The following is a 72,089-nucleotide window of genomic DNA, read 5'->3' on the forward strand; positions in this document are numbered from 1 at the left end:
TGAATTTAAAGAATTACCCGTCGCAGAGAAAATCGGGTGTTACTAAAACGAAGACCCAAAAACGAAGACCTAAGACCTAAGATCCCTTGGACTAAAACGAAGACCCCATGGACTAAAACGAAGACCCCATGGACTAAAACGAAGACCCTATGGACTAAAACGAAGACCCTATGGACTAAAACGAAGACCCTATGGACTAAAACGAAGACCCTATGGACTAAAACGAAGACCCTATGGACTAAAACGAAGACCCCATGGACTAAAACGAAGACCCTATGGACTAAAACGAAGACCCCATGGACTAAAACGAAGACCCCTTGGACTAAAACGAAGACCCCATGGACTAAAACGAAGACCTCATGGACTAAAACGACTGATGCTAACCGCTGAGGGCAATGTTTGCAATGCCCGCTCCCGTTATTTGTTACGGCGATTTGGGAATGTTGTGGAATTTCCTCTGCAGTATTTAGTTGTGATAGTTAAGTCTATCACTTACCTTTCCTTCAGGTTTCTTCGCGGAAAACATTTTGCATGTTTTAAACCTCTTTGGAAGTGTTTACGGTGAAGATGACGTCAGTTTTATTTAAATGAAAGCTTTTTGCAGAGTGAAGGCGAGAGTGCCCTCGTGGCCTAGTGGTAAAACCATAATGTTGGAACTAAGATCCTAGGTTCGAGTCTCGTCGAACATGCGATTTTTTTCCTTGTCTTTTTCCTTCTTTTTCTTTTATTATTATTATTTTTTTATCACAGTTATCAGAAAAACAACTGTTTAAGCCGTAAAGATTAGTCATTTTTTAACAATAGAGGATAGAATATCGTAACAGCGTATGACAGGGATATAAATAAAACAAATAAAACCCGGCATAAAGACAAATGAACCTCGCTTAAATGAAACTCGAAATGTAAACCTGTACTCGAGTAATGTTCTAGATCGAAGGCTTTCTTTCCCTATTGATGAGGTAAAAAGTAATAAAAAGAGCGCGAGGTACCTCTGTCCTTGAATTCGTCAGTGAGGAATTCCCTCCCTGTACTACGTGTTGTCACTGCTTTGTTTTTTAAATGCATTACAATTCTTATTCTTCGATACAATTCTTCGATATTTTAGAAAGCTGGAGCGCGCGGTTATATTTTCTTAACTCATTACACCCGGGATGACACCCAAATCATCCGACAATGAATTTTGAACCATAAAATATCAGAAAGCGAATGGACCTCCTCCTCCCTCAAACCCCAACTACGCGCCCATAACACGTTTGGCGGAAGTCTTCAAGACAAATCCTGTCAAAAGCCTTTTTGATTGTCTAGGCCTCCCATGAACACGCTGATGACCTTTGGGCTTGTCACGCCAATCGCATTATAGCCACACGCGCATTATAACCACACAACACAAGAGGGCCCTCTCGCCTTCACCCTGCAAAAAGCTTTGATTTAAATAAACTGACGTCATCTTCACCGTAAACACTTCCAAAGAGGTTTAAAACATGCAAAATATTTTCCGCAAAGAAACCTGATGGAAAGGTAAGTGATAGACTTGACTATCACAGAGGAAATTCCACAACTTTCCCAAATTGCCGTAACAAATTACGGGAGCGGGCATTGCCCTCAGCGGTTAGCATCAGTCGTTTTAGTCCATGGGGTCTTTGTTTTAGTCCAAGGGGTCTTCGTTTTAGTCCGAGGGGTCTTCGTTTTAGTCCATGGGGTCTTCGTTTTAGTCCATAGGGTCTTCGTTTTAGTCCATAGGGTCTTCGTTTTAGTCCAAGGGGTCTTCGTTTTAGTCCATAGGGTCTTCGTTTTAGTCCATAGGGTCTTCGTTTTAGTCCATAGGGTCTTCGTTTTAGTCCATAGGGTCTTCGTTTTAGTCCAAGGGGTCTTCGTTTTAGTCCATGGGGTCTTCGTTTCAGTCCATAGGGTCTTCGTTTTAGTCCATGGGGTCTTCGTTTTAGTCCATAGGGTCTTCGTTTTAGTCCAAGGGGTCTTAGGTCTTAGGTCTTCGTTTTTGGGTCTTCGTTTTAGTAACACCCGAGAAAATCGCCGTTTTAGGAAGGTGTCCGTTGACATTGAGTTGGCTTTTAGTCAGAAACACGAGGAAAATTTGAATAGACCTTATTCACGATACCCGCCGTCTTTGCTCGATCTTAAGTACTGATAAGATAAAAGCAATGTCAGGTGATTTCTCAGGAGGCAAACAAGCGATAAAATTTGCCAATACAAGAAATGGCGGTCGAATTTGTTTATTCTGGGCAACAGAAAATGAAGAACTTTTTCTCTTAAATAAGGTAATGGCAAATTATGGGTGGAAGTGATCATTGCTGCTTTTTTGTATATAGAGGCGAATGTAGACGTCCTTACAGTAAGCAATTATGACGTAAAACTTGTCGGTATAATCGAACTGTACATTTTATGACTAAAATAGTTGGCTCGTTTTGAGAGAATAAACAAACTCGACCGCGATTACTCGTATTTGCAAATTTTACCAGTTGTTTGCCCCCTGAAATACCACGTGACATAACATTTACCCCATCAGTCCCTAAGCGTGTGCAGTGATGGCGAGTATCGTGAATAAGGTCTACTGTATAACACGCTTTTCAGTGCAAGTAAAAATTGTTCCCACAATGATAATCTGTGCATTGAAATATTGTTGAACAGTGGGAATTTCCGCTCACCATTTATTGTCAGGTCTGAGTCATTTTCTTTATGTTGCCGCTCTGAAAGTTAAATTTAGTTTCCACGGTCACTTCTATACCTCTGGTGAATTTTGAATGATACCCTCATATCATTAGATGGCAGCAGTACGGATATTCCATAGAATTTCTGCCAAAGCGAGAACGCGTGCGCATTGCTTTAAAGTTTTGGCGGAGCTTTCGCTGACGGTGCGTTTTAGCGTAGTTGATTGTCGGTGAACTTATTGAAAACAAAAAGTAGCCTATCATCTTGTGAGAATTCACGAAGGTATGAGAAAGTCGGCGCGTTTCGTCGGTCGCAAGTTCCGAGCGAGAGTTTTGAAACTCAGAATGAGGTTTTTCCTGTTAGTGGATGACAAATCTTGTGGTACTAGTTGGAACCTAGTAATGTCATTTTTGTTTATTGTCTCAATTTTAACCATCTGCTTCCTTGGTTATGCATTAAAAACACAGAATCAAATTTAATTGTCCATTTTCGAGTTGCCCTAAACCTCTGTTTCTAAGCGAGGCTAAGTGCGAAGCTATTGAAGATATGAAAAAGATTTTATATTTTGTCATGCAAATAACACTCATTTTTACAAGAAAGGTTTTTGGAAACTGTGAGCTTTTGGAACTCGGAAATGGCCTAATCACCGAAGGTCAAGATTCGTCTAAATTTGAAGACACATGCGTTATTATTTGTTAAATTTTTGAAAACCCCAAAAACACTGAACGCCTACATACAGTGCACAACAATTCATGCTCGATAACATCGATACCACACGACGTTTTATTGATCAGTTAATAACCATCTCATATCACACCTGCCGTGTTTATTTTTGCACTTCCTAAATATTTTATTCACATATTTTTGGAACGTGGAGGTACGATTGAGAGGCCATTGTCAGAGAGCTCTTCTTAATAAGCCAGATCAAATGTAATTATAAAGTCAACTCGGTATTGGCCCAATCGCGTGTTGTTTTGTTGGCAATAGTTAAAAGCGATACCAAAGTCAAGATACCCAAATAAGGTCATTTGAATTCAACATCTTGTCGTTTTTGGGTGGTTCTGTCTGATGCGCTGCACGTAGGCGGATTCTAACTGAATGGCTCCATTCTGCTGACCACATTCGCGTCGCCAGGTACGTAGGTTTTGCTAGCGCTTATTCGTTGTGTGTTAAATTATTAAGGTTACAGTTTACTCCTTTGGATCGGTAGATAAGTCCACATATTTTATTGTTTGACCGTTTCCTAAAGACCGATAGTCGGGTTCGACAATGCGACTTTAATATGGAGCGAAAACAAAAGAGTTTCGTGGCTAGCTGAAACACTATTGAACTGATACATGGTATTACTCTATCGATGAAAGGAATTAGTACGCGAGCATTGAATTTCATAAGCTCTAAATCGGCCTACACAAATGCACATGGTAGAAGAATTGTTCTTTTATAACTACTGAATACAAGGTACTTCAGAAATGTTAATATTTTACTCTTAAAACTGCCATCTGCCAAATGCAAATTTCAATATGGCATTCATTAGATAATCAGAGGTCCTATGACATTCAGAAATATTTTGTCGTCGTTTGAGAAACTGACTTCTGTGCGAAGAATCCTTTGGCATAAATTTTCAGAGGTTTTTGTAAATTTTGAGAGAAACACCCACTCTGACGATTAAACGCCTGCAGCATAACTGTAATTTTACGACTTAAAGAAAAATACATGTAAATTGTCGCGAAGGAGAATTTCCATATCCAGTTTGGTCATTGTAACCGTAATGGATCGCTTTATAACCCAACAATAAATATCCTCGTCTACTGTAGCTTCTATAAAGAACAGGTTGGCGTAGTGACGTCACGTGAGTGCTCAGTTGCCTGTGATATCACGCTGGGCTCTTATACGAAACGCGTGTTGTGTTTGTTACCACTGAGTATTCCCTTCGCCTGACTATTAGGGTTTTCTTAGTTTTTGCTCCCATTTCGTTTTGTTTGGTTTGCTTAAATATCTCGTGTAGAACTAAATAAATTGATCGACCCAATCAGATGTGCGCCGACGCATAGAATTCCTGAACCAATCCCCCAGAAATCCAAGGCAACGTTCACTCTATACAGGATCAGATGCATGCAGACGCACAGAATACCTGAACCAATCCCCCAGAAATCCAAGGCAATGTTCACTCTATACAGGATCAGATGCATGCAGACGCACAGAATACCTGAACCAATCCCCCAGAAATCCAAGGCAATGTTCACTCTATACTAGATCAGTTGCATGCAGACGCACAGAATACCTGAACCAATCCCCCAGAAATCCAAGGCAATGTTCACTCTATACTAGATCAGTTGCATGCAGACGCACAGAATACCTGAACCAATCCCCCAGAAATCCATGGCAATGTTCACTCTATACTAGATCAGTTGCATGCAGACGCACAGAATACCTGAACCAATCCCCCAGAAATCCAAGGCAATGTTCACTCTATACTAGATCAGTTGCATGCAGACGCACAGAATACCTGAACCAATCCCCCAGAAATCCAAGGCAATGTTCACTCTATACTAGATCAGTTGCATGCAGACGCACAGAATACCTGAACCAATCCCCCAGAAATCTAAGGCAATTTTCACACTATATAGGATAGTTTTGCAGCCGGCACGAAAACCACACCAGATATGGCTTCGGTTTACACTTAAGGACGGTGGATTCGGCGTGATTACGGTAACGGAGCCGCCGCGTCGATCTCCAAAGTGGAGAGTCACGTATCAAATAGGTGTTCATACTATACCGGATAGGTTTTAGTGTTTGCATGAAAAACTCTCCGGCATAGTGTGAATATATAGCCTAAGCTACTACATGTAATAACTGGCGCAAAGCCAACCTTATCCCTTGTGCTTTTTCCTGAGAGCTTATTATGACTGAATAAATTAATGCAATGTTTCTGTTGGTCAATAGCTTGAACGTTGTGCACGGTCAGGTCCAAAAAAGCTAACATTGAAAAAACTATAACAAAGGGTTTCCCAACCATTCCACTTTAATTAAGTATGTTCTGTCTCAATATATTATTATTATTATTATTTGTTTTTTTTAAATTTGTGCTTATTATGTTACGTTTGCCGTAGCATCAGTAATAATTTATTATTATTTGAGTAATGTATTCGATGGCATTAACTAACCTTCCTCTGCTGTTTTTTCCCTTTAGTGAGCGTGAAAAAGAAGCAGGAAAGATTACGACAGAGGAGCTACCAAGAACCGGAAGTGCAAGACGAGCGATGGAAGTGTTTGAATCTCAGCCCCAGGAAACAGAAAAGGAGACCCCCGTCGACTTAGAGATTTTATCTGGCGTCACTAGAGCAAGTTTGAAAAGGTACCAAGAAATGCAGGCTTCCACCTCGCCCTCGGCTCAAAGAGAGATTGATGATCTTCATGATATTCAAGGCGGGATTGCTTCTTCGCACAGAGATGCATTTGAAAAAGGAGAAGTTAGTAACGTCGAAAGACGAAAAGGAGACGACGAAGAAGAAAATTTACCGACCGCAGGAATCGCCTCGAAGACTCGTGCAAACATTGAATCTGGAACGGTTATCCGCGCCGAAGACAGACACGTCCGCGAAACGAACATTGCCGAAGAAATGCCGACAGCTGGCTCGGCTTCCGCCGTTCGCCGAAGATTTGAACAAAGACAAAACGATGAAGGTAAGGCAGAGAGGCGGCTGAGTTACGAGCCCGAGAAAGGCGCGGCTAAAGCGCGAGCAGCAATGTTCATGCAGAACGTGGAGCAGTCATCACGCAAGGTTCAATCGCAAGATGAAGAAGATGCTCGTCCGCCACCCGGAGCTGCTCGTGGCGTCCGAGAAATGTTCGAGCAGGACAAAGTTATCCACGCCGAGTCGAACAGACAACATTCCTGGAAGGACGAACTACCACAATCGGGCGTTGCGGAAGCGAGTAAAGAAGCTTTAAAAGCAGCTGCTTCGAAGGGCTACGAAAAGTCCCATGTTGAGGATGAAGCGTTGACCCCTGGAAAGGCGTCGGAGACTAGAACTCGATACGAAAAGGGGGAGTTTGAAGATCAGAAGGTAATCGAAAAAGAAGAGCCTGTTGTAGCAGCCGGGTCCACCAAGGAACAACTGAAGCACTACCAAGAAGCAGTGCAAAACCAGGGACCCCGAAGAAGAACCATGGATAGTGAACAAGAAGATCTGCAAAAGGCACGTGGAATCGCTGTAGCTGTGAAAGAAAGCTACGAGAAGGAAGGAGCGCCCCATATCGAAACCAAGAAGACAATTTCAGATGAAGACTTCTCAGGCATTCAGGGACGCGCCAAGGAAACCACTCGAGAGATCGAGTCAGGCAGCCTGATAAAGCAGTCGCCAAAACTGGTGGACACTGAAGACTTTGGAGTTACCCACGGTTTGACCAAGCAGACTACACAACAGATCGAAAAGGGAGAATTAATCAAGGAGGCGCCCAAAATGGTCGACGAAGAAGACTTCTCAAGCGTTTCTGGTCTTGCCAAGCAAACTACACAGCAAATCGAAAAAGGAGAGCTGATTAAAGAACCACAAAAAATGGTGGAAGACGAAGATTTCTCTGGAGTTTCGGGCGTTGTCAAGGGAACGAGGGAACGCATCGACAGCGGTGAAATGGTTGCGAAAGCACCGGAGGACAATTCTGACAAAGGTGACTTGATGGGAATTAACGCTGAGTCCGATACGCAAGCTGTTTTCGATCAAAATGGAGTCGATAACCACTGAGTGGCTGGTCTGCCTGTGTGTACGATAACAGGTAATGATTTTGAGCCACAGAGGACGTAAGAACGAACTGTAAGGGATAAAACGTAATTAATTTTTTTCTGAATGTTCTTGAAAACAATTTGATTTTCAACAACCATAGTCATTGTCATCGTCATCTCTCTTTGCGCTAGTAGGCGAATAAGACCGTGATTATACAGTAAAACCCCGGTAACTCGCCCATACCCGCCCTTTAATTCTGCCGAAATGCATTTGGGAGAGGTGGAAGCGACACAGGTTACTGATCACCTTATCCAACAATAGACGTGGTTTTGAACGCCGAGACTTTAATAGAAGATTTCGTATATGCGTCTCTTCTATTTTTTCCTTATGGACTTGGCAGCAGCTATACTGATATTTCTTAGCTGTTCGCTTGTATCGTGGAGTCGCAGATTATTAATTTGTTGTGATGACCTAGACGGCTTGCTTTTACAAAAGTCTGCATAAAAATTTTTTCAATTAGTTTATTAGGTCTTGGGATTTCCAGGTGGAAAACTTTCAGAATATGGGGAGATTTCCTTGTAATTTTTATTTTATAAGAGGTATAGAAATTATCAAAGTGAACTGATCTTACGTAAATTTTCTAATTCGAGGGATATTCATTTGGTGGATCTTTTATGTCCTATTGGTGTAAATAACTAGAAATAAAACAAATATATAAGTGAGTTTAAATGGCAGAAACTCATTCAGCTTTCATTACTTAAATTATCCGTAATAGCGCGAGATTGTATAGATTAAATTAGGACATGCGAGATTTGGACCATTGTTTTTCAATAAAAATCGAGTCTGAGAAAATGGCAAATCAATTTAACTTTTTAGGTACAGTATGATATGGAACAATTGCATTGGTTTTACTATGTCCCTCCTCAGCCTTTGAATCTGGTTAAAGCGATTCTTCGGTTTATCGATTGGTTTCCCTTTCTCGATCGTACACGAAGTTTACAGGGAGCGAGGTCCTAAACTGTTTGAGAGAATTGTGGAAGGTTGAGGGGTTGGAAAAAGGGTGGATGCTTAATATCTCGCAGTCAGAAAAGGGCTAATGGGAGGAAGCCTAGAAAAAAGGGCGGAAGCCGGGAATACGGGAGGCGGGAGGAGTGGACCCCCTGCCCCCCACCCTTCCCTCCCCCCCTAAGACAATGGGGCTTCCCTTGTCCTCTCATTCACAAGTAAATTGAATATGGTCCCTCGCAGAATGGTATGTGACTGTTTTTCACTGTCGTTTTCAGTTAATGGTTCAACTAAGCGGAGTGAAGATTATGCAAAATCTGTAAGAAATTGTTTTCCTAGGACTGTGTTAGGAGTGTCACAAGCGTTCGTAAAGGAAGCTCATTTTTGTGTTGCAGTTTCTCTGGCGTCACATAGGTTCTCTCTTTCGTATTAACCGGTGTCCGTTAAGCGGATAAATTTCGTCGATACCAGCGGTGGCGGAAAGTGGGGTTCCACAGATTTTTTCTGGACCATCGAGAATGGAAGCTATTTTAGCAGTTCGTTCCTTAGTCGCTTGTTTTTGTTTAGAATTTGGACAGTGCTGTTATTGAATCATTTCAAGGAATGTCCTACAACAGGCGGTACCATGAATGCGTCAAAGTTATATGTATGTATGTATGTCTTTCACTATAGAAGGTATTCTGCAGTCACGTTTCAGGGCTGGCCCTTTTGCACGCCAACAAAATTGCAATTCATAAATTAATTATTCCATTGCCATTGTTCAGTGACCTAAAACCAAATACTAAATTCCATCCACTGGGGGTGGTATTCAAAATTGCTCAATCTGGCAGCGTCAGCCGGGTGTTTCAGCGACCTTTGTGACGACTGACCGAATAATATGGTGTAATCATTTATTAAAAGCTATAGCAAGGTGTCCTTTCTGTAAGCTGAAGAAAAGGGACGATAGAGATTTGATTAAAGACTGAAACGAAAATGAAGCGACTAGACGTTATTCGGTGTTTTGTGATTTGAGGGGCCCTGAAACAGGGGCACCCAACGTCAATTTTCGGAAAATATCTGTTCGGAAGACGACTTGAGATCTAGAATTTTCGAAACATTTGTGGTAAAATTTGTTGCTTGCCTGTCTCTCCTAGGATTTTCGAACATCTAAAAAATGGTATAATTGCCCATTTTAGACGAATTTTTACCCTAAAAAGGTCACCTAGAATTTTCGGAAGCCTTTTTTCTGGCTGAAATTTTAGAAAAGGTAAGTTTTGGTCCCTATGATTTTCGGATCACCAGAATTTCAGCTAGGAAATCCGAACAGATGAAAAATATTTAGGGAATAAAAATATGCCTATATCTACCGTTTAAATACTAAAATACGTTTAACAATGCAATGTTTAAGTGGTTTTGAACTATACTCTCCTTGGGTACCCCTGCCTAAAAGTTCAGGTTTTCTGCTGATTTGTATATTAATACAATACTGGCACAAACTTTCTTCGTAAAAAAGAAACTCACTTTTGACGCTTTATACCGCCCTTAATAAGCTATTAAATTTGCAATTGTTACTCCCGGGGGGGACTCCTACATGAAGTGACCGGGATGCTCCTCGTCTCGCTTAGGGGCATTGTAAATTGCAGATATGTTAGCCTCACTTGAGGTGTTTGGGATGGAGAGTCACTATATATTTACAAAAAATGCCCTGACACTGACCACACAGAAATCTCCCTCACGGGTCAGTTTAAGCTTGGGCCACAGGCACATTGGTCTCCCTTAGGGTTTCATTTGAATTTTCCGATGAGCATCCCCGTCAGTTTTATGTGGGAGTCCCCCCGGGTTGTCGCCGTAGTCGTTGTACTCAAATTATGTGGATTAGCTAAAGAATCCAAGGTTTAGTGTTCTTTATTTGTGGCCGGGTCGTGACCACCTGGTTGTCTAAAAATTGGCTTCAAGGCTCAGTTATAAAATTATCTTCGGAATTTGAAGTTTTGACCGTTATGCGATGTGGTCGCTTGAAACGAACATTTTTTTGTCATTTGCTCGTCTAGCTTTTTGAGAATAACGATTTCACGGGGACCTTTTTCCGTTCTTGTTCGTTCAGGACTGTGATAAATTCTTACAGTTCTGAGAAGGATCACAACTGTTTTAGTTGTCTGTCCGTTTAATTCCTCGACTACGTTCTTCAAAGTTATTTTTTTGTAATATAACTGTTTCCTTTCGCTCCGTAAACCGCTTTCTGAGTAAATTCTCCGTAAAGCATATCATGCCTTTGCCGGCTGTCTTATTTCTTTTCCAAATAAGTTACCCTTAACTCCTTCTCGCTCCATGCGAGGGAATACGGAATATATCCGGGCAGTTGTTCTTGTAAATGTGGGATCCAGAGCTTTGGAATCCTGAATACAGCTCAAGGAATCCGGATCCTCACTAACGATTGAAAACTGCAATCCAAGTTCCCCTGACAATTAAGAATCCAGCAATCCAGTGCCTGAATCCAGAATCCTCGTCATGGAAAGTAGAATTCCAGACTATCTTGGATTACGTAGATGGGGCAAATTTCATGATATGCAGATGATTCTTTAGTTCCTCTCAGGTGTTAGCTTCAGTGCCCGCACTTAAGGTATTTGAAGTCACGTTCCGAGGTGGCCTTTCTTTGAATAGCCAATTAAGTTACAACTCATAGATCAATTGTTCTTCTGTAGTTGTTCGGTGACCTTAAAAGAATGGTAAATATAAAAATCCCCGGGGAGCGATTCAAAATTGCTTAATCTCGCCTTTTCATGTGTTGTTCTGACATCTGTAAAATATAACTATTTTGTTATTACTTTCAGCGAGCTTTGTGACTGACCATCGAATATGTGCAATCAAAAGCCTATAGCAAGACGTTCTTTGTATAGGCCTAAATGGGACGTGTTGAGTTGATGTACATTTGCTGCCTTTATGAAAATGGGTGGCGAGTATCAGGCCTTCATCAGAGTCCAAAAGGAGGGAAAGGGCCTGCATGTACCAAATCAGTTTTGCTGCTGATTTATGCAATTCATTATCAACTAATTTTTTCGTAAAAATCTCGTTTTCAAACTTTATACCAGCCTGCATACACTATTAAATATTTGCAATTGTCACCCTAACAGTTGAACTCAATTATCTGTATTAACCAAACGAGCAGGAGTTGATTGTTCTTGATTTGCGGTTCGTGACCACGATCTAAAAAAGGGTTTTGTCAGCAGTCAAGAATGTGATTATTATGCGTTTTGGTCTCGGTCCACGTGATTGAACATAACTCAAGCTCTAGCTTTTTTGACAGCACGAGCGATAAATGTAGTCTTTTTCGTGACAGAGTTCTGGCTTTTAAAATGTTTCTCACGCCCTAGTTAAAACTAAGGTGGCTCGTGATAGTTTTCTCGCTCGGCTTATATAATTTGTACAAGGTTACTTTTGACCTGTTTTAACTGAAATTCGCGCATCAGTCTCCATATACACTGATAAATCCTTCTTTAACCACATATTTTCAGAGAAAAGTAATTCTTCATTACGCTCAAAAAAAGGTGTACACTGGTTCGAGCCACCGTAGTAAAAAAGCAAAGATAAATACATAGCAGAAATGATCTTAGGAAACCCAAACTTTCAGGACTTATACGCTTTGAATAATTTATTACATTTGTTATTGTTGAATCATCAATTACTTTCGCAATGAATATTGCTTCTCAAGCACTTTTCTTCCTTTATTTCACTTTTTCTCGAACGGGATAAAAACATATGAATACAAAAATATAAAAAGTAAATCTTTTGATAGTTTTCTCAAAAAAGAAGAATTTGGAAGTGTATTGCCATGTCCTCAAAATACTTTAAGACTTTAAGTTAAACTTCTTGACAGCTCAACTTTATAATTGTTATTGTTTGAAACGGAAAGACCATCGCTTTTTGAGTCCTTGGTTTAAAAACTTCTTTCAGGCGAATCTTTATCACTCTCCTTCAAGGATGTTAACATAAGTTTGTGGCATTCAAAATGTCCGTTCGCCCACGATAAAAGGAGTGGTGTTCGTCCTTGCTTATCCGGCAAATTGACATCAGCTCCTCGTTGTACTAACAGCTTGATACACTCCAAATTGCCCTTCGCAGCCGCTTTATGAAGTGCTGTTTCTCCGGACGAGCTTGGCTTGTTAAGATAAGAGGGCTTTTTATCCAACAGTTCTTTCAGTTCAGAAACCGAGTCCTGGCTTGCAGCGGAAAGAATCAAGGCGTATATCGAAAATGTGACCCGTTTGCAGATTTGAGTTGGGCTCGCTGTAGTGTCTTGTTGCTCGTGACGAATACAAGATTTCACAGGAACAATTTCAGTTCTTGTTCGTACAGGACTGTGCTGAACTCGTACAGTTCTTCGGTATGTCGCAGTTGTTTTAGTTGACAGTTCCTTTCCTTCACAACCTTTTTCTTCATTTTCATTGTAAGGTAACAGTTTCGTCTCGCTCCGTAAGCTGCTTTCAGAGCGAACTCTCCTCAAAGTGTTTTCCTCTGTCTTGTTTCTCTTCCAAATAACCGCTACACCTTCCTTAAATTTCATGATTCGCGGTTGTTTTTCGAGTATGAACAACTCGGTTAGCTCATTAAGTTTCTTCATTGTGCGTCTCCCTAGCTCTTTCACCGTTCGGATTAGTTTGACAAACTGATCACAGCAGACTAGTAAACTTATCCTCCGGACGTTGTTTTGTTGTTTTTACACATGGCCTTTCCTTTTGTTTAGCTGCAGCCCACGTCACTATACCCATAAAATCACCTATTGTCCTGTTAATGTTTTTAAATCTATTCACAACCACGACAAGTGCTTTGTTCCAGATCGTTCAAGCGAGTTCTTACAGTCATGTCCGACTCAAGATAACTTCAACTGTTGCAACATCACTTATTTGCTCATGTAGACTTTTTCTCTCTCTAAAACAGGACACATTTACAAAATTTCCAGCTCGATTTTTATAAAGAAAAATTCTTAAATTCTTAAATTCGAATGAGGAAATTTATTTTTTTTTGAGTGGGACATTGTTTCCCTATATTAGCAGGCTCCTAAAACATCCAAAAATATCCACAGTTATTCGATAAGGGACTTGGATCCAAAAAACAGTATAAGTCGACTTTTGCTCATAAACAAAGGCGCAAATTTGTGCGATTTACACACTGTCATTTTACGTTATATAATTATAAAAAGTTCTGTAGATGTTAACTCTCATTTTATTATTCAGACTATCTATTTCTAGTTCCAAGAGAGCTTTTACTTTAAAACTGCTGAAGGTACCTTTTTGTTGGCCTCATTCGAGTGCCTTATCTGAATCTTTATATAACTTTAAAAGATGCCTTAATTCAACACAAGTTAAAAGTTAAATGATGTTTTAATTCATTCGATGAGTTCCCTGTTTTCAGGAAGTGGATGTTTCATTGTTTCAATTGTCTTTTAAAAAATGACAGGAAATTGTAAACTGAAAACCAGTCCTACGCAGTTATATGGCCTTCGAACAAACGTTGTTTTCTTTTTCTATTCGAGCTAACGGTCAATAAATTTCCCTCGGTTTAATATTCTTACGCGCACTTGACGGTCCCAAAAAGGAGAAAATGGAGGGTCTGTGATCAGGCTACACTTCTAAGTATATTGGTTGTCATAACTACCTGAATCCAGTCTCCCAAGTGTTTATTTCCTCAAAAAAGAGATACGTTTCTGTATTGTGTTTTCTAATTTTGGCAGTGAGTGTACGTGCCGAGCATGTCATAACATATCATATTATAACGGCCGGTTGACCACAGGCAATGTTTCGCCTCAGAACTCACAGTGGCATATCCCTCGAGCTCCAACACTACTTGACTTCATAGACGTCTCAGCCGATCCACAATATCCGTTATCTCCGATAAGTTACCTAAGAAAGGTGTTAAGGTCGGTTATTAAGAAGGCAGGTGAAACACACCCACGTCACTGTTGCCAACGACATCAGTCTGCTGATCTAAGAGGAAGTCGATAATTTTAGTAAACCCACGCTTTTGAAAAGTTATGTGGTTTTAAAAGATCTCGGCTAAATGCGTCATTTAAATACCAGATGTGAAGTGCATTTCCTGTTACCAAGTATATGAGAGTAACCAAAGCGTCAGGCAGGCTCTGTGTTCCAAACCACAGATGTGAATTAAGTAAAATTGTCTCCATTCCGGCGGCCCTAGTCACACTTGTGTGGCAATTACTTTCGAAAAATTCCTGTTTTGAATTCCTGATTAATTATTTAAGGCTACCGCTACATGGCCTTCTAATCCAAGGCAGGAGCCGTTTTGCTTTCCGCATAAGAGATTGTCAGTGTTGTTATTGTTTGTTTTGGTCCCACTATCAACTGGGAATGGCTATGGCCGCCTGAGGAAAAATTGGATTAATTTAAGTTTCTGGGAAACGTCCCACCTACCCCTCCCCTAAGCCAACATTAACATGTTGCTTAGGGCAAAATGTTGGTTTAGGGGAGGGGTGGGTGGGAAAAAATTATGTATAGGTAGCCGTAGCGTAGTAGTAGGGATAGAACCTCGTGATGTTACAAGTCTTTGTTAGTTCTACATTTTTAAAAGGAAAAAACTCTTGGAAATTGTATCAGTAATTTAGATTTAAAAAAATTTAGCTTAAAAGACAGTTTTATTTTTCCCAATGTTTTTTGACGGTATTGAATCCTTAACTCCCAATTTCAATTTATTTTCGTACTTGTCAAATTCAGATCATGTACATACAAAAACGGTGCTAACATAGCACAACCACAAATATTAAGACGGAATCCGCCATGAAATTGAGTAATTTTAATTTTCATTGGACAAAAATCTTGTACCAGAATAATTTAAAATATATATTGCATTCCTTTTGTACATTTTTCAAGACTTTTAACACCAAAGAAAATGAAACCCCGCGAAAATGAATGTCAGATTTCACAAAATTACATCTTTCACGTGAAATTTTCAGAGATTTACTGCGTTTTCACAATTTTTGTGAAATTTGACATTCATTTCCTCGGACTGCCATGAGAAATTTTCTTTGGTGTCATTACCGATGACTAATTACATCTTTAGGCCTTAAAAAATGTACAAAAGAATGCAATATTCTTTAAATTATTCTGGTACAAGTTTTTTGTCCACTGAGAATAATTACTCAATTTCCTGGTGTATTCCGTCTTAAAATGTGACTTCCTTTGTTTTGATCACCTGACTCAGTGTTGTTATCTAACTGAATGCGATTTTCATTTCAAAACGGGCGAAAACAATGGTCCCAGAATGGAAATACTGTATCTCATTTTCTACCATTTTTTATAAAATAACTAAGATAGTACGCGCGTTCTGATTGGTTAAAAACCTATGGTTTATTGTGCCGGTAAACTCATAGGAAACTTATTTTCCACTTGGGATGTTGGGAAAACACTCAGAAGAGCTTGTTAATCACTCGCCTTCGGCTCGTTATTTACAAGCTTTTCTCGTGTTCTCCCAACATCCTGCGTGAGTTATCACGCCGGTAAACCCATAGAAAGTGTGGTCCGGTGTGGTCTATTGCTTAAATAATCAGTAAAATAACTTGAGATATTGGTCCTCGACTTTCCCGCCGTTCAAAATAGCGGTCCTTCTGTAAGGAGAATTTGTTACGTAATTTATGACGAGAGTATGTTTTGCAGTCCTCAGGCGAACACTCTCTCTCTCCTCCTCAGAGGTCTATTTGCGTCCTAGGGAGGCTGGGGAGAGGGAGGAAATGCGCGGACGAGAGAGAGGCGAAACCACTGGGACTCCAAGCACCGGATACAAAGGACTTCTCTACTTACCAATGACCCCATCCTGAGTATCAACAGTGATAGATGCATTAGCTACATATGTAAAAAAAAAAGTCTTTTTTTTTTTCATCGGAGGTTAGGTAACTTACAGTATATTTCTTAGACGCGCATCGTGCATCCTTTTTCTAAAAAATCTTGCGTGAGTTAAGGCCAAAAAGAGTACAATACAGGTTCCGATAAACGTTTTCGTTCGCTCAAAACGCTCAAAAGCGAGAGCCACTAAAACGTTTTAAACCATTAAAAAGGCTAGGCCAGTGTCTGTATGCTAAGCTTGTCTTTTAATGAATGATAGAGGTATTTGTGGCAGTGAAACAAATCAATGCAGACAGATCGATTCCTTTAGTAAGATTATGACGCCCCGGCGCCATTCAAGTGTAATCAGTCTTGAAGTCGTCGCTGAATTTTTGCTGTATCAAATTTTAAAAAGCTTTTTTTATCAATTTACAATTCAGTTTATGAGTGTACATAGTTGTTGCTGGGTGGGTATGATTTCAGTTTAAGTTATTCCCATGATCAAATGGCTTCTACGATTTTCCTAAATATAAGATACCGTGAAAGGGACGGGCGAGGGAATTGATGCCCTGACTTAGTCACTAAAAGTCACTAGAATTTGTTGTGAACGACGTCTCTTTCCTTGGCTTTAACAAGCTTGAGTTCAGTCAGATTACTAAACCGATCTTTCTTACCCACTAACAAAGCCTCTTTCATTCTCATAAGTCATTAGTGAATATAGCTTAATGAACACTTGAACCAATTAGCAGCTCTTTCATATTTCGCACCTCGGTTCAATTGCAACCCTCCAAGTGACGTATACTCTTTCTATGGCTTTGTCTTCAATTAAACCAATCAGACGTTTTACTGCGAAACCTACGTGTCTTTACATGCAAAGGACGAAGTCAGTATGCAGTTGTTATGAATTGCTGACACGCTTAGTGTGTGCTGTATCTCGATTCTCATTTTTTTAGGTACTCAGAATTGAAATGCCTTTATCCAAACGCCGTAGCAGATCCGAAATGTCCTTGGACTTTCTCCAAGATTTCGGGACGCCAGATAAAGAAGATAAAGATTCCACTGACCATGCTGACGAACAAAATAAAAACGTCAGCAACAAGCAAGCCTCTAGCAAATCAGAACCGCCACAAATTTTCATCGAGAATACGCCTTTAAACGATGTTGACGATGACGATGGAAACTTACCCAAAATTCACCGCGCAGTATCGGAAGGAAATTTGGAACTTCTCAAAGAGCTTGTTGAGAGCGGTGATGCAGATGTAAATACTCCTGATGCCGATGGATGGCCACCGCTGTACACTGCTATCAGGAAAGGAAAGCTTGAATGTGCTTCATATCTGCTGAAGAGAGGAGCTTCCGATTTTTATGACAGACAGTACGAAGAATACCAAAGAAGGTTGGCGCTGTCTAGGACGAGAACCCATTCTTTGAAGTGACAAATCTTTACCGGAGTCCAAGTTGAGTATATTTACAACCATAGAGGATTCAGACACGGATAGAAGCGAAATTGAGAGAAAATCTTTCAGTATTTGGCGTTTTATTTGTTACCTCCAGCTTGAAAATGAAGGCTTACAGTTACACTCAAAGCCTTTTTATTCAGTTAGTTATTATTTACTGGGCCTTACTATATATCGGACACTCCAAACACTTTATTATGGTAGTGAGAAAATTGCTTTTTGTTGTTTAAATCGCCAGACGTCGGTGGTTATTCCAGGAGCTGACTGTTTCAGCACGTAATCCACTACACAGTAGATCTGTGTCCCTGCAAAGTTCGCGGGCGAGAAGAGAACATGTGTCACCCTTGTAAAGTCTACAAACATATGCTTTGACATTTGCGAATTCTTTTTGTCTCTTCGCCTCGGTGCTAATCTGGATTAGCATTAACAGGTTGCCGTCATAACGTACAGCACTACACCGAAGCTGAAAAACAAAAACAAACTAAAACTAAAATACAAACAAAACATTACTGGATTAATTCGCATGCGGACTAGTAATGGCGCAGCCACACTATTCTTCAGCTCAGCTGATAATTCGGGCGAAAACTACGCTCCCCAAATAGAACTCTCTACGCTGCAGTGAGCCTCTTATTAAAGCGCATCTCTATTATATATTTTTTATTGAAATCCATAATTTCATGCTCGCCGAAGCTGGCGAAAGGGAGTACTTTAATTTTGACTTGTTATAGACAGCCCAAACCGAACACCTTTGTTTGAAACAGCAGCTGACATTACTTAAGTGATGAGGTATCTTATAGTTTTAAGGGTGGCATAAACTGCTTTTTACAATTTTTATAGTTATCTGTTCATTATTTATTTTCATTTCTAAATATAATTATCTTTACATGTAAATATATATCCCATGTAAAAACAAAAACACCCGCCATTTCTGTGAATGTCTATTGTTTCCAAGCGGCTGAGGGAATCTTTTAATCCCTCAGTGCTTCTAAAGTAATTAAAACTTCCGGAAATACAATGAAGCCAAAAAATATCCTTTATGATGTAACTTGAATACTCTCCGTTTGTGCGTTATAGCTTTTTTAAATGTGTTTGGTTTACGGTGCGCCTCAGCAAATTAATTATGGGTTTGCTTAATCTGCCTATTGCAATGAGTCACATTGTTAATATGACAGCAATAATAGCCAGCCAAATTATATACAACTAATCTTTTTTCCATATGTATCTTGACGTTTTTCTCGTGAGAAAGAGTCGACTTTATAGTGTCTAAGGCTCAGTGTATCTAGTCAAGTGATTAGAATGACTTTACTTGAACCGTGAAATAGGTAGTAGAATACTACGCACTATTATGCACTAATTTTATTGTCTTCTTTCGTTTATTTGTGGCCATGCTATTTTGCACTACAGTCGAACCTCCGGTAAGCGACCACCCAAGATGCGAAGACTTAGGCCTGGTTCAGACGCCGTACTTTTCATGTGCCGAACCTAACTGAATAAGTTCGACTTTGGAGCGACACTGGCGCTACATCGGATTCAGACGGCGTACCGTGTGTCGCACCTAAGTTAAGTTCGACAAAAGTTGGACAGACTCTGTCGAACTTAACGCTTTTGCCGCACCAAACCAAAACTGCCGTACCAAATCGCCGTTCTGTTGCCGTACTTAATTCATCAGTTAGGTTCGGCACATGAGTGGAGCGGCGTCTGAACTTGGCCTTAGTGGTCGCTTACGAGAATCAAACTACAGGGGGTTTCTTCCGAGTAGAAGTCCGGACACATCTACTTTAAGGAAGAGAATTTTCAAGTTACGATATGTGCAGTTCCATGTTGTTACTAAAGTTCTTGGTATATTCTCAGTAGGATAGTGCAGACAGAGACCATAAGAGATCACAAAACTCCTCAAGTCGTCGCTTCAAGAGGTTTTAAAGAAACAATAGAAAAGCATTAAACCGTCAGCCCCAAATAGTGGTCGCGGTCGCTTAATTACAGGAGGTGGTCGTTTACGACAGGTTTCAACTGTAAGACTTAAACTGGGGAAGTTTTGGTGTTTTGGATGGGTGGTCGCTTATGGGAGGTGGTCGCTTACTAGAGGTTCCAACTGTAGGGCTTGGACTAGGGAAGTTTTGGTGTTTTGGATAGGTGGTCGCTTACAAGAGGTAAAATCGTCACGTAGCTAGAGCTTGCAAGTGTGACGTTTAAAGAATAAAACAAAAATAATAAATTTATAACTGAATACCAAAAGAGGTTGCTCTTGGTTTTACTTTTGTTTTACATGAACATAAACGTCGTGATATTGATTACGATTAACTAGTAACCATACTTATAGTCATGTAGACTCCAAAACAGTCGTTTTTTTTCTCAAAATCAGTAAAGAAATCGGTAAAGCTGAGCGCAAGAGTCTTAGGCGCGCAAAGCGAGCGAGCCTCACACGCCCTACGGGCGTGTGAGGCGAGAGGGAATAAAAACAGTCTCACTCTCTGTTTTCAGCCTCGTTCCAGACCTTTTATTTGACTTCTGCGCGCGTACTTGAATACGCTAAAATACGGACTGTTTTGCAGTCTTTAGTCATGAAGATAAGAACGTTAAAGCTTATGATTGTTTTGGGATCAGTTTTTGTTTGGTTAAGTGTTATTGTAATGGACGTTTGTTTCTTTAGCCAGCTAAAATGTATTTCAAATCTGAAAAGATTCGAGGCGTCCATAATTTTTTCCCTGAAGCGACTTTCATTTCAAGAGGCATCGGTCACAGATTCTGAAGAAAACGTTCTCGACTTGCCAAGGGGACTAAATCACCATGTATGGATAAACACTTGTATGGAGACGATTGAAAAACTTTGCAACTTTCCAGTTTTTCCGATGGCGCCAGATGAGAGGAAAGTGACATTTCGAACAGAGTTTGCTGGTGCAACAGAGCATTCTGGATTTGATGGCCATCGCCTATTTGGTTTCGTGATTCCAAATGCAACTAGCGAATATCATTTCGCCGTGGCATCGAAAGGATTTGCTGAAGTTTGGTTGAGTTCGAACAGCAGATGGAGAGTGGCGAGAAAAATTGCCCACATCACTCCTTTTGATGCGTACTCTGCAGCAACAACTTGGCATTTTAATGTCTCCATAACACAGATCTCAGCAGCAATTCATCTAAAAGCCAGAAGACGATACTATATAGAGATATTGCATACTAATAGCGCTGAGAGGAATCTCGATAATTTTCTTCGTGTTGCTTGGAAACGCTCACAAGATTCTGACTTCGAAACAATTGATGGGAGATCTTTATCTTTATACACGGAAGACGAGGAAACAGGAATATACAAAATATTCGACGATGAACTGCCAGGTGCTGTTGCTTGTGAGACAAAAAATGAAAAAGGCCATGCAAATAGATATATGAGGGCAGAAACGCTTCACTATCTTGAGCACTCAGAAGTTGAGGGTATATTGGACTATTGTGAGTACAAGCCCAGCTATGCCATCGATCGTGCCAACGTGCAGAATTTTCGACGGTACGATGGAGTGCAAGAGCATGTCCGCAGAATGTACAGTTTTCCTTTTCCGATTGTTGATGGTATTATAAGACAGAAAACATCCAAGGTGTCTTTTCACGCTGAATATCCTTTAGAAGTGAACGAGGCTTGGCTAATAGTGTACAAATACATGGACGCCCTTCGACAAAGATCTTCTGGGTAAGTGATATTGATCAGTATTATATCAATATATGAGCAACGTATTTAGAAAGCACCACTATCTTAACAGCCCAAAGGTGCCTTACAAAGACAATAAAAATCACAAACAAGATAGAAAATGTAATTTGTTATGGCATATAGTGAAGAAAATAATATCAAACCGCCACTTGAAGGAGGATCTTGACCCTGGAGTTTTGCGGTGATTAGCCGAAGCAGCGCCGGCGAAGTCTTTATTTGTCTTTATTGGTATTCATTGAGCCTACATATTAGGTGTGTTTGAAGGCGCCAGATCGTTGAGTGCTTTGTAAAAGTTGAGTAGTTCTGTGACGATGTCAAGGTAGTTTAAGGGCATGTTTACACGGAGGTGGGGGACCCCAGGAAGGTGAGGTAACCCGCTTAGGTGGCCGGGTAACCCGCCTGTCCATATAATCTCTAATTTTAATGTGATCACGTTTACATGTTAGGCGGGGTGACCCGCCACATGTCACCTCACCTACCTGGGGTCCCTTACCTCCATGTAAACAGGCCCTAAGAAAGATCAATGAAGTTTTAACAGAATGGACCTGTTCAGGGTTGCTTTATAGCGTTGTGAGGCGGTGGGATAGAGGTTTCATGGCCTGAGCAATCTCCTGCTCCAAGATTCCATGTGTAGCCCCTTACCCTTTTCCTATTTTCTTCCATTTAAAAATTTTTTCTTCTCCTGTCACGCACCTACTAAAGAAAACAGCGTCCCTAAAAATAAGCTGAAAAGAAAGTGCGACTGACTTTGCTCTATCAGCAACTAGAACTTTTGAAACAGGACTGAAGGGAACTGGAACGGGTTAACTTTTGCAAAGACTTCTGGGACTGTTAATAGGGATGGAGGAAAAAAAACATTGGCCAATAGGGACCTAACGATCCGACATCGGTGACGTCCTTGAAAACGTTGTTAAAAAACAGACTTCGCATCCTTTCAAATGTTTTCGCGATTATGCCAAGTTGCCCAGATACTTAAAAAAGGGATATTATGTTGGAGGTGAAGTGTAGCAAACCCGTTCGAGTTCGAGCAAGGATCGATGGTAGAATTTATCCCCTTGCCGTTCCTGTTCTGAAGTAAACTTAGAATTTGGCCATTTCACGTCGTACGTAGTTCTACAGGAACGAAAAAGAAATTTACAAGAAAGCTAGCCTGGGACCAAGCTCAGCAGTTGGGGGGGGGGAAAGACCAAAAAACAAAAATAGAAAAAAAGACCTCTCGGCTCGCTTCGCTCGACGATTTTTTTTTTTTTTTTTTTGCCCAATGCGGAGCCTGGTCCCAGGCTACAAAAAAGCATGAAAAAAAAAAGCGTTGTTGTTTTACTCATTAAAACTATCACGGCTGTTTTGACGGTGCCGTTGCCATGGTTGCCATGGCTCTAGTTCCTGAATGTAGAAATAACGACATCGTCTTCAATGTTGGACGTAAAAAGCAACGTTCTCGATTTGTGTACTTGTGCTGAATGCATTGTCACTTATTAAATAAAATCAATTTTTTCCGTTGTGTTTCTTTAAATTATAACAAAATTAACATTCGTTTTTATACCCGTAACTGAGAAAAATATTTCAAGCCTATCTTCGTTGTTATGGAAACATATTTCTTCCCAGTTAGTAATACAGAAGAGCAAAAACATAGCTTGATATAAAATTCGATTAAAATGACGAGCCGTGTGACAGTTCTATCAACGCAGTAGTGTTTTTTATGTAGGTCGAAGAAAACTCATAGTTGAAATCGTCTTCCGGTCGTTCGTAAAAAAGGAATCAGTAAAATAAATATCAATATTTCTTGCTGTTTCGCTGGCGCCCTTGTTGGGTATAAGATGAATACAGCCCCCTTAGCGTTTCTTGGTGTTTCGGAAGAATGCAATCACACCTCAACACAAAAAGGAACAAACAATGTTTTCCGCATTAGCACCAAGAAACAACCACCTGAGCGCCACTGAGGAGTGCCGTTGTCTACCTGCCATTAATTCACAAGCCATTTCATATCCAACGAGGGACCGCTCGTGAAAGAATTGCCAAATGTATGCTTTATTACGGAGGTCAAAAGTATTTATTGTAGTCAGAATTCTTTCCCTTAATTTATTTTTCATTATTATTATTTTTTTGCATTCATTATCTTAAATAGAGCCCCTCTGTAAACTTTCATTTTTAGAATTTTACAATATAAAATTAAGAAATTTTGAGTGGAAATAGACGGATGAAAGTAGTAATACTTCACTATTACTTGAACTTGCGGTGTTGTCAAATGTGAAGTCTTCAGAGTTTATTCGGCAAGAAAACAGCTGATACAACCATAGTTACTCGGTGCGGGTTGATAAGCATCGATTGATAAATAATTATAGGTTTCTGCTACGTGAGTTTAATGCAACAACGCCATCTAATTGATGTTCAAGAATATCGTTGGAGAAGGATCGTTTTATCTTGCGCGGTTTGTCCGGGGTGAGAGCTGACCGATACCTGCATGGTAGAAGGTTAAAATTCCGGTATTTTAGGGGCATGGCCACAGGTCAAAATGAAACACTGTGTTAAGAAATTCTCAGTACCTTCATCCTAGCGTCACTGGTGATCAATTCATTTTTACCGCCAGGTTTTAATTATAAGCTGACTTGGGTTTTTGCAAGACAGGCAAATACGTCCGTTATTTATTGTTATGAATCTTCAAAGAATTAAGTGGGGCTTGTTCATGTTTACAATCTTCATCTCTTTTCTCGTGTTCTCTGCTCACTTTTGTCTGTTTGGTCGGCGACAATGTTTGATGTTTCCGAGAATAACAACGGAATCGTCAAAGCTGTTAAACACATATTCAACATCAATATCGTCAGAATATCCCACGGAACACGAGGAAGATTTCCTTGTGATTCCAGGCTTAAACCAGCATATATGGGAAAGCAACTGCTTGAACAACATAGAAACACTCTGTAATTTTCCAGTTTTTCCGAATGCGCCAGACAAGAGAAATGTTATACTAAGCACTGAAATTCTGACCGAATCTTATAGAGCCGCCCACGATGGTCAGCGATTATTTGGCTACCTCCTTCCAAATTTAACTGGTGAATATTATTTCGCTGTGTCTACAAATGGCTACGCGGAAATTTGGCTCAGCTCAAGCAAAAATTGGATGGAAGCGAAAGAAATACTGTTCTTGAGGCCATTTGACTTACAGTTACCACTTGGACGGTGGGATTTCAATGCATCGAAGAGGCAGATCTCCGGAGGAATTCGTTTGCAAGCAAAGAGGAGATATTATTTAGAAATCGTCTACGCACCCGGTTCACCGAATAATGTTGACAACAACTTTATTCAAGTTGCTTGGAAAAGACCGCGACAATCTATTTTCGAGATTATTGAAAGCAATTTTTTATCGTTGTATAAGAATGACAGCGAGAAATGGCAGCTTTATTTGTACGACGATGAAATGCCGGAGGCTCTCCCATGTAGGGCGAAGAAGCAGAGTAGCTACAGAAACAAGTACATGAGACTGGAGAGTTTTCCCTACTTAAAGCATCAAAACGTGCAGAGGACTTTGAATTATTGCAGTTATAGGCCTAGTTATCTTGTTAACCGCGCGGAATTGTCGTGGTTTAGTCAGTATGACGGAGTCTATAAGTATACCCGGAGGACCCACAGTTATCGGTTTCCTAATGTTGAGGGTATCACCAGAAATCCTGAGGCTCAACAGGCGTTTATAGCCGAGTATCCATTAGATAAAAATGAGGTTTGGTTCATAGTTAAACGGTACATGACGGCCCTTAGGAAGGCCTATAAAGGGTAAGTGACAACAATCTCTGAACCTAGATGTCATTCGTTTGTTTATTCGCCCAGGCCTCGAAACCAAGTCGGACTTTTAATTTGAATCAAAATCGGCCTATTCAATCTAGAATCTGACTCGGAGAATGAATCTATTGATGGGTTTCTTTTATGGTCCAGGGCCCATTCTGGTAGCTCGAAGGCTATGTTTCCCAGACCGCAGCACACATCCCTCCAACGCCATGATACCAGCTATCGTTTGTTCTTTGATTAGCCTGAAAAAACAGCCGACATGACGACATGATGACGTCATTTCCCAGATCTGGGTAGTGATGCGTCATCAGTATGGATTTTCTGCGTTCGTTTTTCAGACGTCATTTCGCGCATTTCAGTCCTGGTGGCGACGCGAAATGTTGACTGTTTTCTCCGGCTATCTTTTTTTCTTTGATCAATTTTTTAAAATTGAAGAGCAGAGAAAAAAGTGCAAAAACAACTCCGGAGGATGTTCGCCAGATACTACCCCTTAAAATTTAAAGATCACACAGTGTTTTTCTTTCTAAACGCCATTTTTGCTTTTCAGAAAATATGAACTCGAGTCTATAAAGCACGTTGAGAAGAAAGAAGACCCTGGGAAAGGAGGAAGATACTTTCTAGAACTTGTTGTTAAAGATCTTACCGACGGAAAAAGATATATCTTAGCAGAATACGTCTTTCAACCGAATGGGAGGAATATTCCATTGTGTTACCCTGAGGGGCTACAGTGGAACAGAACAGCAGATGTCTACCTGATTCTCACGGCCAAGTACTTGGGTCGGTGGATTCATCATTTTATAAAGAACGTTGAAAAGATTTTTCAGGAAACCAAAGATGAGCATTTACACGTGGTTATATACGACTTTGACAGCCCCGATATCAATTTAAAGCAAGCTTTCGAAAGAACTACCCTAAAGAATTACCGTTATATTATTAGGCCTGGAAAGTATTCGCGCACGCTTTCATATAGTGAAGCTATTGAATCCATAAAGGATCCAAACGCCATCGTTGTCACAGTAGATCTACACCTTGATATTGGAAGCCAGTTTATTAACGACGTACGCAAGGTGAGAATAAGTGAAATGAATATGTGCTTGGACCTGGGACCCGTTTCTCGAAAGTCCCGGTAACTTTTACAGCTGTAAGGCCCGAAAAACTGTTTGTGTTTGCTGCGTTTGAATTCGAGATCAAAGGTTTAATAATTTTGAAAATGATACAATGAAATTATCAGCTAACGAAGCAAAATTGACTGGTTTGTGCGCCAGGAACTGTGCATCGATTTATGTTTCCAGGTACTGCCCGAACCCGGTTAATCAGACAGGACCAGATGCCTTCCAAACGTGCTCGGTATCAATCGTGTCCCCGATAAAGGCCCGGTAACTTTTCGGGCCCGAAGGCAAACTTTAATATCAAAACCTTCTGCATTGATCCCTTCTATTCTAGAAACGGGTCCCTGACCAGTTATATAAGCTATAGGGAGTTTAAGCAACGACGACGGCGACGGCAACGAGAACGGCAGAAACGCAATAAGTGTAGATTAGCAAAACAACAACTTTGCACGTGCATCACGCTTTTTTGTACATTTTCTTGCCGTCGCTGCACGACTACAACTTGAAAGTGCCTAATTTCATGTTTTGTTGAGGACGTGAACACGAGACAACGAATTTCTTTTTCTTTTGCTGAACTTTGGTACAGTCTTTTAGAATTCATCTCCAGCAGAAAAAAAGAGATTGCCATCATCTGACGAATTGAAAGAGTTGGAATAAGCGCAATAAAGTTTCAAGTAGCGCGAATTCATTTTTTGAGTACCGTTTCCGTAGCCGTCGCCCTTGTTATTGCTTAAGCTTCCTATTTTACTCACAGACTGGGGTTGTTCCGGGTTGGTCAGCGTCCCAAACGATTCACCAGTTTAGTAGGTGTTCTAGTAAGACAGAGCCCCCCCGCCTTCACATTACCTCAGGGCCTGAATCAACCACTGCTGATTAATGGGTGATAAATAGGCGATATAGTAAGCCAGAGGTACCTCTCATAAATAAGGCAAGTCAACTAAGACTCCACGGGTCCAGTTTTTCATTTTATAGCATGTTTGTTCTAGAGGAGAGGTAAAGCCATGAAGATTCCAGGGGCGGATCTAGGGAGGGGGCAGGGGGTGCGCAGCCCCCCCCCCCCCCCACACTCCCCGCTGAGATAACCCTGAGATAACCTGCAGCTATCTAATACAACTAGTATTCTGCAGAAAAAAGAAAACTTTGTGGTTTATTGGTGTTGAAGTAAAACATGAGACGAGGTTGAAGAATTTATGTTAAACGCCGTAAAGTGGTATTTAAAATGGTCGCTCCTTAGTGGTGCAACCCCCGGCCCTCCTGAGAACAATCCTAGACCCGCCTCAGGATTCCACTTATTTCAAGCCTGAAATTTTCCAAGGGTGACTGCAACCTCGTCCCCAGGGCTTTTCCCTTAAAAAATGGTTCGGGCGGGAAAAGGCCCTGGCATCGGCTGGTCACGTGCACAGCCTAAATATTCCTGAAAAGCTAATTTATATGCAACCTGGTTTTGCGCTGACGGAAGTCGATAATAATGAAAAAAACTAACATCGCGAACTATGTCAATATTTTCGCGTGTGTGCGATTCAAGAGCTTAAAATCCATTTAATTGCGCATTATTCAAATGCTGCAAGTTTATGAAAAGGCCTACCGGCTCTACGTTGTCAAGTACAAAATATGTCAAATGCTTCAGAGTTAAGACAAGCTGTTATCGACTACAGTGTAGTACTTTGACTGAACTTCAACGTGACTGTGGAATTACAGTACGATCAAGCGGAAAGTGATTTTGTCCAATGTCAAACAAAAATACGGGCCTTTACCTCTAGGATTGAACTTGATTGAAATAGAATTGTTCGTCAAAATGCTTTATGGAGTCTGGTCTTCATTACAACCCGACCATGAAACAAACAAATCTCCACACCGGATGCAAGTCAGCCCTCCAGCCAGGAACGATAACAGGTCGCCTTTCTGAAACATTTGAAGACCTCTGATATCTTCTCTCTTCCGAGGATAAGTACAAAGGATTTTCCTTGTATCAAAGGGAAGATTGGCTGATCGATTGGAATCAACTACAGCTCTGTCAGTTTTAAATGGACCCAAGTCTTTCTTTGTTGCCAGTCGTTTGATCGCAGATAGAGGTCAATGAATTTTTTAAAAATACAGGTCATAAGTCTAAACCAACGCGTGTCGCTATGATATGGCTGAGAGTTAAGGTGAATAGAACTAGGCTGTGTTCGGCGGCCCACTTCGCAAGAAATGAAATAAAATATCACAAGAGTCGAGAAAGCGGGCTTTTCCAGTACATACTTTATGCATGTTCGATAGCTTGTTTGTCATTTATACCGCTCTATAAACAGAGGTTTTACAAATGTTACTCGCTGCCCCCTTCATAGAATCGAAGAAAAGCAAAAACTTACCGTGGCCAGTATCTGTGACGAAAAGGAAATCTTGTAAAACCTTTCGTTAATCATCAAGAGATATAAAAGGCCGCCCAAGATCGCGCGGTGTGAGGTCACGCATAATTTTAACTTTTCACATAGCGCTAATCTATTACACCAAGGATTTGGGGGTGTACGAGGGGACACGTGACCAGCCGATGCCAGGGCCTTTCCCGCCCTACCCATTTTTTAAGGGAAAAGCCCTGGGGACGAGGTTGGGGTGACTGACATGTTTTCCTTTACTTCCCAGCACTGTGCGAAAGGAAAAACAATTTACGCTCCCCAGATCGTTTTTCTACAATGCGGTGGAAGCAGCGCTTTGCCTAAGGGTGTCTGGTATCACTATAGCTATGGAACAATAGCAATGTATAAACAGGACTGGGACAACTTTGGGGGATTTTCAAAGGAAATTCTCGGCAAGGAAACATGGGGCGGCGAGGACTGGGACATAATCGACGGCGCCGTCAAGGGTGGACTGGAAATAGAACGAAAACGATCTCCGTGGATTTACCATTACTATCACACTAAAGTGGGAATGTGGTAACAAGCAACTTGAACCTTACACTCTCTGCGTACTAAACAATGACCTTTGCATGGATAAGTCACCGGATTTTTTAAAGTCTCATACGAGAAAGAAATCCATGCAACTTTTTGGTGTACTGGATGTCACCATGTACTGACTCAAAGTGCGTATTCAGTAAAGTATACATTGCGCAGTTACACTCGTCGTTGGCTTTGAAATAAAGTTGAGCAGCTTGAATTAATTACTAATTACTTTTTTACGGTTTGTACGGAGTCTAATGAGTTGTGGGGGTAGCTTTGCTGCGGAGATCCTTTTTTGTAACTCGAGCCCTGATCAAAATCCCGTGTAATAATTCTTTCGTGCTTAAGGTAAATGATGCTTCAGAAATCCAAGTACTGAATGAAATAGATAGACTAAGTACCAAGGGTAAGCAAAGCCTTCGAAAGGTATTTGTTTTGGAAGAAGAGTCACGAGCCTCCGAACAAACTGGCGATTGTTTTGAATAAATTATATACGAGGAAATAATAACAATGTTGTGAATTTGGAAAATACTTTGAATTCAAAATGCAAATCTCGCTGGGTGCTATCCACCTCAAGCCGGCCGTCCAAACGTATCTGTTTTTGTTTGAAAACGGGGATATTATTTCGGATCAAAAGGCCATTTCCGAGTTCCAAAAAATCTCACTTTCAAAGCTATGCTAAGTGCCAAGCCATTGATATGAAAATGATTTTTAATTATGATGCAAATAAAACTCATTTTCAATACAAATGTTTCGCACTTAGCCTCGTTTTGAAAGTCAGATTTTTTTGAACTCGGAAATGGCGTATTTAGGTTTTTGGGAAACTGCCCACCTACCCCTCCCCTTAGCCATCATTTTGCCCTAAGCGAGAGGTAAGTGTTAATATTAGCTTAGGGGAGGGGTAGGTGGGCAGTTTCCTAGAAACCTAAATTGATCCATTTTTTCCTCCAGTTTGGCTTACTGTTCACACGTATTCGGCGAGAACGGTCACTGGAAACGCACCTTCCAAAAATGCTCTCCAGAGTGGAGATTTTTGGAAACGCCGGCTTTTCGTTTCCGTGCAGTGTGGACTAGCGAAAACGGAAATTTTCGAATACGATGATGTCATACACCATATACTTCTAGCATGACGCATGCTCAATAAGGTATGCTATCGCGTATTTCCATCTCTTTGCGTTTTCGTGTGGACGGACGAAAACGATTTGAAAACGCTAGGTATGGATACGTATTTTTTTTAAAAAAAAGGGGGGAAAAGATCTCCGTTTTCAAAAATATCTTGTACTTCTGGACGATTCCTCAAAGAGAAGTAGCTTGAGAAAACAGCCGACATTTTGCGTCGCGAAATGTAGGCTCTTTTCTCAAGCGAAGAAAAAAGAGGCGGCACTGGTTTACTACACTATTACCCGCATGTAGCAATATTATAATCGAGGAGTTTATTTATGACAAAAAATTTAATAGACACGAGATATCTATTTATAGACCCAAAGACACCCTGGAGGTTGTAAGAATTATCTTAATTTTACTGATTTTCGAGTGATTAATTTTTGGAAGACCCTGGAGCCGTGTTTCTCAAGTATTAGATGCAGATTTTTTTTTCAATAAAAAAGCGAGAAAATTTGTGGGTGTAAGTTGTTGTTGTTGTTGTTGTTGTTTTTTTCACCAGGTGTGGTGTATTTGTAAGCAATGTGCACACTAGATGAATGTGGAGCTACGCTGTTAAAGTAGAATAAACAACAACCATTAAAGTTTGGTTACCTTAAAACACAGAGAGCTGACTGGGTGTTTATAAAAATCAAGAAATGTTAAACATATCATTGGCATTTTTATATTTAAAATCATTGTTGCTTTTATAAGGCAAGAATTAGTAGCCACAGGACCAGGTCGAGACATGTTTAGTGTGACACGCATTTTGGCTGTAGCTAATATTCCCTTAGATTTCCTTAGATGTTTAGTGTTGCCCTAAGTAGATAAAACTAGTAGTTCCATACTGAACTTTATGTATCACTGATAAATAAAGCACCACATTTTATATTCTTAAATTATTAATGCCTCCAACGTATGCAAATGACATTCAGAAGACAAATCATAAAGCAAAACAAGAGCAATGCAATTACTTCGCCATCTGGGAATACTGCGTTAATGACTGCTAGTAACAATGCTCTAGACAAATACGCATATTTATTTTAACACTGCTTTTCATCGCCACAACAACAAAATGAGAAAGATTGCCGGTGTTGCTAGGAAGGCAAAGATATCATCCTTCAGGCGATTGCTATTAGTTTTCAGTGTTTTCGTTGCAGGTTTCAATGTTGTTTTCTTGATTGCATGGCAACTCAATCGATCATCTCTTCAAATCTGGAAGAAAGGATTTGAATTGACAGATACCAACTTAATTATTACAGAGGATAAAATCAAGCCTGAAAATATTCCGTCCAAGGGTTTGAATCAGCATACGTGGGAAAAAAACTGCCTGATAAGTCTTGAACAACTTTGCAACTTTCCAATCTTTCCCAAGGCACCGGATAAAAGAAGCTTGGCGAAAAATGTTAACATCTCCTTGTCAGCCAGCGAGGTGGATGGCCTGCGGTTGCTGGGCTTTCTTCAACCGAATGTAACTGGCGAGTATCTTTTCTCCGTTACTTCAAATGGATTTGCCGAGGTTTGGTTAAGTTCAAGCCATAACTGGAAAAATGGACGGAAAATTGCATACACCAGACCTATGAATAAATCTGCAATGGGTTTTGCAACAGTGGATCACAAATTTCCTACTAACGGCGTTAAATTGTTTTCAGGACAAAGATACTACATTGAGGTGATATATTCTCGTGGCAGGCAAAGTGAAGGACAAAGTTTAATCCAACTTGCTTGGAAGAGACCAGATAGAACTGGCTTTGAGCTTATACAAAGAGGGTTTTTCTCACCATATAAAAACGACAGTGATAAAGCTCAAATGAAAGTTTACGATGACGACTTGCCAGATCTACTTGCTTGTACACTGGTAACACTAAACAGTAGTAACAAATACATGAAGCCAGAAACACTTCCAACTTTGGAAAGTGTCGACGTGAGCAAGGCATTAAATTTCTGTGAATATAGACCCAGTTATCTCCTTGATCCCACGAAAATAACTAACTTCGGCCGATATCACGGCGTCTACAGACATGCCCACAAAACCTTCACCTTTCCAAACACAGAAGTAGAAGGACTGACTCCCAAGCGGGCCGCCCGCTTTTTGGCTGAAAAGCCTTTGAGTGAAGGAGAAGCTCGCGGGGTGGTTGATAAATACATGACTGCCCTTGAGGAAAGTTACCCAGGGTAAGTAGACTGTTCTTCTAGGGTAAGTTCACCATGCTCGTTATATGGGAACCCCAGCCTCATGCATAAGAAAAACTGGTTTCCCTGTGGTCGACTTAGGGCCCGTTCTGATACCTAACCAGTTTCCCTTTCGTTTCTAAAGTAACGAATTCTCAGGGTCCACAATAGGCTTTTCGGAACCCGGGAATTCCCATATTTGAAGCTCAGGATTCGGAATTTGAAAGCAAAGTCGGGGCGAGTTTAGGGATTCAATGTCTGCTTGGGAGGTTGAATACCAAAAGGAACCCTCGGGATTCGGGATTGCTCGAAATTTTGGATCGGGATCACGGAATTGAAGAACCCTATTGGAGACCCTCAATTATAGAAACAAAGAATTTAAACAAGAGTTTTTAGTTGCTTACAGCCCAACTTTATCATCCTTTTCTCTGTTTTCTTGTATGAACACGAGCCTTTAGGAGAGTTTGCCAACCAAGTGAGAAGGAGCAGTATATTCCGTGGTGACCTTCGACAGACCTCTGACTAAATTTCTAGGCCATATGATAGATAATACTAAGAAAATTAGTTGACTAAATCAGTTTTAAGGAACAGATTTTATGATGAATTTCATTTTATTCTTAATTTAAAAGCTGAGGATTCTTGCGCTAGCCAGTAATTACTAGCTGTATGAGTCGAACAAAGCGGACTCACCCTCAAAACGTCTTATAGATGAGACTGTTGTCGTTAAAACAAAAAGAAAGATATTTATTTACTTCTGTATGGTATTTTTGATGCAGAAAATACAATCTGGAGTCTATTACGCGCGTAGAGATGAAACATGATCCTCAGAAAGGAGGCAGATACTTTCTTCAACTTGTTGTCAAAGATCTGACGGACAAAAAGAGCTATAACCTCGAGGAATATGTGTTTCAGCCATTCGACAAAAATGGGCATTTGTGTTACCCCATGGGACTGCAGTGGAACAGTACAGCGGATGTCTATCTGATCCTCACGGCCAAGAACCTGGGTCGATGGGTTCACCATTTCATCAAGAACGTTGAAAAGATCATTCGGGAAACAAAAGATGAACATTTACACGTGATTGTTTACGACTATGATAGCCCGGATATTGATTTAAAGCAGGAACTTCAAAGAAGTACATTACAGAACTACAAATACATCACAAAACCTGGAAAATATTCTCGCGTGGAGTCTTTTAGTGAAGCTATACAATCAATTTTGAATCCAGAGGCCATTTTTGTCACCATAGATCTACATCTCGATATTGGAAGTCAGATGGTGAATGATATACGCAAGGTCAGTGAGCACATTGGTTTTAAAATCCTGCATCCTTGAAAGATATTGTAGCCTGAGAAAACAGCTGAAGGCGCAGAAATTCCATACTGATGACGCGCACTACGCAATTCTGTGTACAGCTTCTGATTGGTTGAAAATTTGCTTCATCCAATCAGAGGCACTACCCAGATCTAGGTTGTGACAGGTCATCAGTATGGAATTTTTGCGCTCGTTTCTTATAAGCATTTCGCGGGAAAACCACCGGTGGCGTCCCGGAATGGCGGCTGTTTTCTCAGTCTAAGGATAGTACGGTTGATTCCTTCATACGCAATCTATTTACACATGCAAAGCCTTGAGTTGTACTAAATTAACCAAAAACCTCTCGTCTATCAGTACCTAGACTGTTCACAGTCCCCTATGTTTACGTAAGAACGTCGAGATCGAGCCCTCACTTCTAGTTTCAAATCCACTGATGCAGCGGGCCCCGGGGTTGATAGGGGTAGGGGAAGGGAGTTGAGAAAAATAACCATCCCCCGGCACCTAATTAGATGTCGTGATATATTACCTTTTGGCGACCTTAAAGGGTGTCAAGCCGAAAGTTTATGAGAACTATTAAAACTCTGCGTGTTTAATGTATTTTTTAGTTCGTCAGGTCAGTATATGATTCTGGGAAGCTTCCCACCTACCTCTTCAATTCCCCAGTCAAACATTTTGCCCCAAGTGAGAGTTTATTGTTAAATCCAATACCTCGTACGGGAAATTTTTTTCTTTGAACCACACCCATGTGACAAATTTCTAATTTGCCTTTAGGTTTAGCCCGCCTAGCTGGCGCTTGGAAGTAATAGGCGAGAAAGAATGGGGCTAACGACGGAGACACCCGTTCTTTCGTGCACACATTACTTCCAAGCGCCTGCTATGCAGGCTACTTTGGGGGTTTTCATGGTATTTTCTGATGAGCACCCTGGCGATTTCATAGCGAAGTAGCTAAAGTAATGGTGCGGGGTGATGAGATCGACAAACTATCAACTTTGGAAGTAAGGACTAAGGAGCCTTTAGTCAAAGATGCAGTCGCGAGTCGGAGAGGAAAAGTAGACTGAAAGTGTAGAGCACTTAGTAGTCGATAGGCTCTCTGGGGTGACGGAATCTCCTGGTTACAGGTGGCTAACAGGCCCCCATGCCCTAATCCTATACTTCGGATCACTAGGAAAAAAATTAAAAATTAAAAATTAGGACCTATTCTCAATCAAGATTCACTGAGCGTAGTGAAAATTATGAACGGGCGTTACCAAGTTTCAGTTATCTCAAGCAGGTAGGTGAATTCGCAAGAGCCCATCACTTCAGAGCGTCCAACATCGACTTCTTCTCCTGAGTGTCATCGTAGCCCGATAGATTTTAGTTCACCTCTGCGAAATGTTCCGCCTTCTCCTCAACTTACGACATGGAACTTCCTTTTCTGCAAAGGAGCTCTTTGTTCCTCACTTCCACGTACTTCAACCAGTTTAACAGCTCTCAGTGACACTTCGTTGATCTCATTTGTCCTTGCTAGAAATCTTTCTGTTCTCTAAGAAGAGTCTAAGAGTTTTTGGTGTAAAAATGAGCCTATGAATAGCCTAAAAAATCTAACACGATATATATGGTCCAAAACATATTTGAGCTAGACTGCGAGCAGTCACATAGTTTTCTTATTGAGGGAACTTGTGCACGAGAGCGGCGAGAAAGCGGAACGCAAGCATTTTTGGGGTAACCACGTCGGTTTGTGAACGTCTTCGCTGAGATAACAACTCAGAAAAAAAGGCGCAATGCAATTAATTTGTATTTGAGAATAATTGCATAATATGCTACGTTCCATCCAGCTAGTATAAGACTGCACAAAGGCTCTTACTTCCGTGTAGGATTGAGGAGCTGCGCGAAGCCAACTCAAAACTCGAACAAGAGAGCAGCCGCACATTTGTGGCACCTGCTCACAAGTTTGTTTTAGCTATGGCCCCGTCGTGCGCGCGTTCTCTACATTGCGCACAGCACAAAACTGAGAAATGCGCACATAAAAAGACGTTAGGCTGGCAATTATTTTCTTTTTTCATCAACACATGTAAATATTTCTCTGTTTGGTTTTAGCACTGTTTCAAAGGAAAGACGGTTTACGCTCCTCAAATGGTGTTCTTAAGTTGTGGTGGGAGTAGCGCGCTGCCTCAAGGAGACTGGTATCTTATGAGCTATGGCATAGTTGCAATGTATAAACAGGACTGGGATAACTTTGGAGGATTCTCAAAGGATTTTTTCAACAAGAAAACATGGGGTGGAGAGGACTGGGACATAATCGACGGCGCCGTCAAGGGTGGACTGGAAATAGAACGAAAACGATCACCGTGGATTTACCATTACTATCACACTAAAGCGGGAATGTGGAAACAAGCAACTTGAACCTGCAGTTAAAAACTGGACTGAAATACATAAATAAGCTTCAACTAGACTCTAAACAAAAGAAATAACGAAGTAAAAAAGGATAGAGGATTCAAAGGACTCTTTCGAAAAGAAAACGTGGGCGGCGAGGACTGGAACCCAGGACTGGCGATCGACGTCGCTGATGAGAGTGAACTGGAAATAGAAGGAAAACAATGCCCTTGAATCTAAGATTATCACCACAATTAGAGGGGTATGAACTTAGAATATGCAGGACTCTTTCATCTGGCTTATTAAAGGACTGAGTTTGCATAGTACCATTGTTAGAAACTGGTCAAGTTATAATTGGAAAACAGTAGAGTCTATTCATTCTGGATTTGAGTACTAATGGAGTATTGACGGTATTTGTTGAGAAATTCCATGACTTAATTAATGTAAGTCAGGAGGGAGGGGGCTTCTCGTAAGAAATCACTGGCTCAGTTGTTGTTATTATTTGACGTCGAAAGGGCGCGCGGAGTGGATCAAGATACATAATGGAAAAACAAAACAGTCACCTTTCCTTCATTAAGTTGTCATTTCGCGCATTTCATTCAGGCGGGATTTTTTTACGCTTTTCGTACGGGCACGGATAAAAAGGCAGAAACTGGTAAAAAAGGTTAGTCTGTAAGCCTCACACGCCTGTAGTCAGCCTCGTTGCAGACCTTTTGTTTGACTGCTCGCGCGTACTTGAATACGCAAAAATACAGACTTTTTTGCAGTCTATAAACAATCTAAGGTGTAGATAAGCTGCGAATGAATATCGTCATCTAATGGGCAAGTGTAAACGCATAAGTTTGTGTACGTTTTCCGGACTCTTGAGGACATACATAGCCTGAGCAGTGTAATAAGACAACTGATATAAACTGATGCGTTAAATAGTGTTAGTTTACTTAAGTCATGATGATCAAAACCGAATAAAAGTCTTTCTAATTAACGAAATAAGTGAAAGTCTTGTTCATCGAGTGAGTAATTATCCCGCAGAGGATGATATGTGCATTGCCGAGTGGAGAAATTGTTGGATAGAAAATAAACAATTTCCTGATGGTTTTCATAAAGTTTCTACGCTTTTACTTTCATATCCATGATAATGCAAAGTCTCAGCATTGACGTGCTTTAAGGCGACTTCAGTTGACCTAAAACTGCTTGAGCTGACTTAAGGCCACTTGAGGTTACTCGAGGTGACTTTAGATGACTTTATTGATAAAGACGACATAAAGTGGCCTAGGGCAACTTCAGGTGACTTAGGGTGACGGGCGACTCAGGGGAATTGGGGCGATTTAGGGCGACTTATGGTGACTAAAGGCGTCTTCAGAAGACTTTAGGCCGAGAATTTACGCACACTATGGGGGCATTCCAGAATGGGAATGAATGGAATCCGTTGTAAAAAATCTTTCCTCCGTAGACTGAAGCGTTTCCCCTAACCATTCGTAACTCATAAAAACGCCCTCGGCAGTAAATACCAACAGTTCATCATGTATAATTAAACAATTCAGTTCCAAATTGTTTGTGAACTTTTGGAGCTTGCTCTAACGTGCTATACAGTTGTCTTTATTAGCTCAATTGGATAGAGCATTAAATCCAGTCATCGCAGACGTTTGGCTTCGAATACCAGTCAGGCTTAATTACTTTTTAGTTTCTTTCCAACCAAATTAGTTTGAGCATTAGTGCGAGCGACACACCCACATCTACTCTGTTTCAAATGCGCAGTTCACATATTTATTTCATTATATTCACAGTTACTCATACGTCTGTGTCGTTTCTTTCGCATAACACCTCTGTATCTGCGCAAAAGGTCAAAAGCTGAACTTTATCACCTTTTTCGTAGCCAGAGTAGCAATCGTTTTAGAGGGAGCTCCGCGCGCGAGGGAATCACACGCAAACCCAATTTCGTCCCCACTCTCCCCGCGTTTGTTTTGAACCTGGGACTGTCCCTGGGACTAAACAAAATTTAAAGATGGCGGCCAGCGGGCATGGTTGGATTTTTCTTCATTCTCATCGAGTTTCAAGGTTTGTAGTGATTATTTATATGATATTTTAGCGCTGGTGATTCAACTAAAACATGAACAGTGTCTTGTTGTTTTGATCGCATCGCGAGGTTCGTTTTGGTTCAGTGAAAATGACCTTGAATGGAATGACCTCTTAAATTACTTTCGTTGTTTATTTATTATATTCTTTTTATGAATAACACTAAAAGATAAATAACTTATTAACCGCATCTGTTTGGACATTACAGAGAAATTACAGACCTCAGCCTTGATGTATTACCCTCACTATTGCTTGGTCAATACATCAAGGCCTCGGTCTGAGATTTCCCTGTAATGACCGAACTGACGAGGTTAATAAGTGGTACATAATAATAGTTATGTAATATTATCATAATCATCATAATCATCATTATTATTATTATTATTATTATTTTAAATATAAAAAGATACTTAGGGGCTTAAAAACATTTATTTAATACATGTTCAAGTAATAAAAGTTAAAAAGTCTAAAAATTATCTAAAAAATACCAACTGAAGATAAATTTACAGAACTTAAACTGTGATGTGTTGCTTTAACAATGACGGCCCTTTAGGCTGGTCTTTGTGGTCTCCGTCCCCCAACTTAAAATCCCCAATGATCATTCATGATGAAGAATATGGTTATTTCCAATCCATTTCAAGTATTTTCAATGCCACAAGACAGTAATTATCACATGAATAACTTTGTGAACTTCTCAATCAATTTAAATGTCGATTACTCCCAATCAGAAACCACAGAGAGCAATTTTGACAAAGATGCAACACTTCAGCAGATCTATCCAGGCATCAGTTGGGCAACTAAATAAGAGACACCAGTGGATAGCAATGGTGGAGAACTAAGGTAAATTGTAATACATGCACTTAACGTTCTTCTGGTTAAACTCGTTGCTAATTGACACACTTGGTAAACACATACAAAGGCAATGGTTTATATTTGCATAATAACCATAAAAATGAAGGGGGGACATTGGGTGGGGGTGGAGGGGGAGGGGGTGTCAGGAGGCAGAAGAGGAAAGGATGGGAGATTGGAGTTCTAAAAGGGTGGGAAACAGGAGAAAATTATAGAGGTTAATATTATCGTTGCAATCAAATAAGAGCTAAAGGGAGGAAGCCAAAAGAAAAGGGTCAGAAACCAGGATTGCAAGACATGGGAGGCTGGAGGCTTGGACCCCTGTCCCCCCTACCTACAGTGCCAAAATATATAGATATGTGTCTGTGTTGTAGGTTAATTTGTTTCTTAGGTCAGTCTGTTTTCAACCTATAGGTCAATTTGTTCCAGACCAGTTTAATTAGATCTTAAGGTGTATTTGTTATCATCCTACATTAGGCAAATTTGTTGGGAACTACTTGCAGGTTAATTTAATCGATTAATTAATTCTTACAAGTCTTAAAAGGGACCTTTCTTCCTTTTTCTTCCCCTTTTTTTTTCATTTTAAATGATCCATAAAGTCAGTATTTGAGTAATGGGTCAGTATACTGTTAGTAAAGAGACACACATACTTTGGGGTATTAATGTTCTGAACTAAGGAAAGGACTAATGAGAATCAATTTCTTCACAGACTTCATTCCCAGTTCCGACTTCAGCAGCGGATTTAGAGGCTATCTTCAGTACTGTAAGTGCTGTATACTTTCCTTTGTATTCTAACTCTTGAGTGAACCAGGTAGACTTAACTGGGCCAGTGCCTCTTCATAGTTTATTTGTGTTCATTCAGGATAACATGGATAAACTTAGGGGAAAGTTACTTGTAGTTTTTTTTGGTTTTGGTTCAAAAACAAAATTCTTATTTGGTCAGATTTTATTATGACTACTGTGATGCTCAATTTGCTAAATGCCAGGGGCTTGGGTTTCTTTGCTCATTCTTATTCAGGTATAGTAATTAGCAAAGATATTATGATACATTATTAATCCTTAGGGTTGATGTTAATACTTGATCTGCATAAGTTTTCTTTGTCCAAGTGTGCAACAGGTATTAAGCTAAGTCCGGCAAGAAGTGATAAGCTCAGACATGTAATCTACAGTGCACAATGCAATAACTATTATGAGTTATTGCATGATGAAATCAACAGTTTTAAAAGTTAAGGAGTTAGTCAACTGGTTTAATACCAGTACTGATTTCTGAGACTGACTGACTGAATAAATGACTGCCTGCCTGCCTGCCTGACTGACTGCCTGACTGACTGACTGCATGCCTACCTGCCTACCTGACTGAATGACTGAATGACTGACTACCTGATGGCCTGACTGATTGCCTGAGTACCTGGCTGACTGACTGACTGCCTGCCTGCTTACCTGACTGACTGACTGATGGACTGCCTGCCTGCCTGCCTGCCTGCCTGTCTGACTGACTGACTGACTGACTGACTGACTGCCTGGCTGACTGGCTGGCTGCCTGCTTACCTGACTGACTGACTGACTGATGGACTGCTTGCCTGACTGAATAACTGACTGCCTGCTTGACTGACTGGCTGACAGCCTGGCTGACTGACTGACTGGCTGCCTGCTTGACTGACTGGCTGTTTGCTTTCCTTACTGACGGAATGGCTATCTGTCTGCCTATCTGACAAATTGACTGGCTGCCTGACTGACTGACTGCCTGCTTGAGTGACTGACGGACTGACTGACTGATGGACTGCTTGCCTGCCTGTCTGCCTGCCTGTCTGACTGACTGACTGATTGACTGACTGCCTGGCTGACTGGCTGGCTGCCTGCTTACCTGACTAACTGACTGACTGACTGATGGACTGCTTGCCTGACTGAATGACTGACTGCCTGCTTGACTGACTGGCTGACAGCCTGGCTGGCTGACTGACTGACTGGCTGTTTGCTTTCCTTACTGACTGAATGACTGCCTGCCTGCGTATCTGACAAACTGACTGGCTGCCTGACTGACTGCCTGCTTGAGTGACTGACAGACTGACTGACTGATGGACTGCCTGCCTGTCTGCCTGCCTGTCTGACTGACTGACTGATTGACTGACTGCCTGGCTGACTGGCTGGCTCCCTGCTTACCTGACTGATGGGCTGACTGACTGACTGACTGACTGATGGACTGCTTGCCTGACTGAATGACTGACTGCCTGCTTGACTGACTGGCTGACAGCATGGCTGACTGACTGACTGACTGGCTGTTTGCTTTCCTTACTGACTGAATGACTGCCTGCCTGCCTAACTGACAAACTGACTGGCTGCCTGACTGACTGACTGCCTGCTTGAGTGACTGACAGACTGCCTGCCTTTGACTGACTAACAGATTGCCTGACTGACTGACTAACTGACTGTCTGACTGCATGACTGACTGACTGACTGACCGACAGAATAGTCAGAATAAACAGACTGCCTGGCTGACTGACTGGCTGCCTGTCTGCTTGCCTGACTAACTGACTGACTGCCTGTCTAACTGACTGAATCACTGACTGCCTGCCTGCCTGCCTGACTGACTGACTGACTGACTGACAGGCTGCCTGCTTTTCTGATTGACTGACTGACTGACTGGCCAACAGAATAGACAGAATAGACAGTAATCAGCTGACTAAATGTTTGCCTGCAACCTGATATGATCTTTTGTGAAGTTTTGCCTGGGGTGTAAGACATTTGACCACTACCAAGTTTAACTAACCACTGAGACTATATGAAAACAGATTGATTATTAACAGAAACCCACCCCTTATGTGTTTCTGTTATTAACTTATTGACTTGTCAGTGCGCATAACTGACAGTTTTACAAATGCAATTACATGTAATAGTTGTGGCCTTAACATGTAGTTACTAAGTGCTTGGCTCACTCCCAGATGCATTGGTTGGGTGAATCATGACTGACTGACTAATCCAAGGCTGGTTCACAGACTTTCAGTCTGTAACATGCACTGTACTGACTAGCTGGATATATGATCAACAGACTTCCCATTATTTGGTGGCTGGTGTTATGACTAACCCTGATAACTAAATGACTGTGAATGTGTGGCTGACTGACTGACTGAATGACCAACTGACTTGCTGTTTCTGCTCAGTGACAAGCTTACTGACCGCAATTATCTGACCTGCTGTGTCGTTAACTGAGGGACTGACTTGATTACTGATATTTTTATTGGTGGACCAATTGACTGGAAGTACATCTACAGATTGGCCTAGTGACTGGTTAACTGATAGACTGACTGGTTGACTGACTTTAGACAGACTGACATATTGATTAATAATTAACTGATGGACTGACTGGTTGACTGATATTTTCAATTGGTTGAATTAACTGAGAGAAGACAGATTGACCGAACGATGAATGATTAAGTGACGGACTGACCAGATGACTGATAGTTTGAATTGCCGGTTGATCAATTAACTGATAGAAGACAAACTGACGTAGTGTCTGATCCACTAATCATAGACTGACTGGTTGACTGACAATTTAATTATTGGTTGATAAATTAAGGGTGGCAGCACTCTGTTATTTACTGACTGAGAAAAATGGTAGCACTATCAATAGCCCACCTTCAACTGAAAACTGAAAACTGAAAACTGAAAACTTTATTTATACTCGAGGGTCTGGAGCTTATTAGGCTCCTAGCTTAAATAGCTAATGAGTCGAGGTAATCAACAGATTAAAATTCCAACTTGACTCTGATGCTTTTTGGTCATTTTTATATACTTGGTTTAATTTTTTCTTTGTTCTCAAGTCTCTTCTGGGAATTGTGAGACAACTTTGGAGTGGTGAAAAATTTGCAATATTTTCCTTAAAACGTCAGAGTCATGTTAAAATATTTTAATAAATTAGAACATGGGCTAAACTGGTTGACTGAAAAAAGGACACACACTGGGTAAAGGGTAGAGGTATGGCAGCGGCATTCACTCAGAGAAGTTGGTGAGCACTATCAACTGACTTACAGACTGGTTGACTGACAAAAGGACACACACTGGGTAGGGGGTAGGGGTAGGGTGGCAGCACTCATTTATCAACAGAGAAGTTGTTGAGCACTATCAATTGACTTACCAACTGGTTGACTGAGGAAATGACACACACTAGGTAGGGGTAGGGCTAGGCTGGTGGCACTCACTCATTTACTGACTGAGAAATAATTGGTAGCACTCTCAATTGACTGAAAGACTGGTTGGTTTCCCAAAAGGACAGATGACATTCTGTTCACTTACTGAATTAACATCTACCCAAATTTGTTTGGATAACTGTATTACTTTGAATTATGACTAAAGTGAAGTAGATTACATGTCTGAATGGTTACAATTTTCTATAGTATTTGGTGAACTTGTTGAGTGCATTTCAAATATCTCTTGCTCATCCTCAACTCTCCATGAAAAAACAGCTGATTTCCTCAGACCAAAGTCACTTTAGAAATGACTGCATTCCATACTGATAATGCAGTGCTCTTAGCTGTCTGTCAATATTAAACCATATAAACCTTTTTTTTTTTACCTGGCAGTTAAAGACACTTGCTTGAGACTTGCCTTGCTATTTTGTCAGTATAGAGTTTTTAAGTCATTTTATGTCTTGTCGCTGAAGTAACTGCAGTTTTCAGGGTAAACATAAGGACTCATCTTCTGTTTTTGGTCTTTTTTTTTCTGACTCAACAATGCAACTAAATTTGGCAGCCTTAGTTTTGATGTTCAGGGTTTCTGATAAATATTTTTTGAGATGTACTTCTCTTCATACCCCTTTTCCTCCAAAAGGGGTAGTTTTTTTTTCACGATACAAGAAAAACACTGTACTTTGATTTTGATGTACATTGTACTCTATGCTAAAAGAAATTGTTCTTAAAAGTGATAAATAAAATAACAATAGTAATGTTAATGAATCTGTACATTTTAAACATGGACTGTTTCTTATGTGATCATTCAATTTTGTCTTCAGGTCAGATGACAGACTCCAGATCAAGACGTCAACATGGAAAAGATTTAGCGTTTATCTTCAGTACTGTAAGTGCTATAAGTACTTTGTAGTCCAGCTCTTGAGTGAACCAGATAAACAATAAGAATTATGTGACTGACTTGTTCAAAAGACTTATCTAATCCAGGATTGTGCCTGGATTATTTTGCTTTTGTTCAATCACAGCACATGACCTTATGGAGCTAAGTTCTGCAAAGCTATAGTTACAGCAGTTTTACATTATTTTTGTGTGCCAGTTACATTGCAAAGTTAAAACATAATTAATGTCAACAATCCAATTAAAATGATGGCAAACTTTCAAAAGAAGTTCCCAACCACTGTGCCAAAAGCTTTAATTTGCTGAAAGTTTGACTGAGAAGGAAAAGTTTCCAAGGCTTCTGCAATGAAACATCAACTTACTGAAAATATTAGAGTTTGATATTGTCATCAAATTGAGTCACTTAAAAATTTCAACAAAACTTATGGTACATGACTGATTGTAGTGCTGTACGTAATTTTTTAAATAGACTTTAAAAGAAAAAATGACAACAAATGAAGCCAGGCATTGAACTTTATGGTGAGTACTGAAATTAAAAAGCAACAACAACAACTCAAAATTTTAACTCCTCAGCTCAAGAATATGGAGGTTAAGGAAGGTTAATCTGAACCTTCTTTGAAAAAGTCCTTAGTTTGTATAGTTGGTTGGTGCCACATTAAGGAACTTTAGTACAGTGTAACTCAAATCACCCACTGCCTCAATAATAAAATAATGTTTTGTTTTATCCAGCAAAATATGAAACTAAATTTCTTAAAGAGGTGAATGCAGCATTCCACCGAACAATAACTCAATTTTTTTATCATTTTTGGCTGATCAACAAACTCTGGATTCAAAATAATTTTACAGTCCAATATAACAACATCCATATTCATTCTGGATTAAGGTGCAAAATTAAATTTTGTTAGCACTATGGTTGGGATATTATTTTGTTCATAGCTCTCATTTGTACTTGGATGGTTGGCTGCACTCAAAAAAATAACGTGAGACATTTGGAGCAAGAAATCTACAAGCGTATATTTCTTATTGTTTGAAATGTTACAACTTTGCTACATGGCAGTGAAAAGTGATGTAAAACTGACTGTAGTTACGATCAGACATGCAATCTAGCTGGCTGAGTCATGACTTACTGACTAGCTTTTATGTTCAAGAAAGTAACTGACATTGTAGAATGACTGGTGATCTTTCTTAGTCAGTGATGAGAAGGTCAGCTGACTGTTGCTGTCTTATGGCCCATTGATTGACTGACTCACTGACTCTATTATCCAGGGACCGCCCAACTGACTGAATGATTTTTGGCTGATTGATTGACTGACTAACTGACTCTGCTTTCTGGGGACTTACCAAATGATTGAATGATTTTTGGCTAATTGAATTGTCCAGGGACTGGCCAACTGACTGAATGATTTGTGGCCAATTGAATTGTCCGGGAACTGACCAACTGACTGAATGATTTATGGCTGATTGAATTGTCTGGGGACTGACCATCTAACTAAATGATTTACAGCTAATTGAATTGTCCGGGGACTGGCCAACTGACTGAATGATTTATGGCTAATTGAATTGTTCGGAGACTGAATGATTTTTGGCTGATTGATTGACTGAATAACTGACTCTACTGTCCAGGGACTGACCAACTGACTGAATGATTTATGGCTGATTGATTAACTGACTGACTCTACTGTCCGGGGACTAGCCAACTGACTGAATGATTTTTGGCCGATTGATAGACTGAATAACTGACTCTACTGTCTGGGGACTGGCCAACCAACTGAATGATTTTTGGCTGATTGATTCACTGAGTAACTGACCCTACTGTCCCGGGACTGACCAACTGACGGAATGATTTATGGCTAATTGAATTGTCTTGGAACTGGCTAAATGACTGAATGATTTTTGGCTAATTGAATGGTCCAGGGGCTGACCAAGTGACTGAATTATTTATGGCTGATTGATTGACTGACTAACTGACTCTACTGTATGGGGACTGGCCAACTGACTGAATGATTTTTGGCTGATTTATTGACTGAGTAACTGACTCTACTGTCCGGGGACTGACCATCCAACTGAATGATTTTTGGCTGATTTATTGACTGAGTAACTGACTTTACTGTACGGGGACTGGCCAACTGACTGAATGATTTTTGGCTAATTGAATTTTTCGGAGACTGACCAACTGACTGAGTGATTTTTGGCTGATTGATTGACTAAGTAACTGACTCTACTGTCCGGGGACTGACCAACTGACTGAATGATTTTGGCTGATTTATTGACTGAGTAACTGACTCTACTGTACGGGGACAGGCCAACTGACTGAATGATTTTTGGCTAATTGAATTGTTCAGAGAGAGACCAACTGACTGAATGATTTTTGGCTGATTGATTGACTGAGTAACTGACTCTACTGTACGGGGACTGGCCAACTGACTGAATGATTTATGGCTAATTGAATTGTCCAGGGACTAACCATCTGACTGAGTGATTCTTGCCGAATTGAATTGTCTGGGAACTGGCTAAATGACTGAATGATTTTTGGCTAATTGAATTGCCCAGGGGCTGACCAACTGACTGAATGATTTATGGCTGATTGATTGACTGAGTAACTGACTCTACTGTACTGGGACTGGCCAACTGACTGAATGATTTTTGGCTAATTAAATGGTCCAGGGACTGATCATTTGACTGAATGATTTATGGCTAATTATTGAACTGCCCAGGGACTGACCATCTGACTAAATTATTTATGGCTAATTGAATTGTCCGGGGACCGGCCAACTGGCTGAATGATTTATGGCTAATTGATTGACTGACTAATTAACTCTACAGTCCGGGGACTTATCAACTGACTGAATGATTTATGGCTGGTTGACTGACTGACTGATTGACTTGGTTTACTGGGTAATGCGTTGACTCACTGAAATACTATTATGACTGACTGTGTTGTTTGAGGGCTGAGAAGCTGATTGAATGATGCGGCACTGACCTTAGAGCTGACAGGGCTCACTTTTGGCAGTTTGAGACCCGTTTCAGTGGCCGTTGTTGTTTTAGAGAGGTTAAAACAAGAGTCAATGTATGGACTGTCCGCTGGGACAAAAAAAAGTGGCCTTGGTAGAGAGGTGGCCGTTAGTGGAGTTTCAACTGTATATCACTATTGCTGTGTGAAATACTGATGGGCCAATTACTGCTTGATTGGCATATTGTTGTATTGTCTAAATAACTGACTGGCTTACTGACGCAGGCTTGGTTTTACTTTACTGAATGAACGACTTATTGTGTTGACTCTACAGTCTGGGTAGATTGCATGTTTCTGCTAGTTGCTTTCTTTATTTACTGTGAACTTTACGGCGAAGTTCTCAAATCTCTCGTGCTTAGTTGCAATTCCATAAGCCGCAGGGAGAATGGGTACAAGCTTTCAGCGCTAAGATTTCTGCGATCGTTTTGGTGGACAAGGGTTAGTTTTTATTTAACAATGGTATCCAAGGCAACCAACGACTACCATCAGTTGGGTTATTAACCCTTACATTTGGTTTTCTTCTTGTAAAACCCACACTCAACACTGCAGTAAAACCAAGATTGATTTTCACTTCTCTTGTAATTTTTCCTGAAGAAAAGAAGACAAGAATTAAGCACTAAATTATACTGTTCATTTTTTTACACAATGTGATATTCATAGATTTCTTCATTCAGGTAAAAATACGTAGTCTCTAAAACTGAGAATTTATTCAAGACACAAATGTTTTTGTTTGTTTGTTTACCAAGACAAAAAGGGGTCCAACTCCCACGGACTGGAGGTTTCTACATCCAGTTCTTGATCCATTTTTTATCTAAAACACTTGGTGAACTGTCAATTCATCATCGTTCACCTTACAATGTAGAAAAATTCCTCCAAAACAATAAACTAAAATTCCTCAGAAAAAGTTTCTGGAAATCTAGATTTATTTTGTACAAAAGCCTTTGGGTTTTTTTGCATCAATCTTTTTTCAAAAGATTTTGTGGATTCTAAAATACTTTTACTGTACTCAGAAAGCCACAGACAGCAATTCCACCATAGTGTTGTATAACTTTGACGGTTTTTTCGATCAATGTACGCTCAGAAATTTTTAGCCTTTGGAGAGATTTGAGAAATGCACTTTTTACCTGCTATTTCTCCTTGTGATTTCAATACGAGCCTTTCGAGCTGGAAGGGTTGTTGGAATAAGACCGGGGGGGGGGGGGGGGTACTGCCATTTATGGGCTATATGGGTATGTGCCACTGTGAAGGGTATGGTTTTCAAGCAGTTTCTGGGTCGAGAATAGAGTATCATTTTTCAGGAAACTGATCAGTTGGTTGAAGATTTTATCTGGACTAGGGAAACAGCTACTCTAGGATAGGGGGGATTTGGGGAGTTTACTCTAGTATAGGGTAGCAAAATTCAGCTGAACTAGCTCTGGTATAGGTTAAGGATTCGAGGGTCCCAGCAGCACATCCCCACCCAGAAATTGCGAAAGTACCCCCCTCTCCCCAGGGAATAAGAAACACCTTGTTACGATTAAGTAGCTTGGTATTATAAACAGAACTGTTAGAAATAGCATGGAGAAATGACATTCCCATCACTGTTGGAGTGAAAAAGTTCACAGTATCAACCAAATTGTCGTCCTTTTTGAGGGAATCCAGATTCCAGAATCTGGGAAATTTGTGCTGGTGGAATCTAGAATACAGCACCAGTAATCCGGAATCCCTCAAACGATTGGAATCCAGAATGCAAGTGCCACTTACAAAGAATCTGGATTCCAGTATCTTGGAATACCCACATTCCAAGACTGTCTCGCATTCCCTTTCAGGGGGTGACAAAGGCCTTTGATATCGCTTTGTGTAATAATGGTAGACTAACTTTATTAAATGGTTCGTTTTATCGCAAAGTAAGCCACATATTTGTGCGTTATGAAAGTTTTAAAGTAAAATTCGCTGCAAAATTGTAGTCTCGTTTGCAGTTGTCCTTGAGACGATCCAAGAGCAACTTCAAATTAGACTGCACACATTTTAAAAGGTTTTGGCACGTGAAAATATTTCTCTGGCGATTTTTTTGTTTTGTATGTGGCGTTCTTTGCGTCGAAATGAAAGCCGTTTGATAAAGAGGAGTCTCGACTTAAATCACAAAGCCTTACCAGGAGATAATTAAAAGCAGAACTTAGCTCTCTATTTAAACCAGCAAGTACTTAAAAATACAAGCGCTGGTGCGGGTTTGAAAATAAATTTAAATGTCGCGTATCAGTGTAATTATGAGAATTTGCGTGAGCAATAGGACTTTTGACAGAGTTAAAAATAGGAAAGATTTTAGAGAAAAATGCCCAGCTAAATTTGAGTTTTGGTTTTAAGTCGATCCAAGGCTATTTGAGCGCGTGTTTTTGGTGCACAATTTTCGTTTTCCTCTTTATACAAAGGGGACGAAAGAGTGAAACAAATACTCGCTGTTATTGCTTTAAATCAACTTGAAACCAAAATGGATAATTTACAGATGTGCATAATTCGTTCTCGCTTTTAGCAGGTCCTTTGGAGGAGTCCTTTTGCCCACGCAAATTTTTGTAATTTCGTGGTTTTGCGACATTTGTGTTTATTTTCCAAGTTCGCGTCGAAACTTGTGCTTTAATGTTGAAGTACTTGTGGTTTTGTAAAACGTAGGCTCGGGCATTGTGAAACATTGCGCGCAGTAAAATTACGCCGAGTTTCTAGCGTTGGGATCGTTGCGTGCGATGTGTAAAGAAAAGATTATGTAAAATTTGATCTTCCTTTTACAACACTGCGCGTAACAAACGAGGGCTAGAAAAACGGCGTATGTTAAAGATCGGTTTATGCTAGCGACATGAACACAAGCAATACCGGTACAAGTGAGTTTAGTGAGGTCATTAACAGCATAAGCATAAGCAGAAACTTAGGATTAAGAAACACACATTCTCATCTTGTTCACGTCACTAATTCACGTAATTTGAGGACAAATTTAAGAAAAAATAAAACGAAACCGTTTGCTTTTCTTGAATTTGTACTTTAGTTGCGTTAATTCGTGGTGATGATAGAAATGAAGTGTTAACATTTTCCTGTGTTTGTGTTTATACTTGTGCTGTTGATGTCCGCACTAAACTTGTGCTTGTGTTCATGTCGCTGGCAAAAACAAGTCTTTACTGCGCGTAATGTTTCACTATGCCCGAGCCTTTTATCTGGTTCACTCGAGTGGTTGGATTACAAAGTAAACAGCACAGGTACTGAAGATAACAGTATTTTATTGAAGAAATAAAGCTTGTCTCTGTTGTCCATTTATTACAATAAAAAAAATTATAAAAAAAAGTAATCTAGCCAACTCGCCCCCGCCGGGCTGCTTCCACTCTGCTCCGAGTCGGTGCTCATTCTTCTGTCCTCATTTGATATTCCAACTTTAAAATCCCGGTCTGTTTTATCTGACCCCTTCACTCAAGCTGGGGGCAGTTGGACACTTAGAAAATTCAGCCGTTTGTTCCCAAGTGGGGAGGGCAGCGTGAAGAAAAGTGAGAGTTTGCTCCTCAAGCCCTCAGGGTCTCATTCAAGTTCGTCACAATACCACACCAGATTAATTTGGAATTAAAATTAGCCAAAATAATTTGTAGTGAAAATTATAATTTTGTTCTGAAAGTGCGTGTCTACAAAGTCAATATATCGTGAAAAATATCCAGAGTCGTGGACAAGAAAAAAGAGGGCGCAAGACAGTGAAACTCAGTCTTCAGTGGGTCTCCGTCATCGATGCCCAGAAAACTGGACAAAGCATCGCGCTGGTCTGACCGACCTTCATCCCACAAACTTCACCAAAGAGCACAAGTCAATAATAATCTCTCCTCTGCGAAGCTACTGATATTGGATTTCTCTCGTCCTAGTTATTGTTTATTGTTTAGTGTTTAGACCCACATTAAAGGAAATTTGGAAGTGAAAATTACGCGGATTGTTTACGCGTCGTTTATTATTGCTGTTATTCTAAAGAGTCGAAATATCTGAAAGTAATAAAGCGAAACATTAAGAAGCAAAATTTACGCAGTACTGCTACAGTGCCACGTAATTTGTGCTTTAAATATTTCGTTTTATATCTAAAAATTGGCTGCCCTTATAATCTAATGTTGAATCGTTTAAATCAGTGCCGCGTACGTTTGCCGTCAAATTTCGCCAAACTGAAAGGATTAAAGCGATCTTGCAGATGATTTACATTTTTGCTTGTTTTGCTTCCCGTAGAAATAATTCGATTAATTCTCTCATTGAAATAAAGGTTTATTTTTGCCTTAAGAAAATTGTGCGAAAGTAATGTGAAGCTAGTAAGATTTAATGTTTCAGTTCCTAAAAATATTTTGGATTCAATAGCAAGTCTTTATGTTTTTCTGTATAATAATTATTTAAATTGTCCTATCTTTAAGTTCCCAGGAGATTTGAAGCTTTAGTCACGATGGTCACGCTAGCCGACTTTACCAGCATTACGTGACGATCGTGACAGTAGCCCAAATAGCGTGGAAATACGGTCGTGACTGGAATGGATACTTAAAATCGGGATTCTGATAAATGACTGGAACTAGCCGAATATATAATTTTTAATACAGAAAAATGATCTTAAGTATATGGTTCCAGACCTTTATCCGAAATCCTAATTTGAAGCATCAATTGAAGTCACCACCGAGAAATTGCCTTACAGCGTGAAAAGTTAATGTTTATTCTAGCTGTTTACATAAGGCTATCCAAAATTTAGGTCAAGTTAACCTGATTTTTCACACAGCCCAAGGAAATCTATTCTACGTCCTCCTTAAAAATAAGGATATAGAGCAGATCACCACAGCTGTCTGATTAATCAAGTATTTCCTTATTTCGAAAATGGTTTAGTATCTAAAGTTGATATTATTAGTCTAACATCAACAGCCTTGTTTGTTTGCCTATTGTTTTCAGTTGACCAAAAAACAACAGGTAAAAAAACAGATGTTGATGTAACCTAAACTTAGTTTTGATAAATTTGTTATAATCTGACGCAGGAAAAAGATGAAAATGAAATAAACTTGGACCTATTTATGAGCGATGTTTCTTTTTTTTAGGGTTTTACTTAAATTTTCAGCTAGTCAGGTAGGAAAAAGATGGAAATGAAATAAATTTGGACCTATTTATGAGCGTTATTTTTGTTTATGGTTTTGGTTAAATATTCAGCTATTCAAAAAAAAATATCAGTACAAAATTTGGCAATTATGGAAATGATTTATATGCTATTTTTGTTTTTGTGCAATATTTTGGAAAGCTAGTGATTGCTAGGAAATGAAACGCTTTAGGTTTAGAAGAGACATCCTTAACCAGTTGCCCGCCATTAGAAAGATTCTTATTGACTATTAGCTCAATTTGATGTCATTTGTGAAAATCCACCCAAGCCAGACCAATGCGATTCAGTGCTCAGTTCTCTGCCCTCGAATCATCCGTCGACACACCTACTACGTGAGCCGGGGAGCACGTTCTTGCACCCCCGTTTTTCGTCCTCAACAGTGAAACATTCCCAGACATATTGTTTGCAGACAAGCAACTTTCTTGATCGAAATGGTTATCTATTTATTTTTTTGGAAAAAGGTGTGGTATTATAACAAAATGAATGAAACTCTAAGAACATGAGAAGCAAACTCTCACCTTCCTCCACGCTGTCCTCCCCACTTGGGAACAAACGACCAAATCTTCCAAGTGCCCAACTGCCCCCAGCATGAATTACAGGATCAGATAAAGTTTCCCAGGATTTCTCAGTTGGAATATCTCAGAGGACATCAGAATTCGCACCTTCTCAGAGGCAGAGCTTCCACAGCCCGGCAGGGACGAGGTTGGCTAGATTTAAACATGACCTTGCCCAAGTGATGGGCTCCTAATCTTCCATGTGTGTGTGCCACCTTAGATCTGAAATTAAATAAGAACCTAACATTTTAAGTAGTAATTGCAAGCCCATTAGCACCTAACAAAACATAATAGCCCTGTATTTCCTGGTGTTACAAAACAAGTCCCAGAAGGAAAAAAAACTAAAGACTTTGTGATAATTCTAACTTATGTTACTAGTTATAAAGGCATGTCACTTCCTGTAACATGCCAACCTACCCAGATCCTATGGAGCGAAAAAAAAAAAGTCAAAAAATCCTTTGCTGTAAATCCCTAAATTGTTTAAGCAAGGACTTTGTAACACCAAGAAATAAAAACATGCACATTAAACCTAAAGAGAATTTACAGAATGTGATGGTAATCAACAGTCTGTGAAAACTTGTGTTTGTTGAAAGCTAAATGAAATCTAAAATTTCCTTGTGTCTTTCTAGTGGTAGAACTACAACACTGCTGTACAAGTAAGCAAGACTTGAAAAGAGCCCTAATAAGTTTTGTCTCTACATTTGGACTTGAATAAAAGTTTAAAATAACAAACAGACCATTGATCACCATAATAATTATTATTAAGTCTGAGATAAATCTAGCCTGAATACTATGGAAAAACTTAAGGAACGCTACACCTATACACTTTTGGATGCTGGACGTTTAGTCAGCAAAACCCACTGGTGCCAAAACAGATAAATTTGAGGTTTAAATAAGCTTAAACCTTAAAGCTGTATTCACTGCCTTCATCTGTGGACAATGTTGAAGGAAAAATGTGTTCTAGCACATCTTCCATAACATACCTTGTTTGCACCCACCTCCCCCCCCCCTCCTCCCCCACCTCTAAATTGTGCATAGGCTTTGTCTTCAATTTCTCTTGGGATGAATATAATACCCTTTTTTTGCAGTGGGGGTGAAACAATGTCAATCATGAAGAATTAGTGTCTAATTATGAATAATTTTAGCCAGTTAAGGCTTAATTACGCTAGTTGGTGCTTATTAAAGGTTTTAAGTGTGCTAATGAGCTTGCTGTTTAGTGTTTGTGTAAATAATGTAAAATTGCAATGGATCATTTTCACAATAGCTTTGTTTGACGACAATAATACCAGAATTCCTGTTTTTTCCCCTTAAGTTTCCTTATACTTCAATAATCCCAGATATGTTAAAATAAAAAAAAGCCATAATAACCCAAGAAAAACTTCAGAATTCTGGTTGTTTGCCGTCAAATGGTGCAATTATGGAAATGGCCCATTGAGAAAACAAGCAAAGGAAGCATTATCACCAATTATGCTGTCACCCAATTACCATTTTGAAACCAAAAAAATCTAAAATTAAATCATTATTATTTCCTAAATTCTTCCCACCATCCCAGGCCCAAATCTAAAAATAATAAATAAGAACTGCAACTATTAATTTGCTGATTTGCTTTTTTAGTGTTAGATTTTGAAATTGATTTTTCCCTGAACAAGATTTTGGATCAGTTTTGTAACATTCCAGTTTTTAACTGCCTCCTTTGCTTATACGTAAAACAGGAACAGCACTGTGCTACCCAACATCAAGCTGCCTAAATGTGACAAAAAAAAAATGGAAATTAATTTTAGCCACGTTACTTCTCTAAAGTGAAAAAAATAGTAAATCGTTACGCAAGGCAGACAATGCCGGTCCTCTGTCCCTCTGTGAAATGTTGGCAGCAAAGTGTTGATTTCCATATATAATAATATCAATCTATCAGTAATAATATTTTCTAATAAAAAATATAAAATAATGACCATCCCATTTTTTCACACCTAGTTATGGCCAGAGTTATATTAGACAAGATTCCAATGAGCAGTTAAAATGAGGTTAGTGAGGTTACCAGTTTTCAGCAACAACTTAATTAAAAAATATATGTTCTAATTTAATTCAAATGGATGAAGACTATAGGGTATCACCTGGAAAAACATCCGACATGTTACAACACAACTACTGGTTCCCCGCAAAATGACATCTGAGAAACCAGTGCAGAAATCCTATACTAATGACACATCAAAATTCAAATCTGGGTGGTGCTTCTGATTGGTTAAAAATTTGCTTCGATGGATAGTGGCACGTCATCAGAATGGAATTTCTGAGCTGGTTCCACAGGGAAACCAGTGGCGATGTCACAAAATGTTGGCTGTTTTCTTAGGCCAACTGAGGAGTAAAAACCCTTTAAATTTGCTAATAAAAAGATTCAGTTCTAACTCTTCCATGAAAAAAAAAAACAAACTTTACACTGAAAAATATGGTAACCTCAATGTGTGAAAGAAACATACCCTTCAGCAAACATTTTTACGTCATTTCAGACCCCCAAAAGGGATAAAAAAAACAAACAAACATGCCGTTTGGTGTTCCTGCACATACCTATATGGAAGAGCTACAACCCTGTCTTACTGGACTTTTTTAGGGGGATGAAAGATATCCCAAAAATTAAACAGAACTATTAGAATAACTTAAGTATAAGTTATTAGTGCTTTTGGCAGCCATCAACTTACTAATCATTAAACTGGTACCCAGGAAATAGGGGACAAGGGGGCCTTTGGCTGACAAGAAAGTGATATGGAGGTAACCATAGCAACCTGAGGTCAGGAACCCTGAAAGTGGCCCCACGAAAATATCACTTTGATTAACTGGTAAAAATAAAATTAACTGGTAAAAATAATTGGATGGCTAATGATTTGCGCTTCTGAATGCCAATATTTAGCAAATTGTGGATTATTTACCCTTATTGGGATCGAATTATCCCACAATACTGTTCCTTATTTCTATTCCTACTTGTGATTGGTGCTTCATATAAAAAGTTTTTAAGCACATGTTTTAAAATCCTGATATGGTTGGGGTGCTGTTTTGTCTTCGCAGGTAGACCCTAGTACCATATGGCAGTTAAATTTGCACTTTTTAGCAACTGAACTCAAAAATCCCATATGAAAAAGAAATAAAACTATGCAAATTTTAAAATAAAGGCTACAGATTTTCCTTGATGCCTTCAAACAACTGAAATGAAATGGTCAAAACTTATCTGTTTGTTTCATTCAATTCTACTCTTGCAAAATTTATGAAATCCTGCTTATGAGATAGAACTATCAAACTTTTTCCACCAACATTCAAAGAAAATTAGATGAAATTCATGGCTAGTGGCAGTTGTCAAAAAATTTGTAAGCTGACTGTCCACCAGCTGTTGGCCAACTGTCCGCTGCCTAACAGTCAGTTAACAGATGTTCAACAGTTGTTTGACAGTCCAATCAGTGGAGAGATTTGTTGGAAGCTGATCTTAGCAAATTACTTGTAACTAGTTAAATGATTATCCCTTTTGTATAAAGCTAATAGCTGATTGTGTTCATATATGTTATAAACAAACCCACCACTCAGTGGAATCTTGTAATAAAAGATTTAAAATCTTAAATAAATACTTAGTGGTTGTACAAACAAGTGGCTGGGAATAGTTTGCCAATTTAAGACTGAACCTTCATTCCGTCATATAATTTTATATTGTAGAGATCCACCCATTGAAATAGCCCCCTTGGCCCTAATTGATTTTTCTCCAAAGACTTCTGTTTGTACAATGGTGGCACACACGCTGGAATTATTATATTTATAATTACTCTATCAGTGAAATACTTTCAATTTGTCACATGACTGAAAAAAGTGTCTAGATGTAAAACTACAGCCTTAATAAAAGAGTTTTTTGAGATTTTGCCTACCCTCAATGAAGGCCCTCACATTTTCCTTGAACAAAGCCAAAATTTCTGGACATCTCAGTCCACTTTCTAGGTACCCTTAAAATTCATGAATGGAAAATTATTTAATTTCTGAAGATTTTCCTTGTTTCCCAGAAAGCCTTGAAAAGACCCCCAAACACCTCATAGACCTTTTAAAACCTGCCAAATAAACTGTGAAAGACACCCTAAAGATTTTGTAGGAGGTCTTAGAGAGACATTGAAACCGCTAAACTTAGTTAAAGGTTTTTTTTTCAGTCACACAGCAATTGAGGAATTATTTAAGTGCTTATTTAATTGCTTAGTCTTGTGTATTCACTAGAAAATGTTGAGTGAATGGGGGTTGTGGAACAACAGCTGGGTGAAAAACCTCCCCGTACGTCCACTTGCTCCTAGGAGGAAAACCCCGGGCCAGCTGTACCCCGCATTCAATGACCTCCCAGGCTGGGTCAGAAATTTTATATCATTGAATTAGATCATTATTTAAGATTCAGACTATAATATTCAACTAAGATAAAAATACCAATTTTACCCCACAAAATTAACTTATGTCATGGAATACAAACCAGGCATCATTGCAAGCCCCTTCACTATCCACAGCCCAGCTCTAGCACCAGGGGGAAATCAGATGAAGTCCAACCAGTTGTCCTGCATGCCCTCACTTCATCCTCTCCATTATTCAAAGAGTGTCTTGTACCAAGCACAATTACCCTGAAGTAATTGCCAGGGGTTCAGGACTTGATACTAAGGACCTGAGTACAGCAAATGGCAAATCATGGTATCTGGTAAGAAATCCCCATGAATGTCCTGTCCTCTCCAGTGGTCAAAGGATAATGATGATGACCAAGCACATGTGATGTCCTCCAGCCTGCTGATTGATGTGACTCTGTTGGACAAGAAAAAAAATTTATTTTACATTAATTTTATAACAGAGCATAACTACTTCTAACAAAAGATAAAATGTTAAGTCAAAGATAATTTAGGTAGTGGGAGTGGGCTACAAATTAAATGTGAAAAGCAAACATTATCCTCCAGTACCCTAAGAGACTGTCTATTGGTAATCTATTGGTAATTCCAAGGAAATCACAGTCGTGACTATCGCCATTGATGCAACAACAATCTTTTACAGATCAAAGCAGCTATCGCATTGCCTTTCCAATAAAGTCATGCGATGAATGCAAAAAAATCTGCCTTAAAGTGTGCTGTAAATTGATTAATTCAGAGCTTTTGTTTTTCTTATTAAAGCTCTTGCATAATGTTTAAAATTTATTTTCTCATTTCCGTCATCAACATCTTGATGAGTTACAATTTCACTGAAAAACTGACTATTTCATAGAAAATGTACGATGAAAACAACAGCTCCAGGTACTCTTAGAGAGGCTTAATAGTACAATGCTTACAAAGAATGAATTCCCACCTTCTCATATTAGCACAGAGCTTATAAAAGTAATGCTAAATGCTTACTGAATGTCTGACTGACAGTTTGATTGATGGACTGATCATCATGACTGACTGACTGTTTCATTGATTGATTTACTGAACAGTGATTAACACTCTAATCTTTCAAATCAATCTAGAAGCCACGGCAACACAGAAAATGGCAATGAAAAAATCTATTATTCTTCAACTCTGCATGCAGTCTAATTCTCCACCCCCCCCCCCCCCCCCCCGCCCAAAAAAAAGCTATTCTCATTCAACAAACATCTTTTTCTTTTTTATGTTACCATGTTTCACCTAACTCATGAATGCTCAAAAATGTGATTAATTTTATAAACCAAAGACAGCCCACAATCCCATGAACTTCTCTGTTCAAGCCACCACTGTCTGCTAGTTATAAATTTATCAACTAATTATACATATGATTTAAAGAGAAATCTGTTTGTTTGATTCATTCATTGTTGATAAATTGATTGATCAACTGAATGACTGACTGAGCGACTGACTGACTGACTGACTGACTGACTGACTGACTGATAGGCAAACTGACTAACTTGCTGACTGACTGATCGACCAACTGACTGACTGATTGACTGTCTGACTGACAGGCAGACAGACTGACTGACTGACTGACTGACTGACTGACTCACTTACTGACAGACAGACTGACTAATTGACTGACTGACCAACTGATTGATTGACTGACTGACTGACGGTTTGATTTCCTACTGATCAACTGAGAGTTTTGTTGACTGACTGACTCACGTTTGACTGTTTGACACTGAAAGTTTTAATTAACTGACTAGCTGACTGTTTGATTGGTTGGTTGACTGTTCAAATGGCAGCATGGTTGATTAAGAAACTGACAGAATACCTGCTGGATTGGCTGACAGACTGTTTGACTCGCTGACTGACTATATGTAGTTTGATTGAATGATTACAAACTAACTCAGTAACTGAATGACTCTTTGACTGATTGAGTAACTGACTGTTTGAACTTTACATTGCCAGGAAAAGAGGCACATTAAATAAACATCTTAGTAAGTAGGAAAAGTTACTTAATAAAATGAGATCTAATTAACAATTAAATATTGTACAAAAATACAGAGATAAGTACTTTCTATCAACTTAGATAATGTCTGCTGTGATAGTTTTTTCTTTTTTTTTGTCTTTTTGTTTTGTTTTGTTTTGTTTCTTTGTCTGTTTTTTCCTCTTTACTTTAAGTGTACTCTGTAAAATGAAAACTTCAAATAAAAATTAAGAAATTACAAAAAAAAAACAGACTGTTTGACTACCGTATTTATTTGATTAACTGCACCGGGCACTTATTAAATTTTTGGACCTTGAGAGTGGGCGCTCATTCTAGGAGGGGTGCTTATTACATTTTCACCATTTTCAGCAAGTGTAGTTACTGTAGGTTTATTTTGCAACAAAGCAATAAATGGTAATAACAAGACACAAAACTTTGAGGAAAATTCCAACATTCTTGTAGACAATGAATCTAGAGGTTGTAAGCCAGTGAATAAATAATCAATACTACTCTCACGCAGTTAATCTTTTGGGGGTGGTAGGGGGAAGGGGGGTGGGCACTTGTTCGAGGCTGGGAGCTTTCAACTTTTTCTACCTTTAGGACGGGCGTTTATTCGAGGTGGGCACTAATTCAAGGTTGGGCCCTTATTTGAATAAACATGGTAATTGACTTACTGACTGTTTCATTGGCTGACTGACTAATAATGTTTGATTAATTGACTGACAGACTGACTGACTGGCTGACTGACTGGCTGTTTGATTGATTGATTGATTGATTGATTGATTGATTGATTGACTAAATGACTGACAGACTAATCATTGGATTGACAGAATGACAGACTATACATTCACAGATTGGGCTTTACCAACTGAGTTGATGAGGATGCAACTGTTCTAAGAAAGGCCTAGTGCCTGAAACATCAGCTTCTCAATCCCCCTATATGGAGGCCAATCTGCCTTATAAACTCAGATGAGAAAAACCAAATCCTTGTACTTCAATTCCCCACCAAAGCAAACAGCCACAGTTTCTTTAGAAACTAAACCTTTATCACGTTTCTTCTTCTCTATCAGAGAAGATTTCGAACTGACTGCTGTTTGGCATGTACTTAACCCCCTTAAGGCCACAAGTTTTATGTGGAAAACCCTGAGATCTAATGGTGTTTAGACTTTTTCCTCATTAGCTAGACAGTGTGAATCTCTAACACTAAATGAAGTGTATGTCTGGCAATTCAGAATCTTGGGAAAATAATGGTCATTAAGAGCTTGCTCGCTTTGCATCTTATAGTTTATATTGTCACCTCTGCTTTTGTTGCAGTATCACCTTAAAGAAATAAAAGATGTCTCTTGAAGTTTTTATGGGATGGTAAACAAGATAAAGTTAAAAGAACAGAAATAATCAATGAGTATGCAGAAGGTGGCGTCAAAATGCAAGACTTACAAAGAAAGCTTCAATCCCACCCTTAAAACAAAATGGATTCAAAGATATCTAGATCCATACAACAGAGGAAAACGAAAACTGTTTGTAGAGTTCTTCCTCATCGGTCACAATATTAAGCTTCTTTTGCAAGGTAACCTCAATTCGGATGATCAAAAGTGGTCACTTCTCAATTTTCAAAAAACAGCTTTCCAACTTTGGTGGAACACCAATCTGGTATAACTCTCATATGCACTGACAACAAGCCTATCTATTAAGAATCATAACTGGTCTTCGCCAGGTATTTTCCATGTGAGTGATCTTTTGGAAGACGATTCACAATTTTTAACTTTTGATACTTTCAAGAAATTAAAATGTTTGTAATAAAAGCTCACTTTCTACAGTACCACAGTATGGTATGTACTATCGCAAATCTAAAACACAAATGAAAAGTACTAAAACCAACACCAAAAACCTATTGTCCTCTGGAGCTTTCTGTAAACTAGCTTACAAAATATTTCTAACTCAAAGCGACTCTTTCCCTTGTAAAAGTCAGGCAAAATGGCTGGCAGATTGCAACTCTCATGACTTTGACACGCTAGACTGAGGTAAGTAGTACACCCTGGCATTTCTATGTACCTACGAATCTAAACTACGTGACATATTTCAATTTAAACTTTTGCACAGAAAATTGGCAACAAACTATTTTCTTTTTAAAATTGGAATCACGTCTGGTGACCAATGCAGTTTCTGCAAAGAAAGCTTGGAAATTCTATCGCACCTCTTTTAGGCATGCCCTTTTGATAAATCCTTTTAGAATAAAATTAGTAACTGAATGAAAAATAGCTCTTGCTTCCATAACAAAAAATTCTCTTTTTTGTCTTGCATAGGCTTCGTGAACGATACTACACTTTTAATCGGGAGGTATCACATCTATTTCTCCAAACAAAAAGGATTTAGCCCTTCAAGAGAACTCTTTTTTTTAACCATATTACATAATCTTGACTATAAAATAAAAATCTGGGACACATTGCAAGTCCCACATTGCATGTATGCGTGCACAATAAAAGCAAGTTAGGAGAGTTGTTTACCTTGTCTTCAGAGCTGCTATTCTTGCTGCCTTGTTTTCTGGTGCATTTTGTTGTTCAGGTTGCAATCTCATCCCTCTTCTTCCAGCTTCCAAATAATTATATAATTTACAATGCTGTAGTCCATCCCTAACAGAAATAAATACAAATTAGTTTGAGCTAACCAAACTTTTTAAAGAATAGCACTTGTAAAATTTTGTAACTTTGTTCAAAATACAGCTTGGATTTAAGATAAATTTAAGTGTAGCTGATACTAGCTTTACTCAAAATAGCACAGCAGTGCTAATCAATTTCAATATTAATTATTTTTCAGCTGACAGTCTAATCACAACAAAGGGAAAGAAAAATTGCAGCAGAATAGGGAAGGACATAGAAGGGTGGTAAGGACAGCAAAAGGTAGGTGGGACAAGATAAAGATGAAAATTTGTTATGACCAGGGTTACAATGACATTGGAGTTGGCATAGCAACAGAATGATGCCATTACCTAATTTACTTGTAGCCGTATCTCTTGGCACTGGGAACTCTTCTTCCAAAATCATTCAAAGAGCTTTTTCCTTCAATAGCCTCCTCGATGCTATAGAGGTTCAATCAAAATCTATAAGAGTGTTATCAAGATATTTCGGGATGGAGTTTTTAAGGTTAGAAATACAGTAAAAACTGGAAAATCTTGATGTTCGGCCGTTATCTGTAGAAAACGAAGCCCTTTTGGCATGCAATTTCACCTAATAGTAGTTTCGATCGGTTTTAATTATTTGCTTATTTGTTTAAGTAGACCAAAATGTTAACAAAAATGCCAACAGGAGCCCCGCAAGACAGAAAACAAAGCCTTCTCTCTTGAAAGATTGCAACTAGTATGAGGTGAAATTGCATTTCAAAAGCACTTCAATTTCTACAAATAACAGCTGAACATCAAGATTGTCCAGTTTTTACTGTATTTCTGACCATAAAAACTTCATCCCAAAATATTCCGCTAACCCTCTTGCTGGCTATTGGAGGAAGAGATCTCATAAACGATTTTGGAAGAAGGGTTCCCAGGGCCAGGAAATATGGCTGCAAGTAAAATATCTAATGGCACCCTTTTGTTGCTATGACGACTTAAATGTCATTGTAACCCTGATCATAACAAATTTTAATCTTTACCTAATACAGATGTGGTGATAATCTTTCTAAATCCTTGATAATGGCAACATAGTTTATGCTCAAACTTGAGAGATATTGACCCTGAAAAACCCATCAGGCCACCTGAAGTCTAGAGTAGATTAAGACAGTGTAAAGTACATTAGAGCAATGTATCAGTAGGTTAGGAGCAGTGTAAGGAAAGTTAGAGCAGGGCAGAGAAGGCAGAGTAGGTTAGGACAGTGTGGAGTTGGTAAGAGCAGTGAAGGGTAGGTTAGAGCAGTGTAGGGTAGGTTAGAGTAGTGTAGGGTAGGTTAGAGCAGTGTAGGGTAGGTTAGAGCAGTGTAGGGTAGGTTAGAGTAGTGTAGGGTAGGTTAGAGCATTGTAGGGTAGGTTAGAGCAGTGAAGGGTAGGTTAGAGTAGTGTAGGGTAGGTTAGAGCAGTGTAGGGTAGGTTAGAGTAGTGTAGAGTAGGTTAGAATAGTGTAGGATAGTTTAGAGTAGTGTAGGGCAGGTTAGAGCATTGTAGGGTAGGTTAGAGCAGTGAAGGGTAGGTTAGAGTAGTGTAGGGTAGGTTAGAGTAGTGTAGGGTAGGTTAGAGCAGTGTAGGGTAGGTTAGAGTAGTGTAGGGTAGGTAAGAGCAGTGTAGGGTAGGTCAGAGCAGTGAAGGGTAGGTTAGAGCAGTGTAGGGTAGGTCAGAGTAGTGTAGGGTAGGTTAGAGCAGTGTAGGAAAGGTTAGAGTAGTGTAGGGCAGGTTAGAGAAGTGTAGGGTAGGTTAGAGCAGTGTAGGGTAGGTTAGAGTAGTGTAGGGTAGGTTAGAGCAGTGTAGAGTAGGTACGAGCAGTGTAGAGTAGGTGACAGCAGTGTAGAGTAGGTGAGAGCAGTGTAGGGTAGGTTAGAGCAGTGTAGAGTAGGTGAGAGCAGTGTAGAGTAGGTAAGAGCAGTGTAGGGTAGGTTAGAGCAGTGTAGGATAGGTTAGAGTCGTCTAGGGTAGGTTAGAGTAGTGTAGAGTAGGTGAGAGCAGTGTAGGGTAGGTTAGAGCAGTGTAGAGTAGGTGAGAGCAGTGTAGAGTAGGTGAGAGCAGTGTAGAGTAGGTGAGAGCAGTGTAGGTTAGGTTAGAGCAGTGTGAAGCAGGTTAGAGCAGTGTAGAGTAGGTTAGGTCAGAGTAGAGTGGGTTAGATCAGAGTAGAGTAAGTTAGAGCAGTGTAGAGTAGCTTAGATCAGAGTAGAGTAGGTTAGAGCAGTGTGGGGTACGTTCGAGCGGTGTAGGGTAGGTAAGAGCAGTATAGAGTAAGTCAGAGTAGAGTAGGGTAAGTTAGAGCAGTGTAGACTAGGTTAATTCAGAGTAGAGTAGATTAGAGCAGTGTAGAGTAGGTAAGAGCAGTGTAGGGTAGGTAATATAAGAGCAGTGTAGGATAGGTTAGAGCAGTGTAGAGTACGTTGGAGCAGTGTGGAGTAGGTGAGAGCATTGAAGGGTAAGTTAGGTCAGAGCAGAGTAGGTTGGTGCAGATTAGAGAAGTTGAGAGCAGTGTAGGGTACGTTAAAAATAGAGAAGAGTAGGTTAGAGCAGTGCAGAGTAGATTAGAGTGTAGTAGAGTAGGTTATATTAGAGCAGGGTGAGTTAGAGCAGTGTAGAGACAGTTAAAACACTGCAGAGTGTAGACTACGTTATAGCAGAAGCAAGTTAGAGTAGTGTAGAATAGGTTAGAGCCATAAAGAGTAGTTTAGAGCTGTTTAGGAAAGTGTTGAGTAGGTTAGAGCAATGTAGAGTAGGTGACATCACAGTAGAGAAGATGATTACAGAGAGTAAGTAAGAGCAGGGTGGGGTAGGTGAGAGCAGAGTAGAGTACTAGTTTAGAGCAGAGAGGAGTACTAAATAAGAGCACAGTAGGGTACTGTAGGTGAGAACACAAAGGGTAGGTGGTGGTGAGAGTAGAGTGGGCGAAGGCAGAGCAAAGAAGGTGAAGGTACAGCAGAGTAGGTAAGGGCACAGTGGAGTGGGTGAAGGCAAAGGGGAGTAGGTGAGGGCGAAGCAAAGTTGTTGAGGGCACGCCAGAGTAGGTGATGGCAGAGCAGCGAAAGTGAAGTGGTCATTGAATGCTATTTTCTGAACCAACCTGCGACACATGAGAAAAAGTTACGGTTAGGGTTAGGGTCATTAAATATTTTGTTTGCAATATTAGAGCGGTTTTCACTTGACTGTCGTAAAACCAAAACCAAAGTAAATACACTAGCCAACCAAAGGGCGTAGTAAAACCAAAACCAAACCAATTCCTCAATTACTTTCGACAGTCAAGTGAAAACCGCTCTAATTTGCACCACTGGCTCTTCACAAGGACGGTACGTAAATATGTCATATTTTCCTTGCTTGGTGTTTGTGAAAGTGGGGACACATTAGGGACCATTAGCAATGACAACAATGACAGCAACAAAAACGTCAGAAAAGCATAGCAAAACAACAACATTGCATTTGCATATCACACTTTTTGTACATTTTTAGCCAATCACTGCACACCTACAGTGTGAAATTCCCTCAAGAAACATTTTATCATGATGGAGGACACAAACACAACACAATGAATTTTTCTTTCACCTTCTACACTTGGATTCAGTCTCCAAGAATTCAGTCCCAGGAAAATTCACCTACATTTGACATTTTCAGTGAGCTGGAATTAGGAATCCTGACAAAGTTTGAAAAAAAGCAAGTTCATCTTTTTAATAATGTGACGTTTTTGCCGTTGTTGCCATCATCATTGCTAAAGCTCTACCTTTACTTTGACAAAAGCTTAATATATAGAATATTTTTTTAAATATATTTTTATTTACCTTGGTTTTCTAAACTGTCTTGGGTCCACTTGTTAAATTCCTCAGGCTGATTTAGTTCCTTTACCTAGCACTTGCTGTTGAAGAAATAGATGAATTTGATTATTAATGTCTCAAACAGCTCAATAATAAAGTTTTATGACGACAAAACAAAGGATTAATCACTATCACATATGAGGCATCAATATTAGATCTAAATTATAAATTTCATGAACTTTTGCTCTGATTAAAATTCTCATAATCATGCATTACTATCCAGGGTAAAATTGTACGACATAAAGGCTGTGCTCTAAGAAAAATGGAAAGGAGCCCAATGCTCAGCACCTGTTAAATCCAGGGTGCCCAGCATCAGGATTCTATGAAAAACTAAGATTGTCTATGCCATGTAGGCACCCAGAAGTGACAAGAAATGGTGATGTTGACAATTACATTACTGAACACTATTTATAGAGAAACATCAAATCGATTGGGACTCTGCCACATGTATTATGTATTCTAAAGACTACTATCAACGACTCACTTTCGAAAGCTCGTTTACTAACTTAGAACAAAGGCCACTGAATCGTAGCCTACAGTTACCGTACAAAAGACTTATTGAAAAACTCAAGCAAAACGGATGACGAAAGAATGACTGCCCAGATATCCAACAATTTGATATACAATAAACAACATTTTAACTGTGACAAAACACAGATCAAAACACACCAATGACATTAAAGTCTCAAAAGCCAATAATATGGCTTAACTGACAGACAACCAATAATATCGCAAATTTAATGACCAATTGGGTGAATATCCAGACTTTAATACAATCAAGGTGATGTGATACAATTCACTACGCACCGATTGTCGACTCTCAACAACAGTCCTATTCAAGGCTACGCTCACCCAGACAGTAATAAGTATTCCACCTTCCTATGAGATACATGTAATATCATTGTTAGATTCTGTTTTTGTGATCCACTGGAACCTCTATCCAGTGGACACCCTCAGGACCAAGGAAAGTGTGCGGTTAGGCTAAGGTTTGTTTATAATTAAAAAAAAAAAGACTACAAAAAAAATCAGAATTAACTTATATCTACGATATCATATGTTGAATTCACACAATACAAACCCTAGGGATATCTGTTTCCCAGGTAAGGATATGTGTTTCTGAGGTAGAGGAACACATATAACAAGGGATATGTGTTTCCCACGTAGGGGAACACATATCACTAGGGATATATGTTTCTCAGGTAGGAAAACACAAAACATTAGGGATATGTGTTTCCCAGGTAGGGAAACAGATTTCACTAGGGATATGCGTTTCCCACGTAGGGGAGCACATATCACTAAAGATATGTGTTTCCCAGGTAGGGGAACACAAGTCACCAGGGATATGTGTTTCCCATGTAGGGGAACACTTATCATTAGGGATATGTGTTTCCCAGGAACGGAAACACAAATCACAAGAGATATGTGTTTCCCAGGTAGGGGAATACATGTCACTAGGGATATGTGCTTCCCAGGAAAGGAAACGTCATATCACTAGTGATATGTGTTTCCCAGGTAAGGGAACACATATCACTAGGGATATGTGTTTCCGAGGTAGGGAAACACAAATCACGAGGGATATGTGTTTCCCAGGTAGGAGAACACATATCACTAGAAATATGTGTTTCCCAGGTAAGGGAACACATATTAATCAGAATTAACTTATCTCTACGATATTACATGTTGAACTCACACACTACAAACGCTAGGAATATCTCTTTCCCAGGTAGGGGAACACATATCATATGTTTCCCAGGTACGGGAAACTAGAGATATGTCTTTCCCAGGTAAGGGAACGCATATCACTAGGGATATGTCTTTCCCAGAAAGGGGAACACAAATAACTAGGAATATACATTTCCTAGATAGGGGAACAAATGTCACTAGGGATATGTGTTTCCCAGGTAGGGGAACACAAATCACTAGGTATATGTGTTTCCCACGTAGGGGAACACATATCACTAAGGATATGTCTTTCCCAGGTAGGAAAACACAAATCACAAGGGATATGTGTTTCCCAAGTAGGGAAACGCATATCACTAGCGATGTGTGTTTCCGAAGAAGGGTAACACAAATCAATAAGGATATGTGTTTCCCAGGTAGGGGAACACATATCAATAGGGATATGTGTTTCCCAGGTAAGGGAACACAAATCACTAGGGATATGTGTTTCCCGGGTAGGGGAACACATATAACTAGGCATATGTGTTTCCCAGGTAGGGGAACACAAATCACTAGGGATATCTGTTTCCCAGGTAAGAAAAAACAAATCACTAGGGATATGTGTTTCCCAGGTAGGGTAGCACATATCACTAAGGATATGTGTTTCCCATATAGGGGAACACAAATCGCTAGGGATATGAGTTTCCCAGGTAGGGGAACACATATCACTAGGGATATGTGTTTCCCAGGTAGGGGAGCACATATCACTAAGGATATGTGTTTCCCATATAGGGGAACACAAATCACTAGGGATATCAGTTTCCCAGGTAGGGGAGCACATATCACTAAGGATATGTGTTTCCCATATAGGGAAACACAAATCACTAGGGATATGTGTTTCCCAGGTAAGGGAACACATATCACTAGGCATATGTGTTTTCAAGGAAGCGGAACACATATCACTAGGGATATGTGTTTCAAAGGAAGGGAAACACAAATAACTAGGGATATGTGTTTCCAAGGTAGGGGAACACAAATCACTACGGATATGTGTTTCCCAGGTTGGGAAAAACAAATCGCTAGAATGTGTGTTTCCCAGGTAGGGAAACACAAATCACTAGGGATATGTGTTTCCCAGGTAGGAGAACGCATATCACTTGGGATATGTGTTTCCAAGGAAGCGGAACACAAATCAATAATGATATGTGTTTCCAAGGTAAGGGAACACATATCATTAGGGATATGTGTTTCCCAGGTAGGGAAAACACAAATCACTACGGATATCAGTTTCCCAGGTAGGGAAACAAAAATCACTAGGGATAGGTGTTTCCCAGGTAGGGGAACAAATATCACTAGGGATATGTGTTTCCCAGGTAAAGGACCACATATCACTCTAATTATGTGTTTCCCAGGTAAGGGACAACAAATCACTATGAATATGTCTTTTCCAGATATGTTTACTGAGTAAAGAAACACATATTACTAGGGATATGTGTTTCTTGGCTTCGGAAACAAATATCACTGAGGATATGTGTTTCCAAGGTAGGGGAACACAAATCACTACGGATATGTGTTTCCCAGGTTGGGAAAAAAATCACTAAGGATATGTGTTTCCCAGGTGGGGAAACACAAATCACTAAGGATATGTGTTTCCCAGGTAGGAGAACACATATCACTTGGGATATGTGTTTCCGAGGAAGCAGAACACAAATCAATAAGAATATGTGTTTCCCAGGTAAGGGAACACATATCATTAGGGATATGTGTTTCCCAGGTAGGGGAACACAGATCACTACAGATATGTATTTCTTGGGTAAGGAAACACAAATCACTAGGGATATGAGTTTTCTAGGTAAGAGAACACATGTCACTAGGGATATGTGTTTCCGAGAAAGGGTAACACAAATCAATACGGATATGTGTTTCCCAGGTAGGGGAACACAAATCACTAGGGATATGTGTTTCCCAGGTAGGGAAACACAAATCACAAGGGATATGTGTTTTCCAGGTAGGAGAACACATATCACTAGGAATATGTGTTTCCCAGGAAAGGGAACACATATCACTAGGCATATGTGTTTTCCAGGAAGGGGAACACATATCACTAGGGATATGTGTTTCAAAGGAAGGGAAACAAAAATCACTAGGGATATGTGTTTCTTAGGTACAGGAACACACATCACAAGGGATATAGGTTTCCCAGTTAGCGGAACACATATCACTAGAAATATGTGTTTTCCAGTACATATCACATATCACATATCACTAGGGATCTGTGTTTCCCCGGTAGGGGAACACCAATCACTAGAGATATCTGTTTCCCAGGTAAGGGAACACATATCACTAGGGATATGTGTTTCCCAGGTAGGGGAACACCAGTCACTAGGGATATGTGTTTCCCAGGTAAGTGAACACACATTACAAGGGATATGTGTTTCCTAAGAAAGGGAGCACATATCATTGGGGATATGGGTTTCCTGGGTAAGGGAAGACATAGCACTAGGGATATGTGTTTCCTAGGTGGGGGAACATATATCACTAGGCATATGTGTTTCCCAGGTAAGGGAACACATATCACTAGGGATCTGTGTTTCCCCAGTAGGGGAACACCAATCACTAGGGATATGTGTTTCCCAGGTAAGGGAACAGCAATCACTAGGGATATGTGTTTCCCAGGTAGGGGAACACCAGTCACTAGGGATATGTGTTTCCCAGGTAAGTGAACACACATTACAAGGGATATGTGTTTCCTAAGAAAGGGAGCACATATCATTGGGGATATGGGTTTCCTGGGTAGGGGAAGACATAGCACTAGGGATATGTGTTTCCTAGGTGGGGGAACATATATCACTAGGCATATGTGTTTCCCAGGTAAGGGAACACATATCACTAGGGATGTGTGTTTCCCCGGTAGGGGAACACCAATCACTAGGGATATGTGTTTCCATGGTAAGGGAACACATATCACTAGGGATCTGTGTTTCCCAGGTAGGAGAACATCAATCCCTAGGGATATATATTTCCCAGGTAGGGGAACACATAGCACTAGGGATATGTGTTTCCTAGGTGGGGGAACATATATCACTAGGCATATGTGTTTCCCAGGTAAGGGAACACATATCACTAGGGATCTGTGTTTCCCCGGTAGGGGAACACCAATCACTAGGGATATGTGTTTCCCAGGTAAGTGAACACACATTACAAGGGATATGTGTTTCCTAAGAAAGGGAGCACATATCACTGGGGATATGGGTTTCCTGGGTAGGGGAACACATAGCACTAGGGATATGTGTTTCCTAGGTGGGGGAACATATAGCACTAGGCATATTTTTTTCCCAGGTAAGGAAACACATATCACTAGGGATCTGTGTTTCCCAGGTAGGGGAACATCAATCCCTAGGGATATATGTTTCCCAGGTAGGGGAACACCAGTCGCTAGGGATATGTGGTTCCTGAGTAAGGGAACACATATCACTAGGGATACGGGTTTCCTGGGTAGGGGAACACATAGCACTAGGGATATGTGTTTCCCAGGTAAGGGAACACATATCACTAGGGATCTGTGTTTCCCCGGTAGGGGAACACCAATCACTAGAGATATGTGTTTCCCAGGTAAGGGAACAGCAATCACTAGGGATATGTGTTTCCCAGGTAGGGGAACACCAGTCACTAGAAATATGTGTTTCCCAGGTAAGTGAACACACATTACAAAGGATATGTGTTTCCTAAGAAAGGGAACACATATCACTGGGGATATGGGTTTCCTGGGTAGCGGAACACATAGCACTAGGGATATGTGTTTTCTAGGTGGGGGAACATATATCACTAGGCATATGTGTTTCCCAGGTAAGGGAACACATATCACTAGGGATCTGTGTTTCCCCGGTAGGGGAATACGAATCACTAGGGATATGTGTTTCCCAGGTAAGTGAACACACATTACAAGGGATATGTGTTTCCTAAGAAAGGGAACACATATCACTGGGGATATGGGTTTCCTGGGTAGGGGAAGACATAGCACTAGGGATATGTGTTTCCTAGGTGGGGGAACATATATCACTAGGCATATGTGTTTCCCAGGTAAGGGAACACATATCACTAGGGATCTGTGTTTCCCCGGTAGGGGAACACCAATCACTAGGGATATGTGTTTCCCATGTAGGGGAACACATATTACTAGGGATATGTGTTTCCAAGGTACGGGAACACAAATCACTAGGCATATGTGTTTCCTAGGTAAGTGAACACATATCAGTAGGGATATGTGTTTCCTGAGTAAAGGAACACATATCACTAGGGATATATTTTTGCCAGGTAACGGACCACGTATCACTAAAGATATGTGTTTCCCAGGTAGAGGAACACAAATCACTTGGGATATGTGTTTCCCAGGTGGGGAAACATATCACTAGGGATCTGTGTTTCCCCGGTAGGGGAACACCAATTATTACTAGAGATATGTGTTTTCCAGGTAAGGGAACAGCAATCACTAGGGATATGTTTTTCCCAGGTAAGTGAACACACATTACAAGGGATATGTGTTTCCTAAGAAAGGGAACACATATCACTGGGGATATGGGTTTCCTGGGTAGGGGAAGACATAGTACTAGGGATATGTGTTTCCTAGGTGGGGGAACATATATCACTAGGCATATGTGTTTCCCAGGTAAGGGAACACATATCACTAGGGATCTGTGTTTCCCCGGTAGGGGAACACCAACCACTAGGGATATGTGTTTCCCAGGTAGGGGAACACATA

General features: G+C 40.0%; 3 protein-coding genes across 5 annotated transcripts in view; all 3 read left to right on the forward strand.

Annotated features, from left to right (window-relative positions):
- The window catches only part of LOC140940192 (uncharacterized), an 11,732-nt gene extending 3,495 nt beyond the window's left edge, over positions 1-8,237 (forward strand). Inside the window, exons 1-2 of one of the 2 annotated variants that reach the window (XM_073389105.1) lie at positions 3,687-3,801; positions 5,858-8,237. In XM_073389105.1, coding sequence (XP_073245206.1) covers positions 5,928-7,412 — 1,485 coding nt within the window. In that variant the 5' untranslated portion in view covers positions 3,687-3,801; positions 5,858-5,927 and the 3' untranslated portion in view covers positions 7,413-8,237. Of the gene's footprint in view, positions 1-3,686; positions 3,802-5,857 lie in introns of those variants that run through there. The other variant, XM_073389104.1, reaches the window with a different exon arrangement.
- Positions 8,238-20,168: 11,931 nt separating this feature from the next.
- On the forward strand, positions 20,169-29,811 carry LOC140940768 (uncharacterized). 2 transcript variants are annotated; one of them, XM_073389733.1, is made up of 3 exons: positions 20,169-21,337; positions 25,683-26,202; positions 28,867-29,811. In XM_073389733.1, exons 1-3 carry the CDS (start codon positions 20,223-20,225, stop codon positions 29,158-29,160), a joined length of 1,929 nt encoding a protein of 642 aa, XP_073245834.1. In that variant the 5' UTR covers positions 20,169-20,222; the 3' UTR covers positions 29,161-29,811. The 2 variants fall into 2 exon arrangements, with proteins under 2 accessions (XP_073245834.1, XP_073245833.1); XM_073389732.1 differs by lacking the exon at positions 20,169-21,337 and adding an exon at positions 23,674-25,123.
- Positions 29,812-31,374: 1,563 nt separating this feature from the next.
- LOC140942171 (uncharacterized) lies at positions 31,375-36,167 on the forward strand. Its single transcript, XM_073391137.1, has 3 exons — positions 31,375-32,474; positions 33,248-33,767; positions 35,862-36,167. The coding sequence occupies exons 1-3, from the start codon at positions 31,375-31,377 to the stop codon at positions 36,165-36,167; spliced, it is 1,926 nt and encodes a 641-aa protein (XP_073247238.1).
- The last annotated feature ends 35,922 nt before the right edge of the window (positions 36,168-72,089 follow it).

This window comes from Porites lutea, chromosome 6, assembly GCF_958299795.1.
Source record: "Porites lutea chromosome 6, jaPorLute2.1, whole genome shotgun sequence".
NCBI classification, from domain to species: domain Eukaryota; kingdom Metazoa; phylum Cnidaria; class Anthozoa; order Scleractinia; family Poritidae; genus Porites; species Porites lutea.

What these genes read in the sequence shown, in the direction of transcription:
- LOC140940768 (XM_073389732.1), top strand. Translation starts at nt 24,006, where the DNA reads ATGAATCTTCAAAGAATTAAGTGGGGCTTGTTCATGTTTACAATCTTC. An exon ending in CTTAGGAAGGCCTATAAAGG is followed by an intron (nt 25,124 to 25,682) that starts GTAAGTGACAAC and finishes TTTGCTTTTCAG; the next exon opens with AAAATATGAACTCGAGTCTA. An exon ending in TTATTAACGACGTACGCAAG is followed by an intron (nt 26,203 to 28,866) that starts GTGAGAATAAGT and finishes TTTACTTCCCAG; the next exon opens with CACTGTGCGAAAGGAAAAAC.
- LOC140942171 (XM_073391137.1), top strand. Translation starts at nt 31,375, where the DNA reads ATGAGAAAGATTGCCGGTGTTGCTAGGAAGGCAAAGATATCATCCTTC. An exon ending in CTTGAGGAAAGTTACCCAGG is followed by an intron (nt 32,475 to 33,247) that starts GTAAGTAGACTG and finishes TTTTTGATGCAG; the next exon opens with AAAATACAATCTGGAGTCTA. An exon ending in TGGTGAATGATATACGCAAG is followed by an intron (nt 33,768 to 35,861) that starts GTCAGTGAGCAC and finishes GTTTGGTTTTAG; the next exon opens with CACTGTTTCAAAGGAAAGAC.